Consider the following 60,948-nt stretch of genomic DNA (forward strand, 5'->3'; position numbering starts at 1 on the left):
TTTTACCAAAGAAAACACATAAACATCCTGAATGCCTGACTTTAGCTACATATTTTTTTTAAATTGCATGTTTCCTCAATCAAGTTACATGGGATACAGTATTTTAAAGTATTTAATCTAGAGAGTTGTGACAGCATTTTAATAAATTATATGTATTTTCTTACATCCTTCCTGACTTACATTAGTCATCATGTTACCAATTTTGTTTGGAGAGTCAAAAAATTCTTCTTCAAGGATTTAAAAAATAATTTATATATTATTTGAACTTTTAAAATAAATAAGTGTTTCTAATCATCAGCTTATTATCATTTTTCCTAACTCTGAATAAATCTGCATTTACCTTCTTGGGTTGATGGGTTAGACATCTGTGAAAAGAAAAGTCTTTGAAAGAAAATGGGTGAATCTGGGTTACATTTGAGTTGCTGATAAACTGAAAACTGCCAAAAGAGGAAAATTGGATAGTGCCCTACTTACATAACTGTTAAATAGACTCTGATTCTCACATACGTATTTTTATTCCTGATGAGTATTTGTTACATCTTATGGAAAAATAATGTAAATGTATCTTTTGGGGAGCCTGTGGTTGACTGTACTAGCTGTGCTTTGAGCATTCGCTGTGGTTGGCTATGTCCTGTATTATATTCTCTTCAAATGTTCCTGGTTTAACGTGTATGTAAAATACTCTATGCCCAAGGACCACGTAGTGAAAATTTCCCCCACTCAACACCTTAAAAATAAAAACATGGGCCTAGGATTAAGTTGGCACAGGAACTAGTTTTTCCCATTACCTGTCTAAGTGATACTTTTATTTCAATGGTATGAAAAATGCTGACAATATTGTCAGTATTATTAGTTATTTAAACATGCTGTAGATAATGCACTAAAATGCAGAGCAAATAAAATTTTATGGTGAGAAAAAAGAGAGAGGAAAATTGGCATTCATTAGATGTCTATTAGGTGTTACACAAGAGGGCTATCTGATTCACATTTGTTTTCCCATGTAATGCCACCATCAGCTTATAAGATATCATTACTTCATTTGAAAAATTCAGCAATGTGCCCATGGCCTTACGGTTCTGAAACATCTGTGACTTCAGGTATATGTTCATGCATAATCATCTACCGTGCCATGCTAACCTGGGTTCTACTTCTGTAAAGATCAGGTGAAAAATTACATAAGCTTTGTGATCTGTCAAAGTGGTTGGGGCAAATAATCTCTAAGTTTCACTGGACTGCCAAACACTTATGACTCAAATATAAATAAATGTTGTTTTTGCTATATTCACCATGTTTCTCAGTATGCTGAAATACTAAACGAGACTTCCAGCCTGGGAAAAATAATTTGTCTAAATCACCCAGATGACAAAGATGTCTAGATTAATGAACAATAAAATAACGTATTACTTAAACCACATTTATTTTCTTTAACTCCTACTGAGCTATTATTTCAATATCATTTACAAAAGAAGAGACATCTCTCTGGATAGTCAATTAAACATGGTGGTCTGTATTATATACAGAGGAATTAGAAAAGTGGGACTACTTAAATGAGTATAATGGAATATTCCATATAAATATTCATATATGTAATGTATAATGTTAAAACACACTTTCTGTGTATATATCTGAGCCATTCAAATACATTTTAAAAGATCTATTTGGTCTGAGTTTCATCTAAAGTTAATTTGGTATTTTATTATTTTTACTTATTTATTTGCCTTCACTCTACATTATTTTGTAAATGATAAAAAGATACATTGAATAAATGAGAACACTCTTGCTATTTTTTTTTCATTTGGTTCACATTTAGTTAAAGAAGGTAAAAACATTTCTCTGTTGAATAGAATCAGCACCACTTCATCAATTAGGTCAGGGCTTCCTGCCATTTAAAATTGACAAGAAAAGCAAAATGTGCCAGACTGCAGCACTGGAGATAGAGTTATTAGGAATCCCTAGCATCCCTGGTTCTAGATTTGACCTCAAATTCTTTCTGCCAAGATTTTGTAACTATTAGGAGGGTCTTGGCCACTGGCCTCATGAGACAAAAGAAAAGTAGTTTAAATCTCTGAAATACTAAAGTAAGCCTGATTCTATGTTCTGGTAGGATGTATTGGATCATTGAAATAAAACTCTTGCCATGAATAAATAATAATAAATATTCAGAGATGATTTTCATGTGACTGATATAAAGATGGTCAAGCATGGATATAAAATGAATGAAAAAGATTTTACTATGAGCTCAGTCTCACAGTAAGGAAACAGAGTAATGTAGAAGTGTGGTTAAGAGAATGGGCTTTGAAGTCAGAGCATTTGGTTTTGCATTTTAGTGTGGATACTCACTAGCTGTGTGACCTTAGCTAAGTCTTTTGATCTCTCTAGTCTACAATTTACCTAATGATTTGTGTAACAGAAATATTAAGACCATCTCTCATAGAGACTCATTTTGAGAATCAAACTGAATTATTATGAAAATTACTTTGCACATTACTTGGCACCAAACAAACACTCTAAGAATATTAAGCACCATGGTTATTATCATTTTAAAAAACTGACATCATTATATGCACACATAGTTTGAAGTGGTTCATTCTGGCTAAAACAAAACACAAGAATATCAAAAATTATATAAAATATTTAATATAAAAACACAATATAAAGTAAGTATTTTCTTGTCATTAATTTATCATATTTTATGGTAGTATGTGCGTATATTAAAGACATCTCAGATGGAACACAATAAACACATCCATAATTAGAGTATCAATTGATGTTTTGGAGTACTAAAATATCAATATTTTTAGACACAATTTACGAAAAATATAGATGTCTCAAAGCAAATTACATGTATGTGTATGTATACATATGTGCATATATATATTATAAGCTGATATTCATAGAGAATCATCCAGTAAAATCTATCTTGTGAGTATTGTATTTTAAAGAGAGAGTCATAGTATAGGTATTTCCATTTCCATATACACACTATAGCCCCCAAATTATTTAATATTTATTTCTTTAAATGTATGAAAATGCTGTGCAATTGTATCCTGTTTCATAATCACATAAAAATTTTTAATCTGAAGCAGAATGTAATTGGCATTGCTCTGAGACTATTGTTCACATGATGAAGCTTGAGTGACTTTGTTTGCAAAACCAAAATCAGCAGAGTGATTTGGTTGTATTCCATTAGATAAACGATACAAAGTTATTTTCGATTGGTAGAAGATCGCTAAAGGACCTGCAACAGTTTAGCCAGGAGAACACTGAAAACTCAGATTTTTATAACTGTTTATTTTCATTAAAACAAGACAAAACTGTGAAATTGCATTGTAGATGATGTAAAAGAATCATGTTTTCTAATTGTTAACTTAGGATTTCATTATTAATCATAAATCTCATTAAATTCAGTTTTATTCTCAAAACTACTCAATAAATTAATTAATCAATGGATAAGTAAATAAAAATTGGTTAATGACACATAGGGAAGCCATGATGTTTCTTCAGTGAATATCTTTAAGCATACATCAGCATTTATTATATCTGAACATAGCAGGCAATTAACTACTGCCCAGAAACAGGGGTATCTTAACACAATCTTCAAATCTCTCTTCCAAAATTTACCTCTAAAATCATTTCCCAGTTGACACTTGACCACAAAACTCAGAAGGTAACCAAGCCCAACCCCTAATGTGGTCTTCAATTTTATATTCCTTATTATTGCAAACACCTTGTTTAAGTTTTAATCATTAAGCTGATTGTATTGCTGCACAAGGTCAAGAAGCACTTGTAGAGTCATAAACCCCAAAGTGGTTATGGACTGGCTACTCAGGTTTTTTTCTTCACTTGCTCAGGCTCCACCCCATCTGAAACGTCTTCTCTGCTAGGAGCTCACTAGGAGAAAATGACCAGTGAGCTTACCAAAGCTCAGACCTTATTCACCTGGAACATTGCGTGGGGCACGTCACCTTTTCAGCACCTCCTGCCATAACTGGACGCAAGTGCTGAAGGGACAGCTCCCAGTGATATAGGTTTTACTAAGCGCTCCCAGGAAGGCAGCACTCATCCCCTCTCTGCTACAAACAGCCATTCACAAAATCTGAGGAGGAAAACACAGTCATCCCTGATTCCTTGGAAATTTAGTTAGACTGATGTTGAAACACACCCCCCTTTCCTAGTGTATAATTATTTGTGGGTGGAGAGCTACCAGGGAGGGTAATAGAAGAGGCCGGAGACGGGGGAAAAAAGTAGACGAGGATTTCGTCCTGACTTCTAAAAATTCCCCCTCTCCCTCTCCCATTTTCCTAATCCGAGGATGATGGAGCTCGAGGCAAAGGAATGATTCCGGAAATGGAGATATGACTCTCAAGCCTACAAATGATCAGGATGATTTATTAGTTAAATATTCTTCGTCCAGGAACCCAGCACAATTCGGAGGTAACAGCGCCTGCGTTTTCTCCATGATAACACAGACAAACAGTTGCTTAAAAAGGTAAAAACCCGGTTGCGGAGGGTGTTCTTGCTGTCCTCTAAGCTACAGAAGAACGTGGGGTGGAAAGCGCTCCCAACCCGAGAAAGTGCGAAAGACTCTCTAAACCCAGTAGCCAATTTCCTACCTGCCAGAGCTCTTTCCTACCAACCGTCACCATTCGTGACTCTGCAAGACACGGGGACTTAGACATATGTGTGGGAGTGTGTGTGTGTGAGAGAGAGAGGCGAGACGAGTGCTCTCTCCACACGTGTAACCCTGCATCTCCCTGTTTCAGAGCTTGCGTTCATTCATATGCAGGCAGTGGTTTAATATTTGATCAAAGGTAGAATAGTTTCACTGAAGAGTTGTATTTTTAATGGGCTCACCTTAAAATCGGGTGTTCATAAATTGCAAGTGTGGAAAGACTCTAAGTGCAGTCCGTATGTCTCTCACCCTTTCTACCCTTCCCTCCCCCATTGCCGCTCCCCCCAAAAAAGAGAAGCTTGCAGCAGACTGTAGAAGGATTTGAGCCTGCAGCTAGAGAGAAGGGGATTAGGGCCAGAGTGGTGCAAGTTAAATTGTGCTGCATATAAAAAATGGGCGGATTGGTCTCCAGATCCAGAGGCTGGTACCACCTTCCTTTCTAAAATAAAATCTCTCTGGCATGAAGTCACCGCCTATTTCACATCCGGTTTGCCCTGGGACGTATTACTACTGTCTTGGTAAAGAGAAATCTTTTGTTGTATAGCTGCAGATTGGATATTGGGAAGCAAATTTGGGTGTGAAATCTACAGCAAAGGAGCACGCAGAGTCCATGATGGCTCAGACCAAGTGAGTGAGAGGCAGAGCGAGGACGCCCCTCTGCTCCGGCGCGCCCGGACTCGGACTCGCAGACTCGCGCTGGTTCCAGTCTCTCCACGATTCTCTCTCCCAGACTTTTTTCCCCGGTCTTAAGAGATCCTGTGTCCAGAAGGGGCCCTAGGTAAGTGCGACTTTGGACCACGATACACAGACAGAGCTTTGAACGTGGCTTTTCCTAGCTGGAGAGACAGGAATATTATAGTCGGGGGGGGGGGGGGGGGGGAACGGGGGGGAGATGGGAGAGAGAGGGAGAGAGAGAGAAGAGGGAGAGCGAGCGAGCGAGCAAGGGAGCGAGCAGGACAGGAGCCTGATCCCACAGCAGGTAGAAACAACGAAATGTTTTTCTTTCAGGGTGAAACCGCAGCAATATAAGAGCATTATTTTTCCGCTGTCTTTCTTCTTTTCTTCTCCTCTTTCTTAAGCATATTTGAATGTATTCCGCAGGGTGGGTGGCGGCATGTTGTTTGGGGCTTTTATTATTTATTTATTTATGTATGTATTTATTTATTTTTGCAAGGGGGAGCTGGGATGAGTTGGGGAGGGGCGTTGGGGGCCATCATCTAAAGTTAAGACGCTGGGACAGAAAACCTGTCTCACTGTTCCGTCATCCTAGGGAAGGCACTCTCTTGTCCTGGCTGCAAAATCGCCTGTTTCCCCCTTTCCAGTGGACGCTGGTGAAATGTCCTCTGATGTAGGGGTCTCTCCCATTCTGAGCACGAAAACTCAACTTAGTCTTTGATATGGGTGGCATGGGATGGTAACGTTTGGAGTGTGTGTCTGGGGGAGGGGGAGGATGAAGGTAGAAAGTGGTAAGACTGCAGCTTAGCCTTTCTTTTAAACTATTATGTTTGTATTTGCAAGAAACTTTCTTAACAACTGAAGTACCATGATAGATTTGTTTTTCTCTTTTAAAAATGTCAGAAGAGGGCAAAAAGCGACGGTGCCTTGTCAAAGGATTTTGCTGTGGTTTGTTTACCCATTCAGATATTCAATCTTTTTTATAAAGATCAACAAAAATTAATAGGGCTAAGAGAAGTTGTTTTTCCCTCTTAACAAATGATAAATATTAGTAAAAGGGTAAATTAAAATTTTGCAATTTAGATGTAGTATTTGAACATAATATTTATCCAAGATTTCTTGTCATAGTCAACTAATCTGTTTCAAAACCAGTCACTAAATTACTAAATTAAGTAAAAGCTATGATGAGGCTCAGAGTTCTTATCTCTAGACCATTTCGCTCTAAACATATTATGTTTCATTGCTTACATGCCTGTTTGTAATGGTTTTTTAGTGATTTAAACGATTTCCGAGAGTGCAGAAAGCATTTTGTAGATGTATTTAAAAGCATATCACATTAAGCTATAGAAGGTTTAGTGAAAAAGAGGCTGTAAAAGATTGCAATCTATTAATCACTTACCCTACAAAGATGTATAGATTAAATACTTTTAACGTTCCTTATATTATGACTGGAATTAACTACAGCACATTAAAATGTTACCATAGCTGCTCCTTATTCAGGTAGTGCATTGAATTTCAAAAACTGATTCCACACATAGACTATATACATTTTTAATTCTGTAAGCTTTCTGTAGTCCTCCAGTTCTCCAACATTCCACTACCAAGTCTGAATTCAACAATCAGATGGTGATTGATTGCACTTTACCTAAGAGGTAAAAAAGATCCCTTTATTCATGCAGAGCAAAGCACTCCAGCTTCCATCTGTTTGAGATGAAACATTTTCTAGCAGCAACCTGGCAGAATTTGAGAGGGCTTGAAAGATATGTGTGGGCATGTTTGTGTGCATTTGTGTGTGTGGTTTGTATGTGAGAGAGATCAGCACATGGCTTGACTATAAAGTGTGTCCTTTAGCTTCACAGAAACATTAGGAAGCGTATTTAATAAAGCAGTCACAGGCACAGAATAAAAGCACGACTCCGGCATTCAACAGTGTGTTTCCTATGTTTTTAAATAGAAAGAAATACAGTTGCTTCTGAAATCAAGGTACCTGCAGAATTCAAAGAGGAATTCAGCCATCACAACATGTTAACCTATCCCATCCAATCCCTAAATATGTTCTTTCTCTTAGAGACACCAGCTTAACAATTTTAATGCACAGTTCACTGTGGAAACTCAAATCATAAAGGTCCAAATTTTCAGACGATAAACAACAAGAAGAGAACAAACCAAACTATATTATAAATATAAAATCCAGAGATAAACAACTCACAGTTTTTATGTTGAGCAATACTGTCACCTGAAAGCGTTTCAACTTGTATTCTTTTACAGGAGAATAAGGACACTGATATGTTTCTGAATGGAGAAATGGAAGGGAAAGTGGAGAATGGATGGTCCAGGTTTCCATTGCTTCCAATGAGGTGTCATATCCCAGTGAGGTCATTTCCTGACTTCAAAGCATTCATCTGAACTGCCTCAGTCAGCCCTGGTGGTTATAACCTGATGTTTCTTCCTACAGACATTGATATCTACTTATTCTACTTTTCAGCTGCTCCAGCCCGCGATGAGGAAAAGTCCAGGTCTGTCTGACTATCTTTGGGCCTGGATCCTCCTTCTCAGCACGTTGACTGGAAGAAGGTGGGGACACTTTTTTAAAAATCTGCATGAAAATTTCTGTAACTTTTCATTTATTTTATCGGGGGAAGAAAATTGTCCTCAAATGAATTTATGACTAAGGGAATTCAGAAAACTTAACTGCAATAATTTCTAGCTAAGAATAAAGAGGAGCAGTATGAAAAAAAAATCAGTATATTGGCATGTTAGTTAGAATACACTTAGCAAGTCATTGTTAAGACATACATTAATTCAACATTTAAGTCTTACGTTGAACTTTTCACTGCTCAGCTGGAACTGAACAAAACATGCGGTTTCCTAATTCTTAGAAAAAGTTACCCCAATTAGTTGTTGTATACTATGTAAGCTGATTTTTTAACAAGAAAATTTCTAGCCTATTGTAAAGACCATACAATAACTTTTGTATTTATAGAAATGGAAAGTTTTAAATAATATCTTTAATTTGAAAATCGTGTCTCTATAAAAGCATGTGCATATCATATTTTGAAATCATTGTCTACATAACAAATAAAGGTGGACTATACGAGACAAATATTTAAGAACTTTGGTAAAATCAAATTTCTCTATTTAAAAAAACAATTACTAATTGTTTATAAAGCTTAACCATAGTCAAAATATGTTCTAAAGATCCAGTCAAGCATGTTAAATTAATATAGTAGAAACTATTTACATGACTAAGTATTACAGATTTTTCTTTATCTGCTTTTGTATTTCTTGTGCAGCCTATTTCTGTGGTCCCTAAGAAAGTCAGACATATCATAAAAACATGAGTTTATTCAAAATGTAATGGCAAGTAAACTCTTAAGAGTTAAGATAGGGAGATGGAATAGTCTGGAAAGACATATGAATTTAGGAAGGTTTATTTTAATTCAGAAGTTGTCTGTTGTTGTTTTTTGCTATTGTGTAAGGTAAACACTGACAGACAGGCATTATTATCAGATATCCTTACTGTGAGAAGTTAAATGTCTTTACTGCTTTTGAAAAATTATATGAAGTGTTACTATTGCAATGACCTGTAGATGGAGTTAGTGCACAGTGTTTTATTATATAGTGGTTCATATAGAATCAAAATCAGGTACTGTAACTGGCATTTCTCTTCAAAATATCTATTCAGTTCAGGAAACACTACATTGGCATGGGTGTTTAATAACAAATGAATAAGCATCTTATTCGTAGGGTTTTTCTCTGGCAATTACAACTTGACATAGCAAGTTAGAAGTAAAGATGAAGTGTCATTAAAAAATCACGTAAAAGAAAGATTTCTAGTCCTGTTGGGAAAGCAGAACTGGTGTTGGGGAAAAGGCAGTGGTCTCTTTGGGCATCTGTATTCCAATGCAAACAATTGGTGAAAATGTTTGTAAGATAAAATCAGGAAGAAAAGCATTTTCTGAGTTTTATATAAGCTGTAAAATCTTAGAGGGTGTAGATAAAGGCAATAAGCACTCTATATTGTAAGAATTGTTTTAATAATCTAAGTTTATTTCATCATGCTACCCCATTTCATCTTTTCTTTCTTCTTATTGTATTGCTTTCTTTCTCAGAGTTCCCGATCAGGGCCTCCTCACAACTTAGGGTGTTCTAGCATTTCTTTTCCATTTTTATCAAGATGACCTTCCAGTATCCTTGAAAGATGCAGGCATGGCAGTTGATTTTGTGACAATAAGTTTTTATAAATAATTGCATTCATAAAACTATTTTTGCCTTACTGCTGTCATCTGCCAGTGAGACCTACTGGAAGACACTTAGCTTGTTGAAAATTTGGTTTAAAAGGCAGCAAGAGGTTTAATTTTGCCATAAGAGAGTAAGCCCTCAATCTGCATGGCATCAGTGTTGAAATTAGGAGAATGAAAAATTGTTTCAAAGAGGCACATTACATATATCCAATATTATGGATAGCCTTTAGTTTTAGTAACTTTACCAAATTAAAAGTTTATCAGAATAATGGCCATTGCATTTTGCCGATACAAAATTAATTACCTGCAAAACAGTGTTTGGTTTTGAAATGATATTTTGATCGTATATCTTGCTGCTGTCAAATAAGTGAATTCTGGTTTCAAATGTTACTATTTTTCTTATATTTATCAGTAATATCAACACATAGGAGTGAAGCACAAGGCATATTAAGTAGAAAATACAAAAGTGATCATTTGTGGCAGTTTCTTAATTTACACCCTGTATTCATTTTGCTTTTGTACTCAAGGTCAGAACTATGATTGAAATATATCAGTAAACGTGATCCATCCTAAGATAGAAAACACTTCTCTCAAAGGATTTTGGAGTTGTCATGCTAATCATCACATAAAAGATGATTCAAGGAGCATAGATAGCAATGTGATTGATGTAGGAAATACACAATTTTTGAACTGAGGTCACTATGTGGTTGAAACACAAAGACTAATAATGGTAAGGGATACAAGCTGCATCTTCAACTAGTAACGTTTAAATATAAGTAATTATCCCAATAGAGAAGCAGGAAAATAAAGTTTCAGACCAGATTTTGAAGAAAGTTAGGTAATAGGTCAAGTTTTGCTCACAAATAGGTGTGCCTTCTTAAAACACTAAAACTGTACTACAGCTTAGTCAACTGTAAATTAAGATTATTGAACTTGATCTTTCTAAAGGTTCTGTTTACATCTAAGACTAGAAATAATGAAAATTAATTAGCTGTGTGAACAGACAAATTTTAATCATTGGGTTATGAATCTTAAGAGGAATGGAAATTTGCACACTGATGTAAAATATAATTATCCTAAGAAATACATTTTATCTAAATCTCTTAAAAGAACATCAAGAAAACCCCGCCAAAACACAAACCTATATGAAGTAAATGAAGGAAGGGATGTTGGTAGGTTAAAACTTAGGCTTTTGCTACATGTTCAATTAAAAAAAAATTAGTTATTTTGGTAACTCTTTTTAATTTGTAAAGAAGTTTCCTATTTTTTTTTTCACGTGCATTAGCATTCTTGCTTGCTCAGAGAAGACATGCATTGTAACGTAATATACATGATAATTCAAAAAGTAAACAGACAGAAGTCATTTCTCATAATTTTCCTTTCACATTTAAAAAATGAAAATTAAAAATATAATTAAATGCCCAGAGTTTAAAAATAACAATCTTTTTCACCTTGTGAAAAAATAATTTTCAAGTTAAGATTCAGTTGAAAGCAAGGTAGAAAAACTGAGAAAGGATTTATTTGGAAAGAGGTTTTAGTAGAAATGTATACTTTAGCTATTGCTTCTCTTTATGTTTTTTTCAGCTATGGACAGCCATCATTACAAGATGAACTTAAAGACAATACCACTGTCTTCACCAGGATTTTGGACAGACTCCTAGACGGTTATGACAATCGCCTGAGACCAGGATTGGGAGGTAGGTTGCATTATTGTATTTTTGTTTTAGAGAATAATATGAAATCTCTACTATTACAGCCTTACTTTACCTCTAAATGGTCAAATAATAAAAATGGTAACATGTAATTTAATGATGAATCTATTTTTAATAGATCACTCTATGTTAATTCAAGTTACTATGTAGTTTCCTATCCATATGTAGTAAAAAGCAGACACAGACTTCTAATAATGACACGAAGGAGATGCTACATTTATGTGATAAGCACAGTACTTTCCATGAACGATTTTGTCATATAGGTAAACACTGGGATAATATTCTATCTTCCAGCACAAAGACTGTAGCTACCTCACCTGGTACTACTATGTCTGCATTTAATTCCAGCAGGGTATCTTTGATTCTGTTGGTTCAAACATTTATTTTGGAATATTACATATTGATCCACTATTATGTGTTAAATTGCCACCACCTCTAGGCTAATAAGGGAATGAGATAGATGGTAGCGTTGTAGTTTAACTGTGCATTTGAACTTATACCCTAATTTTCTTAATACAATTTTATTTTTCCTGGTATATCAATTACTCAGTTATATTGATATATTTCTGCTTAGGAAGAAGACAGCACTTACTAACACAATATGTGTAACAATAAGAGTAAATAGTTCTAGGAATTGCACACATTTGAATAACACTTGAATAAGATAATTAAACTACCATATTTGGTTAAACAAAGACTAATGAAGCCAAATCAAGATATTGATCTCAGAGCAAAGCAAGTGAACCAAAGAAATAAATTATCATTCAAAGTCACACAGTAAACCAAGGTTAGAATCCATGATTCCCAACTATAGTTGATACTGAACCTTTCCTAAAGCATTTGTAGTAACTATTTAATAGCAATATTTAAATAGTGATTAAATGGCAGTATTAAGAAAGCCACCTCTTCTTCATTTAGATAGCACAGATAAGCAAAGAATAAAAAGCTTACAAATTCAAACAATGATTTTTCAACTAAATGGTTGCATGGATTTACAGTTACTTTTAAAAAAATATTTTGCATAGTGTAATGACATGGATATGCATTATGGGTCTATTTTGAAGCTGCCAAATGTCATTAGTGTCTCAGAGGTTTAAGGGAAACTGCCTTGTCAAAGACACAACCCAAATATATGTCAAAGGTCTTACCAGGTGTCCTTTTTAATCAATTTCAAACACTCATTTTAGGACATACTATACAAATTTCCTCAGGTTTAGACTTCACCAAGTTTATATTCAGGTTTTAGAAAAAATTCTTTAAGTCAAAATAGAGTGATCACAAAATGGGGAGCCTAATTGTGTATATGGTATGTTAAAATACTGCTTGTGTACATTTAAACATCTCAATTGTCTTCAAAAGTTTTTTTATTCATAAAATTTGCAATCAATTACAAAACTAGCTAGATGAGGAATGTATGTAAAGAAGAAATAGCCAGGCTAGTGATATAAATTTTACATAGCAAGACTTTTGAAAATACTGGTTGGAGGCCGGGCGCGGTGGCTCAAGCCTGTAATCCCAGCACTTTGGGAGGCCGAGACGGGCGGATCACAAGTTCAGGAGGTCGAGACCATCCTGGCTAACACAGTGAAACCCCATCTCTGCTAAAAAAAAAAAAAAAAAAAAAAAAAAAAAAAGGAAATACTGGTTGGAATGTATCTGATGACTTTACCTCATCTCCTTCCTGCCCTGTGCTATCATTCCCTAAAAAATCAGCAGAATTTCACAACATATTTAAAACATTTCTCTTCATCCTGGTTTAAAAAATTCTATTTAATATTTTGACACGTAAATATGAGTATTATCTGACAGATTTGTGCATCATCTTCAATTTATTAAACAATTTTACACACAAACTGTTAAAATATTAGCCATGTGGTTATGTTATTGTTCAGAGTACACGTAGCAAGCTGTGACTGTTCATTTCCTTTTAATTGTATGTAATAACTCTTTAATAAATGTATACATTAAACCATTCATCAAATAAATTTTAGGAGAAATTATTTTAACTAATCCTCATATGCATTCCTAGACCCCGGAGAGCCTTAGACCTTGAAGATATAAAGATTAGACTGAGAGTACATTGAAAAGCTAATTTTCAATACTGGTGATACTGGCAGATTTGCTTACAGGAATAACTACATTAATTCCTATTGTCAATTGCTATTTTTGTAGAATCTACTTTTATCATCTAGTTAATCCCAGAAAATAACAAAAATAGATATGTATTTAAAGAACAAAATAGTAGTTGTCCAAGTATAGACAAGCTGTCTTCCTTAGAGTGAAATGAGCCTAATTGCTATAATAATTCCAGGACTTGAGGAAATTAACAGTGGATGTGCTTTAATCTTTACTAAAGATGATTTTTCTGATATTTCTGATTCCTGGTAACAGTGACTTCTGAGAGTATGACAGAAATTAAAACAAAAAAGTAGTTCAAATATTTTCTCTATTTTTATTCTAAACATCCTATTGGAATTTAGTACACTTAAATGTGATGGATTTGAGATTTATGAAAAAACTTTGATACTGACTAAACTTTTTTTTATATTTTTTTGGGGAGACTTTTTTAATCCTGAAGGAATAAAATAGCACATGTTTATTACTTATATCTACAGAGTCATGAACATTTTAAAGTAGATTTTGAGAAGGTATCTGTCATTAGAGAACTATAGTTTAAAATACTAAGTATAGTTTTAGGACATTTTGAAAAACATAACCAGCTATAGACTTAGAGAAACGTGATAACACCATGATTGCTGGCTGCTATTAAGTCGACATTATCGTGGCTTTCTTTTTAAATTTTTACAAATTTGAAGTACTTAATTTTATTTATTTACCATAAATTTTTGGTACTTTAAGTATGACATGCATCCCAGTAGATCCCAATTGCAAAACAGACCCTCTCTTTTTATTTTTTATTTTTTTTCAGGAGCCATTTGCCTCCAGATGAAAAGACTATATAAAGGAAATACGTGAGATTATCATTTGCTCATAAGGGAGTAAAAGTTTTCTTTTAGTAATTTTATGATCACAGCTAGGATGATTTCCTCTTGCAAGATAAAGGTGCCCACTATCTTCTTTATTATGACAAAAGTCTTTTTATAAAAGTAACAACATTATGCAAAAAGCAGGGATTTTTGCTTCTGAATGTCCCCAGGAAATAGAAAAATGTGATAAGCTGAGACTTGAGACTAGTACAAGAAACTCCTGTATTTGCAAATTCATCATGACCTGTTTTTTAGAAATACACACTGCATCAGAAGGTATAGCACTGTTCTTAGTAGACAGAAACCTTGGGTTCAGTAACTAGAAAACAAAATATATAACTTGGTTAGTCTAGATGATAGGAATCAGTTTGCAAATATTATAAAACTATTTTAAAAGGCTGCCTTTTCAGAGATAAGAGCAATCATGAGGAACTGCAAATAAAAGGACGACTAATAAAGAGAGATCTCTAGGAAGGGATTTTTGAAGGTAGGAGAGATACAGAAGATTAGAATACGTGGAATTCTAAAAATTTAATATGGTCTATTTGGGATTGTAAAGAGAAAAATAAGTCAGCTATGTTCGTAATTTAAGTACGATGTCAACAAAGAAACTTTTAAATAGACTTGAGTTAAAATAATCAGTATCCAGAGAAAACAAATAAAAATTATCAGTAATTGCTGAATGCATTCTTGTCTATAATCTCTTTCTTTGTTGGCAAGGTGTAGGGGGCTGCTACATTCTTGCAATGAGAAGCTGAGCAATGTTTTTGAAAGAACTCTTACCTAAAGCATGGTCAGTGTAGAAGAATAAAATAAGGAAAAAAGGATAAAAGTCAGAAAAAATGGGAAGATAAGAAAGAAAAAGGTTTAAAAAAATGAAAGCAAAAGAGGATAGAAAATAGAGAACAGAAGGGAGTGAGAGGAATCGAGGAAGTGAAGGAGAGCAACACAGAGGAAATTAAAAAGGAGAGGAATTAATCTCATGAGCCTGGGGAGACTCAAGTGTCCCTTGATCAGTTTATATGGCTCTTTTAGTTTTAAATCAGGATGAAACCAAAATTTTCCTAGGAAATTCATTTTCCCAAGTGTTCTCCTCTTTGCCTATATTGTAATATATGAAGGAAGCCTGAATGTTCTCCAACTTCCTAAAAAATTAAATAATGCTCCTGCTGAACTGCACCCATCTGTGTGAAATTTCAGTCACTTTCATACTGGCTTCCCCTGCACTTTGGGCGTGGGACAAAAATAATCCATAAACAGAGATACGAAGCTGAATTTTGAAGGAAGATAATCAGGCTTTTATGGGTACTTAATACTCCTCCAGTGATATGTTTCTCCTCCCTTTTACTCCACCATATAGACAGGCTACACTTTATTTATGACAAGCCAAAATCCCAGGTGAGCCACACTGATACACAGTTTATCACCGAGAGGCCATGCCACCAAGCTAAAGGTTTTTTCTTCTGTACGCATGCTCATTTTCACACATCTAACTTACAGAAAACATATTATTCTATAAACACATTCATTTCACTTCTTGGAAAACAAATTAGGGCAGATACTTCTTTAACTAGAACACAAACATGATATAGCTGAAGGAATGAGGTCTTAAGTGAGTCACATTTTGAAAGAATTTCAGAAGAAAGAACTTTTCATCCTCCCTCTCCCTGTTAATAGTAGTTCCTGGAAATATTATTATACTATCTGAATCAGTCTTCAACTTAATATCAGTGTATAATATCTTGGATAATAAATGCCTCTCAAAAGTTTTGTCCTCAAACCACGTGAAGAGAGCAAAGGAAACAGAGATGGTTGTGTATTCCTAAAACAACAAACCCTGAGAGAAGAGTGGAGAGGCAGATGGTAGAGAAGTAAGGTTGTAGATAGAGAATGGACTACCTTTATCCCTGCTACACATTTAACAGATATTTAGTTAACATTTTCTTTTTTCTGTAAATGCTGTAGATTTGGATTTTTTGGTTTGGGGGGTTTTGTTTTGTTTTCATTTATAGACTTTTTTTTGACAGCATCAATTAGAAGAGCGTTAGTAACTGGAGCTGTCTCTGAATGTATTTTAACAGTAACATATTATTTTACAAATCATTTATGTCTCAAAGCAGACTTTTTCCTTACCATCATATTTTTTCCTAATCTTGAATTATTTATGTCAATATAAATCCTTTAAGACTAACCTTTAGCCTAATTGTTGCAAGAGATCTCAGCTTTAAGATGTAAGAATTCCCAACTCCCTAATGCAAGGCAGCTGGGTTGGAAATTCCCTACAGTTGGCAAAATGTTGTTGGCTTCTTAGGGAATTGGCTTGGGTCTTGGGTTCCATTTCCTTATGTAAAAATAAGAAAAAATGGAAAACTAAGAGTGCTCTAAAAAGAACAATTTATTTTTTTGTGCAACTTTTTAAAGTTTAGGTGACTCGAGGATAGGGAAAGCAGCACAGTTTAATTCTTTTAAAATTCAACTTTGACCTCTCTCGGGATGATAAGATGTCTGATATTCATGTGATTTTTTATATATATATATATCCCTTGTAACATTGAGATCAGAGAGAAACATTTTGTTCATGTTCAACTAATGTTAAAATACCTGGTTTGTATTTATATTAAAAAAACAAAATTTCAAAAAATAGGACAAAATGATTTCTGTCACAATGTGATAGCATTAGATAAAATAGTCTAAATTACTGACAATTTCCAAATAAAATTAAAAGATGGTTAGGTTTATCCAATCTCCTGTTGTTGTTTTTGTTGTGTTTACTATACCAGAGAATAGCCTTTAGTATTATGTTTTGAAATTCTACTCTGGAATCCTTCCTTTTGAATTTGCTGTCGTTTTCTCTGTTGCTTTTAATGCAAGGTGTGGAGCAGATGTTCAGACTTGGGCAAAATGCAATACATTTCCACAGAAATACTGTATCTAGACATTTCATAATTCAGCTAAATTATAGAGAAAAGGTAGTTACCAAAACCCCAAGAGGAACTGTTAAAATGAACAGAGAATACCTTTTAACATTTACTGACAGAGGTCTACCGTCAGCTCATGAAGCCAGCTTGTCTAATGAATTTAACCTAGATATCCAAAGGAATGTTCTAGCGTGTTTAGAAAACTTGCTACTTTCATCTTTTCTGTGGTATATAAACCATGTACCTGATCAGTGCCAATATTCTCCTGAGATAAAATGAAACTACTGTGATGTTTTTCTTTCTGTGCCTGCCTTATTTCACTTAGCATAATCACCTCCAGTTGCATCCATGTCGCATGTTCTCACTTATTTGTGGAAATTAAAAATCAAAGCAATTAAACACATGGACATAGAGAGTAGAAGGACAGTTATCAGGCACGGTAGGATAATAGGGGGAGGGCGATGGGGATGGTTAACGGGTACAAAAGGAAATACAAAAACATAGGAAGAATGGCTAAGACCTGGTATTTAATAGCACAACAGGGTGACTATAGTCAATAACAATGTAACTGGACATTTAAAAATAACTAAAAGAGTATAATTGTATTGTTTTTAACATGAAGAATAAATGCTTGAGGGGATGGTTACCCTGTTTTCTATAATGTGATTATGATGCATTGCATGCTTGTATCAAAACATCTCATGTACCACATACATATATACACCTATTAGGTATCCACAAAAGTTAAAAATGAAAACATTTACAAAAAAGTAACCACTGCAACAATGTCCAAGTTATAATATGTACAGTATTAGTAACCAGCTATGGTTTATTTTTTGTGCAACTACTCTTGACCTTTTTATACAGCTTCCATTTCCCATGTTGATTCCAGAACCAATGTGGGATTTTAAAAAAATGTTGTCTATAGATCATTGCTTTTTTTTTTTTTTTTTTTTTCTGGCAGAATCAGATTTCTATACTTGAAAAATAGTGTAGTGTTCCTGAGATGAGAATCTCATTTGCTATATATCACAGACTGCCATTTTTGGAAAACTTAAGAGAAAGCAAGGCCCTAAGTATTTGCATATTTCTGTAAGATTGTTAATAGTATTATTCTCGTATAACTGAAATGCTACCCTGTGAATGTGAAATAGGATGCCTGCGAGTTATCACAGTTTGCACAATTTTGATCAAGACTTATACTCATTACACATTGCATGCTTGTATCCAAACATCTCAGGTACCCTGTGAATGCATACACCTACTATGTTCTCACAACAATTAAAAATTATAAAAATTAAAAAAGGACTTCTACTGATCAGAAGAAACCCATTTCTCCAACAGCTCAATCTTCTCTGAAGGTTAGCCCTCTCTCGATAGAAACTGCTCAAATTACAGCATATGGAGAGAATTTATCAGTGGAAATAAGATAAATAGCTCCTGCAATAATATTGACCTTTCTTCCTAGGACAGGCTTGCATCATCTGAGTTCTTAGAATCCCAGAACACCAAAGAATCAGGGATTGGTCAAACACCTTGAAACTTGGGCGTCTACCCCCATATCCAGACTTAGTAGCTGAATACAGTCAAAATTAAGTAACTCTACATATCATCTAAGGGATAGTTTCCAGTTTTTCTAAGGCATTAATTGAATAGAGAAGAAGGACAGGGGACAAAAATGTTGCTCCAATCAAGCAGGTCACCAGGGAGGTGGAACATTGCCTTATCCAGGAATATACATTGATGTTTATGTAGGAGCTGAGGATATTTTCAATTTCCAAACAGGACCATTTTAAAGTAGGGTTTTGAGATACATTTTATTATAACGACTAATGTTAGTCCGTTTAGTCTCCATGTAGTGCCTACCTCTGTGAATCAACAGACACAAAGCAGCTTAAATATGGCAATAGACCTCCTTCATCAGTTATGAACCCACAGAACTGGGTCTAGTTGAATATTACTCTGAGTTCCTCAGCAGACAGCATTTCCAGGGAAAATATGGCCAATACCATATTAAATAAATGGTTATGATAGCATTACTAACAAAATACCACCTACAATTCTTTCTTATTCATTCCGTCCTCCAGTTTTTATTACAGTCACTCTTGCAATTCACTATTCACACAGCATCAACTATCTTCTTAGACTGTAAGTAACATCATTTCATTTCATTTCATTACCCAAAGGCTTCCTACTGCATCAAAATAAAGGTCAACTGCTAGCTGAAATGCTCAGGGATCTTCAGATATGGTCCCACTTACCTCTAGATTGTCATCTTGTACCATGATCATCAGCATCACCAGGATCCAGATATACTGCACTTTCTGTTTCTTAAACATAACACATTTAGCACATTTATTTTCACCTCAGATCCTTTGCCTCCTTTTTAAAATTTTTTTTCCTCTCCCTGGATCTTACTAAATTTTTCCAATCTTTAAAGTCTCATTTCAAGTTTTATCTCTTCAAATGACATTTTTTTCAGAACATTTATAATCTGAATTTAATTAGCAGAATGTGTGCATATGTGTTTTTGCATAATTCTGTAGGTACTTACATCTCTATATATCCCCTAATCGACCTAAAATATGTTTTTCCTAAAATAAGTATGTGGTTTGCTACAGAGGAACAGAAACCTTTACAGTTTTACTCATCATTGTATTACTGTTACCTAGAAGAGTGCCTAAGTGGCACATAGAAAATGTTTAATAAACATTTATTGACTAAATTAATGTACCCAACAGATGCCTCTCAAAGTGTTGTGGCACCACAATGTTATTTGAACATCACTCCAATGCTGTGTAGTCATTTGAGCACGTATTATTTATTCATTCAAAATGTAAGAATAGAGACTCAGAGAGATTAAAGGCTTGTACCTAAAATCATGCAGTTTGTTCTCGAGAAAAATCAGAGTTTAAATCTGAGTATTTAGATGCTTAATCTATTGTGCTTACTACTTATTTTACTACTCCGATTTTCTCATTGCTGCTTCGAGTACTAATCTCATCTTTTTGAATTATCGCTTTAAAACATATGTTATTTCAAATCTTATCAGCAAGATACCAACATTGTAGAAAATTCCCAGGAAAAACAGATTAACTGTTGTCTGGGAGTTAGGAATTGTAGTATAGTATTTGTATATATGTTTATACATATACAGTTTGTATATTTGTGAGGATGTGGTTTGAGGAAAATCATTACGTTTATATTTGAATAGAAAGTGGATGTGTTAGACCATTCTTGAATTGCTATAGAGAAATAACTGAGACTGGAGTAATTTATAAAGAAAACAGTTTTTATTGGCTCACTATTCTGCAGGCTGTACAAGCATGACACTGGCATCCGGTTAGCTTTTGATGAGGGCCGCAGGAAGTTCCAATCATGGCAGAAGGGGAAAGGGGAGCAAATGTATCACGCGGCAAAAGCAGAAGTGAGAGAGAGAGAGAGAGAGAGAGAGAGAGAGAAAGAGAGAGAGGGAGAGGGAGAGGGAAAGAGGGAGAGAGAGAGAGAAAGAGGGAGAGAGAGAGAGACTTTTAAATGACCAGATCTCATGTGAACTCAGAGAGAGACAGAGCTCACTTATCACCAAGGAGATGGCCCAAGCCATTCATAGGGATCCACCCCCAAAATCCAAACACCTCCCACCAGGCCCCAGCTCCAAAATTGGGGATTACAGGTCAGCATGAGATGTGAGCGGGAACAAATATCCAAACCGTGTCAGTGGACTTATGTGGATGGTGGCATTCCAGGGAATTTTACTTGTTTTCACATCTTTCTGAGTTTTTTAAACTTATATTTTGAAGTTACTTTTTTTTAACAACACAAAGTATTATATCGTTATATATGCCTCAAGCTTCTGAAATATCTTAGAGTAGCAGTGCCAAATAATTTGGGGAAACATGGGTAAACAAGATTGACCATATTTATTTAAGACATGATTCCTCAGAGAGATTAGGATGTTAATGTTTGCAACAGTGTTAATTAGCAGAGTTTTCCAGCCACATAAGCTTCCCCCCACCGCCCCCCTGTCTCCACTGGACACTTGCTAAGAGCTGATGACAAATCAAATGAAAGAGAATTTCTTGGGTATGTGGCAAAGGAGATATACTAGAGGGGAACATATGAAGAGTGGTTGTTCCCCTTTTAAAATTATTCTAATGCCCCAAGTTCCAAGTAATATGCAGAATACAGTACTCTCTGCTTCTTCCTCTTCTTATGCCTTCACTCCTCCTTCCATTTAGCAGTTGGTCGCTGCAATCTCCCACAGGCATCTTTCAGTTTTGAGACTTACAAACTTTGCAACCTAAAGCCTAGGGATTGAGAGTATGGTTGGAAGAGAAAAATAATAATTAGAGAGTAAGAAATCAGGAACTCTTTAAGGATACATGTATGGTTAGAGTTCATGGTGAGTAGCGTCTTTCAAGAGACGCATGTGGGGACTCCCAGTCAGGGAACTTGTCTTGTAATATTGGAATGGTAAGTATTGGGAAATCTCAGAGCCAAGTGTCTAGCAGAAAACAAGATAAAAGTACCTGAAGATGATGAACTGGTATGGTAAATAAGTTTAGGAGAAAGGCTAAACAAAATATTAAAGAAACAGACTCTCAAAATGTGGTTTTAATCATGTATGTGAATTTATTTCTATTTTTGCCATATCTTTAAATGGCACACTAACAATTATGCATGGCAACATGGATGTAAACTTAACTATATTTTGTGCTGTATTTTATTGGTATAATAATCCTTATAAACATGCTTTTGAGCCTTAACTAGTTTATTTCAGTATGGTTACCTACTAACAATCTTAAAATAACAGAGAGAAATGGCCCATATATTTGCCAAGTGGTCACCTTACCCCTTCAGGGCTTTTTATCATGCTAAATAATGCAGATTGGTGGCTCCTAGGCTCCTAACACCTTTGGTAAGTCAATTTTGTAAAGCTAGGGACTTCATGGAATTACCTTAAAGTGTAGAAATTATGCTTCTCCCACACTCAAGAATTACATAATAGTGATAAAGGACTCCAGGAGAGCTGACCTTGGCTACAGAGTACGTGCAAGTATGCAGACCAGGATTGGCAGGTATTCCCTAAATGAACATGCATCTCAAAAATAAAAATATTTAAAACATTTTTGACTCCATATATGTTACTAAGTTTCATAAAATATGCATGGTAGATCTTACACTTTGTTATATGAAGAGAACCAAAGTTGAACCTTGGAAACAAAGAGAAGTTGAGTCAGCAAATCAGGAAAAAAAAAAATGTGTAATGGGAATATCTGACCATACCAAGATTTATGTATAAAGATAATTTAGATTTTAATTCTCCTTGGTCACCCAGTCTGGAAACACCTAATTGCAAGAAGTTTATCTATAAATAATAAGAAATAAAATTATTTACAATTAGGTGCATAAAGAATTTAGGGTGAAAATATGACTGAGGGTCTGTCATCTTTTTTTTTGTACTTTCTTCTTGATAATAAAGGTATATTTTATTATATCACAGAAAATCCAACTGACGGTGCCTTTATTTGATCCAGAAAGGAAAATATTGGAAAAAATAGCAGAGAAAAGAATGAGCTATTTACTATGATAAATACAAGCTTTTGTGAACAGATAGCATAGATTTTGTTTATTACTATTTTTCATTGAAAAGCAGTCCTGACTTCTAATACAGTACAGCTCTTGATGAAGTCTTAAGAAATAACAGATGTTTTAACTAAGAAAAAGAAATAATCTAGTAAAAAGTATATATGTAAAGAATGTGTGTAATAGAGAGAACATATAGTGGAAAAATGGTGCTAGAACGAATGAGAATAGGGACATCAGAAGAGAAGTATGGTTAAGGCAGCTGAAACAGTGCTGACAACCGTACATCTCACACTACCCCAAGTTGATGCAGCGTGTTAAAGCTACGGTTGGAAGTGAGTTCTAAAACCACTACTCTTTATTTTCATTGTCATAAGCTATGTTCTCATTTTGAACTTTTAAAAGGGGAAACTGCAGATAATTCCTACATCAAGGGACTCATTTAAGCAGTTTAAAGTCAATTAATTTTTTGTGCAAAAAATATTGTATTGGTTATTGAAGGGAACATCTCTGATTCAAAAATTTTTTTTAGCTGACTTATACATTATGTATAGTGTATAATATGATCTTGTTGGGATAAATTTATACTGACAGTCTTAACTCTTCACAAGTAAATTGCTAAGGGAAAAAAGCCAGCTCTTGATTTCTAAAGGAAATCATCATTTTATAAATTCAAATGAACTTACAAAAGGTGAATCACCTTTTTTATGTTACATGACAGAGATACAAATACCCTGGCGTATAAATATTTGTACATGGCTAGAAATATCCGCCAGGTGTTTGTGCTACTTTTGGAAAATATATAGTGTACTTTAGCAAGCCTTATTAACTCTTCAAGGACTCAAGAGTATGTTTTGTAAGTGTTTGCTTTCTGGGACTAAATCATAACTGAGTTATCCAAGTTATTCCCTGGGAAAAATATAAATTAAAAATAATTTAAAAAGTAAATAAAATAAAATAAAAATAAATTTAAAAAATAAAAAAATAAATGAACTGTTAAAGATACTTGACTGCATTTTGCAGAGCTAAAGATGAAAATTATAAAGTCATATTTTTTGTTTTCACCCCTCAACAAATTGTTTCTTTTCTGAAAGCATTGTTTTTCTATTTCTTGGAGAATGGCAGTATTTCTCTGGAAATATCTGTGTTGAGTTGTCATAGTACTATAGTTAATATGCTTTATTGGTTGATATATGTGCCATCAGAGGACAATAGAATAAAACCACATGGAATGTGAAACAGAATATATTAAGTGAACTTTGTCTGTGCCATAATATGTTCTTCTCATCCTGAAAATTGAAGAGACTTACACAGGATGTCATGTTTTCCCCAAGAAAAATATAGATACCTCAGTTATGATTTAGTGCAAGAAAGCAAGCATTTATATAACATACTCTTGAGTCCTTAAAGAGTTAATAAGGCTTGCTAAAGTACACTATATATTTCCCAAGAGTAGCCTAAATACCTGGAGGATCTGTCTAGCCATGTGAAAATACTTAAGCTTAAGCTATACCAACATGCTAATGTATTTTCATTATAATGTGAAGCAGTTTAGTATCATTTAGTCAAGTATGTCCACTCTTGAAGAATTCATTAGGCAGCAGCTGAGTTTTCCATAAAGTCTGCCTCCCAAAGTGGCATATTTAGGCTTCATTCTCCATAGAAAATATTAACTGTGAAATTTTATGTGTAAGCAGTAAATTATCAGGACTACACAGTGGACCAATTTTAGAAACAGCTAATCAAAGCCAATAAATTTCCCATTTGGGTGTGAGTATGTGGTGGTGAGATCTAATAAGGACTGTTGATAGACACTCACTCTCCCAATTTCCTGCTTCACCAGAGCGTGTAACGGAAGTGAAGACTGATATCTTCGTCACCAGTTTTGGACCCGTTTCAGACCATGATATGGTAAGTGGACGCTGTCTCTTTGGTTTTCTTGGAGAATTTTTAAAATTTAATTTTTCAAATAAAAATATAAACTAAGTTTTTAGGGAGCAACCTGAAAAGTCTTGGCTATACCTTTGTGTCTTTCTCTGTGTAATATGTAATATGTAATAAAATATTAATACAATAGAAAAATACTCATTTGCTTCCCAGATCAGACCTATTTCCATGATTTTCAACCACTGCAGTCATCTTTTAAAAAAAATATCTAACATGATTTCTTTGCCTTGGTTAATACCCTGCAAGCCATGCAGTATGAGTTACGTTTCATTTTAGTCAGTAGGCCATGTTGATTCAAGGATGCTGTTTTCAGGTAACCAGAACTGTTATAGAATGGCCGTGAACATTATGATTTCTAAATTATTTTTGGCTACTAAAAACCAAAAGGAAACCAGTGTAAAAGTTGACCAGAATTAGACAAAAATATTTAAAACACACCACTAGGAAACATTCTGCTTCACTGCAAAAAGCATTCGTTAAATTAGTGTCCAGAGTGGAAATATAATGAATCTATACTTGCTCTTTTTTTCCAGTCCAAAGAAATTAACGTGAATTTCTCTTCTGTCTGATGGGAGTTATAGAGCTGTACAGAAATTGTATAATATTACTGAACTAATAACAGCCAAGGTTCTATATAAGCAAAACATCATAAAGTGGTCATGGAGACATACCATTATGAATATTTCCAAGATATATTAAGTGAATACTATTTTTTAAATGCCTCATGTTAGTACCAGTTTACTGAAAAAGTATTTTGATTTCAACATAGCTCACAGTGGGTCAAAATAAAACTTACAGAAAATACGAATGGCAGAGTAAAAGCCCTGACAAGTTCTGAGGTAAACAAACAAACAAACAAACAAACAAACAAAAACTATATTTAATCTGGTGTTTTTGCAATTGTATTTACCCAAAGCCTTTTTTGTCATTTGACCCCTGTTTATGTTCTGTAGAACTAATATTCTGTGAAGTGAACTTTGGGAAATTCTGGCCCAGAGGATAATTAGATATTTTAGATTTTAAGACAAGCTTTGAAATATGCCAACTGGACAAAGAAAAACAGGTGGAGTATATAAGCAGCAACACAGTGGTAACTAAGAATGCAGGTTTCTGAACCAGATTGCCTGCGTTTATGATACCAGCTACTTCACACAGAAGGCTATATCCTTAGGGAAATTACTTAATATCTCTCTGGATCAGTTTCTTCATGTATAAGGTGAGATTAATAACACCACCTAACAAATTTTAGCCATTACTAATATGCAAGAAATATAATATGAAAGTCAATCATACTTGTGAATTTATGCATCTTACAATTCATTTGGAATTATGATCAGTCTGTAGACCACTTTAGTGAAATAACCTGTGATACAATGTATTTTACTAAATTGACAACTTTCTGAAGACCCATTGTATTTCTCTCATGTTGCAACTCAGTCTTCCCACACTATTCTCTCATGATACTCTTATGATTAAAAATATTTGTTAGGTACCAGTCATGTTTAAAGTCAAATACAAACTGTTTTGCCTGTATTCCATAGAATCCATAAATGATTTTGCCACTCTCTGTCACTTGTTCCCAATATTAACTATTTGTTTTAGTCCTGCTTTCTGCTAGGCAGTATAGTGTCGGCGCTGGCAGGGCTGGCTCTGGGACTCAAGCTGGTTGAATTCAAATCCACCATCAGCAGCAGCATGACACTGAACAAATTGCTTAAGCTTCTAAGGCTCAAAGTCTTTCAAATGTGTATATTATTATAGTTGTCCATTCCTGCAACATTTTTATAAGTTTTAAATGAAATGTGCAAATAAAGTGTCTACAATAGTGATCAATAAATCAGAGCTATTATATTATTTTTACCTCTAAGCTCCTTATCATGCCATGTAGAACTCATGGAAAATTCTTCTTCTCTCTACCCATCTAAATCCTATACTTCCACCCAAATCAAGACCTGAATACTTGATGAAATCATTTTCATTAGTCCAATAACAAATTGACTTTCCATTTTTGTATTCTAATCACATGTATTGACTATAAAATACCTTTTAGCTTTCGGCCACATGTATAGCACTACTTTGTAAACTTATTTCTCTCTTTTTTAAAATAAATATCTTATTTTCTTAAATTGTTGCCTAGAATGTAAAGACACATGTGTTTCACATCTTTCACAGTATTAGTTCATTGTTATTTTAAAGTAAATGTTAAATTACTATTTTTTTGGTGATAGGTTTAGGAGCCTATAATATTGAAAAAAATTGAGGTCTTGTGGCACCTAATAAATTATACCCTGTTTCCTCTCTGAGTTCTGAAAATAGAGATATAAGACAATAGAGTAGGAGGCATGGGGAATGAAAATATCATATATATATTACTAATAATGATGATATTACATAATGTGACTTATATCTGTAGACAAGTGGGTTTGCAGAGAGTAGGCACCAGAATCAACCAGATTAACCCACCCAGTCAAGGCAGTGTTAACTTTCTTTTACTGGGGTGTGGATTATACATGTAAAACTTCCAGCATGGGAGAGCACAGCAGAATTTTTCACTCTTATAGGCAGCCAGCAGCCACATGGAAAAGACAAGAGAAAAGGACTGAAATGGGTAAAATTGATGTATTTTTCCAAATTAACCTATCAGATTAAATTCCCTTTCTTCCTTCTTTTCCCCAGTGGAAGAGTGTGAGGGAATTGGGAGCATGCAGAAGTTTCTTTTTTCTCATTGATGAAAACATCAAGAGAGGGCATGGAACATTCAAAACATTACACACTGATGGCAATCCTCACCTTACTACTTATAATAATGTATATTTTGCTCAATGGCCATTCTATCTCAGTCTCTGGCACCTGGCGTGGTGCGTCACAGAGTCAATGTCCAGTAGGAGTTGTTGTAGGACAATGCCCAAATGAAGCCACAGGTGATCAAAAGCTTTTCTCTTTTCTTTAAAAAAATAGGTGGCATGCCTTTGAGTTATTGCTTCAGATTAATTGTGATTTAATAAACCAATGCTGGAATTTTTGAATCTTAGAATAGGCTTTTTGATACACCCTCAAACTTGTGATTATAATCTACATTTTATATAGCACATTTGGTCAAACGTCAGATAGGAATAAGGAACAGAGTGTCCAACCAACAATATTCTCTATTGCCTTAAACCTCTGAACAAGACCATGTTTCAATTGCTCTGTTAAAAATCAAATTAGCCATAGGTCTGCCACTGGTTTGCTAGTAGCTGGTAGAAATTGTACCTGACCACCTTGCTTTACAAGATTAATCATTTAAATTATATTATGGGAGAATTGTGTACAAGAAGCAGCAGCATGTCTTAGAAGAAATCAAAATCAGAAGGCAGAAAGACAAAGCTGTTTTTCAAAATGGGAAAAGTTGTATAGTTTTTAAAGTGAGTACTAATAAATTAATCTATATTAATAACATAGCAAGATTTAATGCTATTGAATGCTTACAATACATTAGGCACCACGCTAAATGCTTTCTAGATAATATTTCATCTAATCCTCATGCAAACCTTTTAGCTGAGTATTATTCTTATCTACATTTCCCAGAGAAGGAAAGTGACCTGCTAGCTAAGTGTAGCAACTTGAACCCAGGCTATTTAGCCCCAGAGACTCCATAGCTCCCAAGGCATCTGACTTCATCTAGAATAGAAAACAAAATTAGGACAACTCTCTAACTTTATTTTAAAAACCATTAATTGGCAATCAAACAGAACATTCCCAGGGCACTAGGTTCTGACAGAAATATCGAGGCAGTACAATCACAGAGCCTTGTTTTCCATAGTGCTTAAAACGTATTAAGTCAAAGTACACACAGATGGTAATAAATGGCACAGGCAGGAACACTTCAATACAATATTTATTTAGGGACATAGCGGATGTTTTGTCCCGGATCTTCAGACTAAGACTCACATTCTCCAGGGACCTACTCTATTGAACAGAGCAACTCAGACTCTTCACTTGAGTGGTGGGGACTAGAGCCTGGAAACTTGAGCAAATTATTTAAGAGAGCTTCTCCTTTGTCCAGCCTCTCTTCCACGGAGTCCCCTCTTTTGCAATTTTTTTTACTTAACTTGGTTTCGACCACCTTCTTACTTTCCTTAGATTTCCTTCCCTACAATTCTTCTAAAGAAATAGCACACTTTCATGACCAGCTACATAAAAACCTAATATAAATTTGTGTTGATAAAATAATAAAATGGGAGACAGATAATAATTTCTAACTTTTACTAAGAGCTTCCTATGTTCTAGGCACTGTTAAAAGATGTTCTCACAAGTATCAACTCACTTCTCACAATCGCAGAGTGAATTGTCCCACTTTATAGGTTAAGAAACTGGGGCCTTAGCGAGAGTAAAATAATTACCTAAGGCCACTCAGTGGGTAGGTTCAGAACTTACATCCATAGTCATTATGCTATAGTTCTGCTGCTCTCCTCCCTGTTTTTCCCAACTTCCTTAAGAAGGGGCTTTGGCCAGGTGCAGTGACTCACGCCTATAATCCCAGGACTTTGGGAGGCTGAGGTGGGAGGATCACCTGAGGTCAGGAGTTCAAGACCAGCCTGACCAACACTGCGAAACCCCATTTCTACTAAAAATACAAAATTAACTGATCCTGGTGGCTCATGCCTGTAAATCCCAGCTACTCGGGAGGCTGAGGCAGGAGAATAGCTTGAAGTCAGGAGGCGGATGTAGAAGTGAGCTATGATCACATCATTGCAGTCCAGCCTGGGCAACGAAGAGTGAAACTCCTTTGGGGGAGAGAGAGAGAGAGAGAGAGAGAGAGAGAGAGAGAGAGAAAAGAAGGAAGAAAAGAAGGAAGGAAGGAAGGAAGGAAGGAAGGAAGGAAGGAAGGAAGGAAGGGAGGGAGGGAGGGAGGGAGGGAGGGAGGAAGGAAGGAAGGAAGGAAAGAAGGAAGGAAGGAAGAAAGGAAAGGAGGAAGGGAGGAAGGAAGGGGAAGGAAGGGAGGAAGGAAGGAAGGGAGGAAGGAAGGGGAAGGAAGGAAGGAAGGAAGGAAAGAAAAGAAAAAAAAAGAAAAAAGAAAAAGAGAGGGGCTTTGGCCAATCTTCATCCAGATACCCACTCTTGGTCTAATGAACCATGCCCCAGGGGGCAAGGTCATCTTATAGAGCTAGCTTCTGGGAACTACCTGCTGCTACCACGACAATCACACAGGGAGAGTTCTCAGAAATGGGAGACCAAATATTTACACTCTTGGTTAGGCAGAAACAAATTTTCATCAACTGCTTTTATTTCACTTTGTATTTCAACTTCTAACACTGCAGAAAATGGAAATGAAGATTACCCAGTGAGTGTTGCTCGTGTGTGTGTGTGTGTGTGTGTGTGTGTGTGTGTGTGAATGGTACAGTATTAGAAGGAAGAATGTTCTAAACGAATTTGGGGATTCCATTGTCTGTCATTAGCACAGATAAATAAAGCTGCTGGTAAACATAATAAACATGCGAACATCAGGATTTTGGCAGATTTTGACATAATTTTTTGAAACTATTGCCTTTGGGATACATCTTGTCAAAGATTTGGTAGTACATCTAATTTAAGTTTAGTTTATATTTAACATGTATTTTATTTTCAAAAACTCTCTTTGGGGCAAGCAAATAAATAAACCAAAGGTTAGATTCATGGGAATGTGGTCACCTTAGGCATCCTTGGAACTTTGATTTGCAAGTGGCCATTCATTCCTTCTACTGTTCACCAACCTAAAGTCATTCAGTTGGATAGAAACTAGAGCTTATACTGCTAAGTCCTGAGTAACAGAACATTTCATCATATATTATATCCCCACCTCACAAGTTTGTCTGTCATCTAGAGAGGAAAAGCTGCACACCCTGAGGTAGATCCATCCACCCAGTTTTCCTGACAGGCATTGGCACGTTGTATCATTTGCTGATATCATCCACAGTCTCCCCTCCCATGGCAAATACCATTCTATGCCTGTCGTACACCATCGTGAGTTTTTCTTACAGTGCCCAAGCCTAAACAGTCTCTCCTTTGTTGAATTTACCAGGTGCTTAAGAAATGTTTGTTGGTGAGTAAATTCCCTTCATGTATTTATCACAGTGCCTTTCATCTGACACTTTCAAACACAAAATCCTAACCAACAAACAAGGTAACTTGTCTTGTCTACAAAGAAAGTCTGGCACCATATTACACTTCCTTGTTTCTGTCTCAGGAAGCAATTAGTACTATATCTGGTGCATTATAATACATTTAATAATAATTGTTAATTACTTGATCAGTAAGGACTCAGTAATGCCAAACAAGTGCCAGAGAACGCACCTTCATTCAACGTTCACCCAGCATTGCTTAAGCCCTTGGAAGGAGACATGTATTTAAGTTCATACACAAAACTCCCAAACACAAACATTGTTTTTTTTTGTAGGTCCTAATGACGATATGTATAAGATTTTTAAAAAACTGCTTTGTGATGTAACAGGGCTTAGAGGATTAGGAAAATGTAGCTTGATGTTTTCAAGTTAGTTCACTTTCTGGTTTGGAGTATACTAAGATTAATGGAGAATGTGGCAATCTCTACTTCAAACCATTGAGCTCCAAATTTAGTGCCAGGGTGGCAAGTACTGCAAGAAAAATGGCTATTACCCTTTTCAATTTTAGGAGCTGGTAAGTCACATTGCTTGTTTTCAGATTAGCAGATGTTTGTCTCTGGGTATTGCCATAAGGAATGCTGTGTTTATTCAAATAAATAGATTCCCTGGCTATGAATGATGATGAGCTTCAAACATTTTTCATATGGCTTATACACATGTACAATCACAAACACACACTCTCACACACTGACACACTCTGCATTCTTATTTTTTGTTCTTTCTCTTTTTGAAAAGGATCCAAGTTACCAATAGAAGCAGTTTCTTTGTTTTCATAATCTTCTTTAATGTGTAGGATAATTGAAAGTCTATGTACATTATCTGTGAAAAAAAAGTTTATTTAGCAAAAAATATAAATAAATAAAGATGGAATTTTTACACCCGTATTGGAATCACAGTTTACTTGGGTGTGGGCATGAGGTTTTCAGAGACAATGAGAGGGCCCCCAAAACACTAAGCTTTACCTTTGTGGCTGAAATTGTCTAACTTAAACATTTTTTTCTATGCATAATACCCTCTAACATGAGTTTGTTTTAAAATTGTGATATATTCTATTTCTTCTAGTGCTGCTGTGATAGGGTGGAGGTGGGGTGTTACTTTCCTTTTACATATCTGAGCCAATAATTGGAAAAATTTTTCTGACCAAAAAATATGTCAGGCATTTTAGATTTTTTTTTTTAAATCATTACACCAACCAGTGATTCTCCTGACATCAACATGTACATGCTATCACACGTTTACTTCTAAAAACATCACCTAGCTAACATTTTACTTCCAAAGTTGCAAAAATTATGCACTGTCTGTGTGAGATATTTGCATTGCAAAATACAGCACAGTGAACTCTTCGTCATTTTCCAAAATTACCTAGGAATATACAATAGATGTATTTTTCCGTCAAAGCTGGAAGGATGAAAGGTTAAAATTTAAAGGGCCCATGACAGTCCTCCGGTTAAATAACTTAATGGCAAGTAAAATCTGGACTCCGGACACGTTTTTTCACAATGGAAAGAAGTCAGTGGCCCACAACATGACCATGCCCAACAAACTCCTGCGGATCACAGAGGATGGCACCTTGCTGTACACCATGAGGTAAGGATGACTGCACTGTCATTCATGAATGTTTCTGTACTTCATTCCCTTCCACCTGTAAGCAATCATCAGGCTGATGAGCCATGGTGGAATATTTGCTTCCTTGTTTTTCAGCCTTAACAATGTTAAAAATCTCTCCAACCTGCTCTAATTCCCTCAATAGAGGATGAAGTATTACTTATGCAAATGTTTATTTGCTTACATCTAGTTTTATTATTTAATAACTTTCTGTAACTAGGTGGATTCAATATAAGGAACTTCCTCTCTCTATTATAAAACTCATATATTCCTGCATTCCAGGAAGATCTAGATTACATTTCTAGAAGTTGTCTAATGATTTACATCTGAAAACATTCCTACTAAAAATGAAGTAATAAAAAACAGAAAACATGGAAAGTTACAAAATTCGTAAAACACAGATTCATGTAGATATAGGTATTTGAAAAAGTATTTGAATTCACAGTGGCTTTGATAGCTAGATGAGAATATAGATACTATTAATTTTGCTCAAACTAAAGACTACACATACATTTCTGTTTTATGAACATTTCCCCCTCTTTAAGATTGCTGTAAAGCCCAGCATCTATTAAGTGTTCAATAGCTTATGATTGAATGAAGGAAACATGAATCAAATAAAGTTTTGAATATTATATAGAAAAAAAGAGATGTTTAAAAGTATTCCTCATTTATGAAAAATTAAGAATTATCTGGAACTCATTCTTGAGAGCAGCAGTAGTTTATTCCCAGATGACTTGTTATATACGAGTTTTTTACATTTGGTCAACACTTAGTAATTCAGATTTTTCAATTATTTCTTTGGTACAAAAAGATAATAAAGGCAAAATGCTCAATTTAGTGGATTGTATGAAAGTACAGTAATATTTTATCTTTGGAGAAAGTTGCCAGAATGCCTAGCTTTTCAAACACAAACATCCAAAAGAAAAGAAAAGAAAAGAAAAGAAAAAATGCTTCAAGAGACACTTTAGGTATTGAGCCAATGAATGGAAATGTAATAGGACTTAAAAAAAATCTAAAAGATAGAAATAGAGGACCAATGAGCACATGTGTTGAGAACTTTCTAGATTATCTAAGCAGGACCTACTGGTATTTGAAATTTGAAATATTCTCCCCTGATGAAACACCCTACACTTGGCTTTGAGCCTAAATCCAGTATTCATTCTTCTTCGATGGCAATTTTCTGAGGAGAGACTTGCATATCCCAAGTAGTTTATTGATTAATGGTTTCAGATGTATGCAATGTTCTTCATCTGTATCTTTCATCACCTAAAATTTTCCTTTACTAATGTGTTTTTACTTTCTTTAATAATTTAAGAATGCAATTTAATCATTAATTTAATTTAATCATTAATCATTAATTACACTTTGTATATTTGGCTATAAATCTATCTTATTACATTTCTTGAGCTACTTAATATAGGTAAATCTACTTGCTAAAAATCATATGGAGGGCATGAATATACATTTCCTTACAATTCTACAAACTGAAAGCAAATATATTTCAGTGAACTTCTTTCTTAGAAATCAACAAAACAAAACAAAACAAGAATAGATTTCACATCCACAGAACATCCCAGAGACTAGAGAGAAGCACAACAGAGTCCTAGCTTCAATTAGATGGTGGGTTTATAAATAAAACCAAATGGTTTGCAAGTAGTGAGATCATATATGGAGACGTTGTATTAATCTTAATCTCACAAAGCCTGAGGACACATCCCCCTTCAGCTTTTCTTTCCTTCTTTTATGCATTTGGTGCTATTTTAGGGAAAGAAACAGAGAGAGATGCACTTAGGAGAAATTCTCTTTTCTTCTGTGCTATCCATGTCTTCCTCTCAACCAAAGATAAATTAGTATTTACGCAAGTGTTTATTTGCTTACTTATAGTGTTATTCTCAATTTGCTGTAGTTGAGTGGATTAGTTAATGGTTGTTTTGGAAAATATTAACAAGGCTTGCCCATTGTACAGTATCAGGAGTTGCCTTTTTTCTTAAAGCAAACAAACAAAAGGATAGAATCCACTCATTATTGTAAATATGTATTTTTAGATCATTTGATTATTAACAGCTCAGCGTAACCCTACAATTTATGCCTGCTTTGTTAATATATTTGCTACAGTTAATAGCATTCCACTTGTACTTATCAAGATGTATCTAATCTATATGGCTCTTATTTGTATTCTATGTTTCCCTTAAGGCTGACAGTGAGAGCTGAATGTCCAATGCATTTGGAGGACTTCCCTATGGATGCCCATGCTTGCCCACTAAAATTTGGAAGCTGTGAGTAAATTTATATGGATTTTTCTTGATTGTGAATCATTAAGCACGAGAGATCTCTAGCTATATCTGTGAGAAAAGCACATAGATAAGAGAATCAAGAAAATTTAAACAGCAATATACTGCATGGGCTTTCCATAAGTAGCGCTCTGTGACTTCACTTTTTAATGTTGCTTCAAGAGACAGGTTATTCTTTATCTACTGAACTAGAAAACATGGATTAAACTAGTTATTGAAATAATTCTATTTATGCTGAAGTTGTATTTATAGAAAAAGAAGTGAAGTATGGATGCTTTTACCTCATGGATAGTATTTTACTCTCTATTAATGGAGATCATTGTGTCTATTTTATATCTTTACTGACACTTGTTTGATCTTAAAAATAATTAAATTTGTTTACCAGATTAAACTGTTGGTAGATGGCAAAGGACAGTAAGTGTTTCTTAATAAGAAAGCCTGCGCTAAACTGATGTTGCAAAAAACACAAATACCCTAATCATAGTCTTAGAAAATTAGCTGATATGTCTGTGTATCTCGTGGCATTAATGTATGTATATATATATTAGTGCTCTTGAAAGTATCCTGGATAAATGCCCTTCATAATAACTTCCTGGGTTTCAGCTGTTTGAAAATATTCAGAAACACCTTGCCGGAGCCAAGAGAAAAATGACTGTGAGAGTCAGGTTCCCCGGTCTTTTCTTTACCCCTCTGCTTTCGACTGGTTTACATGCATGGAATGAGTGGGAATAATGTATTCTTGGTTTCCTGCAGGGGAGTTATGTACAAGGACTGAGTCAACTCCTGGACTACCTAACCGATTTTCTGTTCTCACTAGACAGGCAGTCTAAATGACTATTTTGGTGAAGATATGATTCATAGAAGAATAACAGTGGTAGTGTAGGAAGACAGAAAGTAAAGAAAATAGCAAAAGGCCTTCGGGTTCCTAGCAGCATCAGTCCTGGAGAGAGAATTTTATTTATAAATTCCATTTTGTACTGAAACTCAAAGATAAACTACTTCAAAAAGTCTAGCTCAAACAGAGTTTAACTCCCTTAAACTCTGTTTAAGGGTAACTCCCTTCTCCCTGCTCTTTTTTTCCCCAATTTAACATACATTATTTAATATGAACTATTATGTTTTCTCCTGAATAACAGACCCATTTGTAATAAAGATAATATGTACTATATGTTACTTACATGTCATAAAGTATATTAAATATTTGCACATTTACAAGTTCATCTAAATCACAACATAACCTTACAGTTAGGAAGATCATATGCCATAGTTTGCCTGGGACAGTACTGGTTTAAGCCTAATATACTGGCATAATTTTTTTAAGAGGCAAGGTCTTGCTCTGTTGCCATGGCTGGAGTGCGGTGGCACATCATGACTCACTGCAGGCTTGACCTCCTGGGCTCAGGCAATCCTTCTGCTTTAGGCTCCTGAATACCTAGGATACAGACATGTGCCACCATGCCTGGCTGGTTTGTAACCTTTTTGTATGGTTGTGGTATAGACAGGGTCTAGCTATGTTGCCCCATCTGTCTCATACTCCTGGTCTCAAATAAACCTTCCACCGTGGCCTCCCTAATTTCTGGGATTACAGGCATAGCCACAGTGTCCAGCCTGGTATAAATACTCATAATTCCCCCTTTTATCTTAAAAAAGTCCTAATTTGGAAAGTGAACTGCATATTTTTAATGTTCATTCAGGAATGTTTTCAGTAGTGAGAATAGCTGAAAAAAGGAGAGTTTATCATTTTATATAAGATATGTGAAAGTGAGTGTTGATAGATTTCTGATTGGTTCAGCATCCTAACAAGGCCACTGTCTTCAGATGTCTTTAGATTTTCCTTCTCATCACAAGGTGACTGCTGTAACTCCAGCCATTGCAACTCTGTTCATGATAGAAGGTAATAGTTGGTAAAAATGAAAGGAGTAGTGCCTATGTAAGAAAAGATAGAAACTTTCCCTAAAAATCCTAATAGAAATCTACTTACATCTCATTAATCAAATGTCTCACATTGCCACTGACATTTGCAAAGAAGACTGGAAGTAAATATTTTTAATTGGACACATTGTCAACCTGAAGAATATTGGAGGTATTTTAAGAAGAGGTAAATGTATAGTGAGTAGAAAACAGTGTGTCATATAAGAATATTGAAGCTAAACAAAATAAGTAAGCTGTTTTCCACCTCAGAGCCATATGCTCTTTTCTTTGCCTGGATTACTCTTCCCTTGGTTCTTAGTATGGCTGACTTCTCTCTCTCCACACGTCGGCATAAATGTCATCTCCCTGATGACCTTATCGAAATTTGCTTACAGTCTCACCAGTCTTGTTGATCGCAATGCACATTTATTTTATACCATTTATCACAGCAATAATGATTCCTTTTATTTATTGTTTAACTTTTTATTGTCTGGAGACTATAACGTCATGAGAGAAGGACATATTTTGTTCAGCTTTTCCTAGCAGAAAGGCAAATACACTGTAGGTTCTCAGTAAATATTTATTGAATGGATAAAGGTTACAAGACTCAGGCTTTAAATGCCCTTTCACTAGTTTTTTTTTTTTTTTTGAGACGGAGTCTCGCTCTGTCGCCCAGGTTGGAGTGCAGTGGCCGGATCTCAGCTCACTGCAAGCTCCGCCTCCCGGGTTCACACCATTCTCCTGCCTCAGCCTCCCGAGTAGCTGAGACTACAGGCGCCCGCCACCACGCCTGGCTAATTTTTTGTATTTTTTAGTAGAGACGGGGTTTCACCGTGTTAGCCAGGATGGTCTCCATCTCCTGACCTCGTGATCTGCCCATCTCAGCCTCCCAAAGTGCTGGGATTACAGGCTTGAACCACCGCACCCGGCCTGCCCCTTCACTGTTTAAGCTTCAGAAAAGAGAGATGAAGACCTGTGGAGAATGAAACAGAGCAGACTAGACATTGAAGTGCAGGCTTTGATGGTCATGCTTAGTGGAAGGGAACACCATGGCTAGTCACCACTGCCTGGCATTGGCATGAGAAGAGGCAGGGGCAGTCCATTTGTTGTCCAGTCATTTCTCTGACCTGGCCTAATTAGCATATTTCAAAGGTGAAGAAACTGAGGCATGAGTGGGCTAAAAATATTTTGACTCATTTTTTTGAAGTAAACGTCTTGCCGAAATATCAGAGACAATAATAGGCAAGAGGAGTTTTCAATAATTTAGTGGAACAGTCTGTAATAAATGTTTCTGAGTATTCTGAAGCAACCTCATCCATATAGTAATAAAATCTAAAGCTGAGAAGCAGTTTTTCTTACCATTCTCTATTAGATTCTGATTGTTAAGGCTAACTTAAACTTTCTACCGGTTATAGATAAAGCTCTCTTTATAAAGCCAGCTAACCCGAGGACAATGCGTGTGATACAACTGTGATCGTTTCACTGCTTTTGAGAAATATACCAAATAAGGCTTTGTTTCCAAAAGAAGAGATTTGGGTTACAGATTCTGACATAAAGACCTAGGCAAAAGCTGAATCTAGTAAGGCCTTAATATATGATTGTTTTTTTGATCAGTTATCTAAAACAGTGCATTGTAAACACAGAGAGGGGAATGGGTCAAAATTTGAATGAATTCTGAACAATTTACAACTTTAGAAATCATTTTGTTCATGTGGTTCATACAAATGGAAACACAGAGACTCATAAAAGCAAAATGATAGTGTCAATTAGCAGCTCTCCTGATACTCAGTAATATGCGTTCCCAGTGTTTTACCACCACAGAGTTCTTTCATAACACCAATCAAAACCTTGTTGTCTTTTTCATTTTATTAATTAATGTTTTTGAGATAGGGTCTCTCTCTGTTGCCCAGGCTGGAGTGCAGTGGCACAATCATGGCTCACTGCTGGCTCAACCTCTTGGGCTCAAGTGATCCTCGTACCTCAGCCTCCTGAATAGCTGGGACTACAGGCACATGCCACCACACCTGGTTAATTTTTAAATAAATTTTTGTAGAGACAGAATTTTGCCATTTTGCCCACACTGGTCTCGAACCCCTGGGCTCTATAGATCTGCCCATGTGAGCCTTAAAAAATGCTGTCACTGCAGAAATAAGCCACCATGCCCGGCCACCTTGTGGTCTTATTTTTAAAACTGTTTTGGGGGCAATATAATTTATTTGAAATTGTAACTTAAAATTTTTGGCTAAGTAACTGAAGACTCTTTTTAACCTCACTTTTCTTATGCTGATGTCTCCAGTTGAGTACATTTTCATAGGAACTACTTTCTGGTTACTAAAATTTAAGGAAACAATAGGATGTATCATCTTTGCTAAGGCCTTAAGTATATCTGTATTATCCATCTTAAAATACCAACTTGCATCATGTGAATCTACCCTTCATTTTGGAAGATTCTCATGGAGAGACATAGATAATGAGTCATCTGCACCTTCACAATGATGTCATGCTTGTATTAGATGGCCTACACATTTTCATATGCAATGGTGCTTCTATGAAATTGCAAGAAATGAGACACCAAAATTATATAAAATGAAAGGCAATGGTAACACATTTTTCCCCCTCTACAACTGTATTAGCAGCTCAGTAACAACACATGACAGAGGATAGAAAGATAGGGTGCAGACATTGTTGCTAATGGCAGGGCAATATAAAAGCAAGAGTTTTAGTTTGCTGTGAAATGACACAAATCTAGAATTGGTTTAATCAATAATTGCATGACCACCAAGTATCTTGCTTGGCTTATGAGAATATATCTAATATACAGTTTTGCCTAGAAAAATACTTACAAAACACAATAAAGTCAAATGAATGATATCCTAAGTCTTTATCTTGGTTTTCCCAGTTATTAGTAATGTTGCCTTAAACAAGTCATTTTATTTTTTGCCTCAGTTTACCATCTGTAAAATGCAATTAAACTCTATGACTTTTGAGGCATTTGCAAATTGAACATTCAATCATTCCATATTACCATAAACTCATTATGTCTTCTTAGGTAAGACACTTCCATTAAAAAACAATTATTTATCATATTAAAAAATTACTGAATGTGGTTATCTACAAACTGTAAGCAATACAGTCCTTCTCAAACTACTGTGCTCTCCCTGCTTCTAAGAGATTTGTAAATCACATTTTACAGCCCTCCTAATAGACGCAGTACTCCTACTATACACAATGCTGAAATGCTTTCATTTTTAAGACTATGAGGATAACCACAATTAAAAAGGAAAAGCAAAGATAAATTCAAATTATTCATGTCATACTTTTACATGTCCCATGAACCACTAAATTAAGTTTTAGTTCATTCTCTTAAACTTATGGAAAATTTTGTTTTTAAAAACCATCTGATTATAAATTGATGCAGAAATGATGTTGGAACTGGCAGATTACCCTTGTAAAATCGGGGAACACTGGCTACATTTTTCTGCATCACTCACCTCTGCGAAAAGTAATCATGTAAGAAGCTTTGTTTTTGGGACTGAGAGGCATGGCTCACATCTTTTTTCAGGAAGCTTTATTTTCATGTAAAAAAGCAACCACAGTTTTACACCCCATAATATTTTATCTGGGGAAAAAGTGTATTGGACAGAACACAAAAGCCTGGTTATTTAAGTGGGGATTGAGTCAAACAGAGGTGCATTATGACTTTTATGAGCCATAGGCACTTGTGCCTTTGGAGGCCATTCCTCCAGGAAGAAAATTAAAATTATTTCACGACTGAGTTACTACAAAAATGAATATAATCCAGATTATATTATATTCACTTTATCTTTGGATTTCAAAATAAATTAAAATATTTTTGTGGCCTCCTAAAAGTATTGAGGGCCTTGGGCCCTGTGCCTAATGGAGAAGTTGGCTGTTGGCCAACGAGTCAAGCTCTTATCATAGGCCAACATTTACTATGATGCCTCCTCCTCAAAAACACTAGAAACAGCTTGCTTTTTCTAATGTGATATTTTCATAAGTTTTAAACCTCATTCTGTATCTAAATAGAAGAAAGTACGTACTATCATTCCAACGAAATGGGTGTTATAGGACTAGAAATCAGAGAAGGTATGGAATTCCTTCTTCTCTTTCTCTCTCACTCTATACAATCTCTCCCTCCAAACTGTGTAAATTATCTATCAGAATTATGACCTAACCTCTCATTAGGAGATGGCCAAGTTCAAAGTGACATGGCAAATAAAAATGATTGAGAAGAAGAGCTATAGAATGTAACTCACCATCATGGAAAATATCTATGAGAAGGATAATCAATAGAAAAGAGGAGAGTAAACTGAGACTTGCTAATGTACATGCAGCAAAATATCCAGTGATTTTTACATTTATCATGACCTTTGCATTTATCATGACCTTTTCCTGGCTTAACAATAATTTGGACCAAAGCTACTGCCTCTAACCTCATTTCATCTCTCATATGCTTCACTCTAGTCAAACTGGTCTTCCTCAAACTAGTCAAGCTTTTATCTGCAATAGAAGAAAACACTTGTGAGGCTGAGACAGGACGATTGCTTGAACCCGGGAGGTGGAAATTGCAGTGAGTCAAGATGATGCCACTGCACTCCAGCCTGGGTGACAAGAGTGAAACTCCATCAAAAAAAAACAAAAAAAGGAGAAGGAGAAGGAAGGGGAGTGAAAGGGGGAGAGGGAGTGGAAGGGGGAGTGGGAGTGGGAGGGGGAGAAGGAGGAGGAGAAGGAGAAGGAGAAGGAGAAGGAGAAGGAGAAGGAGAAGGAGAAGGAGAAGATTTTCACATGTATCTGCCCTATATTTGTATAAATGTCACCTCCTCTGAGACGACTCTTTCTGAGCCCCTTACCTTACTTAGGATAAGTCTCCATCCCTTCATTCTCTATCCTTTCACTTGGTTGTGTATGACTCTATCACACTTATCTCTACTTGAAATTGCATATGCTTATGTTTTTGTCCCCACTGCTACAAATGCATATTCCATAAGATAAAGAACTTTTGTTCTTATGTTCACTACTGTATCCCCAGCACAATATTTTGTCCTTTGCAGATCCTTATAAGCATTTGCTGGAAGAGTGAATAAATGACATAAAAAAAATCTGAAAATGTGTTTTAGTTTTCGTAAATTAAGAGATGTGAGCCCTTCTTTCCTAGCCTGCCCTCTGGAACTATGATATAGAAAATATGAAGCTGATAAAAGGTACTAACTAAATAAGAGAATTGAAGTGGTAAAATATACGGGTCATTTTCTACTGTTTCCTTTTAGATGCTTATACAAGAGCAGAAGTTGTTTATGAATGGACCAGAGAGCCAGCACGCTCAGTGGTTGTAGCAGAAGATGGATCACGTCTAAACCAGTATGATCTTCTTGGACAAACAGTAGACTCTGGAATTGTCCAGTCAAGTACAGGTAAGTATGATTTTGTTACTTCAGATATGCAGGAAGAAGCAGAAAAATATTTTGTGAGAACTCAATGAGTCATTCAGTAACACAAGTCTAGGAGAGAAAACATTTCACTAAATTGGGCATCCATTGAGCTGGGAACTAATGTAAACACGGTAAACCTGTGACCTTGGACATGTCATTTAATGCCTCTTGACCTCTGTTTCTGTTTGTTTGTTTGCAAATTGAGAAATTGGTTATATGTGATTACTGTAGCACAGCAGGTAGCTATGTGAACTCTTAGAGATGAACATCTGGGTTAAATCCTTACTCCTCGACCTTGTCAGTTGTTTGTAGCCCCCTTGCAGGGTGGTTGGAAGAAATACATTAAATTCATAGAGAGCACTTATCACAATTCCTGACACATAAACAGCTTTTCATAAATAACTATTTGTATAGTCTAGGCTCCACTTATTACCATTAGTTAATGAATTTTGCCAAATTTGTAGCGGTGATTATTACACGTAGGACATCAAAAAGCCAATCGTTCTACAATTTCATTTGTATCTCTAACCAAGCATCTTCCATAGCTAAAGCCAACAGAGTCATAACCACATTATTGATCACTCCATGTGGGAATTAAAAGTAGATGGCATGCCATCCTTTTTAGTGTAGTAACTGATTTACTAATTCTATACTCAAAACTAGACCAGACACTATGGAAAAGCTGGACTCACATCTTTCATGTTGTTTCAAACAATGAGATAAAAGTTTTGTTATTCAAGTATCCATTTTGTGCTATCTGAAATGTGATCATTAGACCAGATAATTGTAAATAAAAGCTGGACTCAAACAATTAGAAAAATATATGTCCCACAAAGCCTATTATTTACTGAAAACTTTAACAAGGGTCAACAGTTACTTTTTCAAAATTATGTCTTTCAAAATTTAAGTTGATTTTATTCACTGTTATTTGTGATTTCTAAGGAAACATGATGTAGTAATAACTAAGAGGAGTGGTGCTAAAAAACTTCTTCCTCTGATTTCAGGCTTTATATTTGGAGCCTCACAAGCATAACACATTCAAATAATAGGTCAACCTCTCTTACTGTGATTATTAGATAAGTTCAGGTTAACAGGATCTGTCTTTTGCTTGTTTTAAAGCCCCTGTTGCTAGCCTAGAAGCTTAAATGTTTATGTCTTTTATTTTTTAAAAAATGGAGACAGTTTTTCTTTTTTTCTTATTTCAAATCCAAGTGACATAGTGGAAAGGTCATAGGTTTTGTGGTGAGGAAGATGTGAACTCAAGTCCTGGTCCTGTCACTTAGAAACCTTGTGACTTTGGGCAAGTCATTTGTTCACTTGGAAACTCTAGTATTGCCTAACTAATGACAGTCCTGTATTTTGTATTAAAGGTGAAATAATATAAAATATTGCAGAGTGTTATATAGTAGGTACTCAAAATGGTAAGTAAGAGCTGTTGCTGTAGTCCTGAAATATCCCAAAACATGAAAAATGCTCAAGATTTTTCCTTCTTACAACATACTATGTTGGAAAAAATACGAAAATAAGCTGTGTTCTGTGTTTACTTTTTAAAACTTGAATGTCATTATAAGCTGGATATAATGGCAGTCACTACAGACTAAATGATAGATAAGCTCAGATCTTGCTGTCATGGAACTTGAGGTCTAAGGGAAATTGAACACATAAACTATAATTATCAAAATTGGTAGTTTAAGTGCTGTGATTAGCATGGTTTTTTTGTGTGTGTGATGGAAGAGACCATATCTGTCTTCTGTATCCCTATTATTTTCTGTAGTAGTTGAGACATAGGAGGCATTGAACAAATATTTTTAATTAATGAATAAAAAGTAAATCCAGCCTAAGATGATCTAGGAAGGATTGTTGCAGGGATTGACTTTTCATTTTGTTAGTTGGAATATATTGGGGGGTAAATAATCACTCTCTAGGATCCAGGCAGATCACACAATGCACACATAAATTTTCCTCAAGGAAATCTCCATCTATTTTTGTTAGAAAGGAAGTTGGAGAATGTTGGGAAACAATTCAAATGCAGTAGTATGCAAGCCATAGTGCAAATATGTATGAAGTCTCAAAGGTTGCTTAGGGGAGGAAATATTCCTACTCTAGTTTTAGCTTTAACAACCTTAGTCATGTTACGATAGCCCTCTTTATGCCTGAGATCCCATGTGTTCAAAATTAGAGGCTTAGTCAAAATAATGGAGGCCTTCCTCACCTTTGGCTTTCAAAGGATTCAACCTATCTACATTCTGGATACTCAGAAAAAAAATATGCAGTCATTCAATAGAATGAGAGACAGTGGCCCAACCCATTGCCACCTATGAGGGTAGACCTCTTGGTTGGGTCCATTAGAAGTAATCATTCTGTGCTAGAGCAGTAAGTTCACCTACATAAAATAAAAGCTTTTTCCTGTCACCACATAGTGAGTATTGGTGGGTAAGAAGAATAATGAGCAAATTCTCAAATGGAAGCTCAGTTTGATATATGTTTCAACTCCACAATAACACACTGTATTACACTTCCTCTGGGGCCGCGTTAGCTCACCAAGAATCCACCTTGATAGATTTCAGTAGAAAGAAACAGAGACCTTTGTGTAAGGTCTGCAGTGCTGTATTTTACATCTCTTTGTGGAGCCCTGAAAACATTAAAATAAATGACCTTGAGTACCATTACCTCCCTGTTTCTGCCAGAAGACTAAAGAATGATGGTGAGAGAGAACACACACATTGAGAATGACTAAATAAAAGGCATCTTCTTCTACTTTAAAATTATCCCTGGAGAGAGAATCATTCAATCCCCTTGGTAGTTTATAAAGTGCTGTCCTATTTGCCTGCCACCAACACATGTGAAAACAAACACACAATCCTACTGAGGTCAAAACACACAATCCTATTTTGAGGTCAAAATATTTTCTAAATCACTTCATTAACAAAAGAGGGAAAAAGATGGAAATCCTAGCACAATATTTGAATTTCTAGTTCAGTACAAATACATTAGAGGTACAATTTCTTCCTTGGATTCTGCCATTAAATTTAGGAAGAGAATATTTAGTTAGAGCCTCAGTTTTAAGTGCACTTACTCACCTGGCAGCAAAATACTATTTGACAGAGTATATGGCAGAGAAATAAGCAAATGGGAAAGATGATCCAGTTGGTTTTCAAATCCAATGTATCTTTATTATTCATTTGTTTGTCCATGTATTCCTTAAATTGCTTGTTCATTTACTGTGTCTGACACAGTGACTGGACTTGAAGAAGAGAGATGAAAGGCACAAATCCCCTGCCCTTCAGAAGCTCTTAGTTGAGTGAGATAAATAGCTAACATGCATTGGCATTGTTCTATTCTTCATATCCAATACTCACAAAAATCCTAGAATTTAGGTAGTATTATTATCCCCATTTTACAGATGGGATATATGGGGGCCCAGAGAAGTTTAAACATGATTCCAAGGTCACACAGCTGGGAAGTGGCAGAACTAGGATTTGAACCTGGGGTGTCGACCTCCAGGGTATGTACTCTCAACTATATGTCATACCAATAACAGGCATCAGAGACACATAAGATGTGGAAGCATATTTGTTAAGAGTATCAACCCTGAAGTTATACTACAAAGATTTCAATGCTGGTTTTGCAACTTCTTTGCTGTGTGACTTTTGACAAGTCTTTTAATTTTTCTGTTTTGTTTTTTTTTTGATATGTATCTTTTTCATGAGCTATTGTGAGATGGAAATAAGGAAATGTATGTAAACTGCCTAGAAGAGTATCTGGTTTGTAAAATGTATGCACTAAGTGTCCGATATTACTATTAATAATAAGAGTAGGTAACAAACCTGCACGTTACGCACATGTACCCTAGAACTTAAAGTATAATAATAATAATAAAAAAAAAAGAAAAAAAAATAATAATAGTCAGAGTAGGGTAGGGCTGGGTGCAGTAACTCATGCCTGTAATCTCAGCACTTTGGGAGGCTGAGACAGGCAGATCAGATCACTTGAGCCCAGGTGTTCCAAACCAGCCTGGGCAACATGGAGAAATCCCATCTCTACAAAAAATTAAAAAATTATCTGGCTATGGTGTTGCAAGTCTGTAGTCCCAGCCACTTGGGAAGCTAAGGTGTGAGGATCACAAGAACCCAGGGAGGTAGAAGCTGCACTGAGCCGAGATTGCACCACTGCACTTCAACGTGGGTGACAGAGTGAGACTCTGTCTCAAAATAGTAATAATAAAGCTAGTATAAGGGAACTACATGATGGCATAAAGGAAGAAGAGGTCATTTCTACTTGATATGTTGAGGGTGGCATAACCCCTTGCTTCTTTCCACCCTCACCACATTATCCTTTCTAAGTAATTTTTTAAGGAGAGCCCATGCAAAAATTACTAGTGACTTAAGGACATGAAATATAACTTATAAAGAAAAATAAAATAATTCAATTGGGCGTGAAGCATAATATCAGTGTCCAGAAAACAATAATAAGGTAATGCCATGCAATGTTTTAAAAACACACAATGATGACTGCAAGTTCTCCATATTTACCTAAATAAATTTGATTATAAGAAAATTTGGTAAGTTTGGTGAAAAAGAAAGTTTCTTCTGAATGACTATTGTTAATCCTTAAAAGAGATGACTAAGAAACGTTGTATGATTCTCTTTTTTGGACACAGAGTCTTCTCTGCATGAGTTGATGTGATGATGATCCTGAAGGATCAATATAATAAGAAAAACAACTGTCTTCTTTGACTAAGGAGTAACAATGGTGATCAGCATTCATCCAAAGAGCCAAGGGGCTTCCATTTATAAAGACTAGTACGTGGTCTCCAGAGAAATAATTTTAACTATAGAATGCAAGTTCTGGGGGCAGGGGGAAAGGACTTCTGTGGTCATTTGGTCAAATCATTTATATTTCAAATGAGGACATGGCCCCAGCAAGGCTAAATGATCTAGAGCTACGATCAGTGTCCCCTTATCTCTATTTAGAATCTCTGAAGCAATTAGAAAACATAACTACCACTTTTGCAATAATATTCTTGATAGAAAAATCATTTTGCAATATTAGTATCCATAGAAAACATCAAGTTTAGAATACTTGCAAGGAAAATGACAGCTTCACAAAGAATCAATGTTCAATACAATTTTGTTGAATGACCAAGTCAGTTGATTCTCTGAGCTACAGAGAGAATACATGTCTGTGTTTTTAATCTTCATGCTGTAAATCTCCATAGAAATTGAATTTTTAAAAAGTACTTTCACTCATATTATGTAATTTTATCCTCACATCATCCTAGGAGATAGTTAAGTTAAATACTATTAATTGGACAAATCAGGAAACTGAAGACAAATGAACCCACAGAAGGTATTTACCTTCAAGTAACTAATATATGAGAAAGCAAAGATTGAAATCCAGGTCTAAACAAACCTATAATGCTATTTTGGAAAATGATATTAGTTTCCTTTCTTCCACTCTCCTTAATTTTGTATTGCAATATATCAGAAATATTGTCACATCTAATTTAAAAGCTTCCTTCAGGGTTAAATAAACTGCAAGAATATTTGAATTACAATTCTCCTAGACTGTTGAATTAGAGGAAAATAATTTGACATGCTTTGTGCATAAGCACTTGATGTCTAGACATATTATTTCAATTCAATTTAGGTGACTGGGTTTTTTGTTTTTGTTGTGTTTTTCTTTCATTTTAAAGCTATTACAACATGATTCTGATATTGCTCCCCTTTTCTTCCTTATTTGAAAGTTTTGTGCCAACACTCTTAAAATTGTATTTAATTTAGGAAAAGGTTTCAAGACATTGGAATATCTTTTATTTCTCCTGTAATCTGTTAGGGAAAAAGTTGTTTATAAAACAAATATAATGTCAAGTAATAGCTCTTCAGAGCTCAAAAAATTATATTCTTTTCAGGATCTTTGCAAAAATGTCATGTTGAGAACAACAAAAGATAATGGAATGTATACACACACTCATTTTTCTGACATTATATAAAGATGAATTTTTTTTCTTTGAGCTGGTGACATTTTGCAGGCTGCAATGGAATGAATTGTTAGGAATAATAATGCACGCCTCTGAGATGGTGAAGTGTAGCATGGGTATGTCCACACAGGACTATATTTCAGTAGTGTTTTGGGAAAATTGTTTGTCTACATTTTTCTAAAATCTGGATCACTTCTTTCTTTTCAAATGACCTTATAGGTATCACTAGAGAACACACAGAAAATAATGAGAAATTAATATGGTAACATTCCATTTGTTCTTTAAAAGAAAGATGCTTGTGCATTTTGTTTTGATTGAGTGACTGTAAGCCTCAGTGGATCCATTTTCACTATAGGCAGGTATTAAATACCGAGGATATGGCCGGTCATGCTACATAACCAAATAACTATTATTCTCTTTAATTAGCTTTCAGTTTGGTGGGAGGGGTATATGTAGTTAAATAACTAAAATGCAAAGTATGAGATATTATAAATATAAACAAGAGTTGTAAAGTTGAACACAGTAAGTGTTCAGTAAAGGGCAGGTGCTATTATCAATAACAATTAATAATGAAATCAGGCATAAGTACATAGATAACTTACTGCTAGAGAAAGCAGGATGTGTTATTCTACCAACACTTTTATGAATTCTGATTGAGGAGAAATGTGAAGAAAATGGAGAAACAAACTAAAAAAATTTTTTTTAACATTTTAACATGGTTATATAGTATCATCTTAATTAGAGCCATTATTCTTTTTTATCCCAATATTGTGCTTCTGACTATTTTGTAAACAAGAAAACTAAGGATAAGAGAGTTTAAGTGAGTTACCAAAAGCTACACAGCAAGAAAATAGCAGATCTGGGTTTTGAAGTCAAATTCATTTGCTTCCAAAAACTAATACATTTTGTTCTATAGGACAATAATTTCTATTCCACTGAGGACCTGGTACTTGGGCTGGAACCAGCCTATAGACAAGCAAAATATTCAGCTGCAGAAGATAAGTAGAGTTTTGTAGGCCAATATATTGAGATGTTGAGGTGTTTGAAGAGACAAGGGAATTCAGTGCATATTAGAGCTATGCTATACATAGTCTTAAACACAGATTAGGAAGTTTGCTTATTGTTACTTTGTAGAACTGGAGTCAGTTTATACTGTCACACAAGAGAGGGGCAACTGTTTGCTACTGGCCTCTAGTGTATAGAATCCAGCAATGCTGCTAAACATTCTACAATGAATAGGACAGCCACCTTCAATAAATGATTTTCTATTCAAAATCGTCAATAGTGCTGAGGTTGAGAAAGCCTAATGTTGCTAGTTGGACTCCATTAAGATATTTTAAGTTAAAAAAAAGAGTGGCAGAATTGCACATGTGAAAGATCACTCTACATCAAAATTTAGGAAAAATTGGAGTTAGGATGTGACTAGAGCCAAACAAGAAACAAAGAAGGCACGAAGGACTGGAAGCAAACAAGACACAGTCTACAAGGGAAATAAGCACAGTGACCATGAGGTCAGAAGAGATAGAAGCAGTGATGATGCCCAGGTGAAACTGAAATTGTGATGATCAGCTGACTCCTTCCTCTCTCTTTCCATAGCACTATCTAACATCCAGTGATTAATTCCTGGTTTGTAGCTTGAGTGAACCGACCAATGATAGTGCCACTAGTTAAGAAAGGATCTCAGTGAAGAAGCAGCATTGCCGCATGCTGGTCATTCTTTTGCAGAAAAAGTTAGCTATGAGAGTTTTGGACAAACCTAATTGGTGGTGCTAATGAAAAACCAGCATCTGTGGGATGAGATATTATCTAGTCTAGTTTTGGGAATACAGATTAACTGTTAGTTATTTTGAAGATGTGGTCACTTACAGATGTAAATTTTGTAGCCATCTGCACGTCTAGACAAAGATGACACTAGAAGCAGGGGTGAGAGGAAGAACTCCTTGTTACAGACAAGAGAAAGTAAGGAAGAGAGTTGAGGGCAGATTTATACCTCATTTTCTTCAGGAATCCCTACTTTTACTTTGAAGAAAAATGAAAAGAGTGGCCCAACAGATATAAAGAATTTGATAAATAATTTTTATTGAAATAATCAATGAGTGAGCAAAATAGATTAAAAATGAGATATAAAATGAAAATAGAAGTCAAGAGTGTACTATCAATAAGGCCAGGACAGGCATTACTTAAAGCTGTGAAGAAGGTGTGTAGCCAGCTCCAGCTCCAAGACTGAGAAAAGAGCTTTAATTATAAAGATTAACAGGTTCTGAACCGTGGTAGTCACGTGATAGGGGCTGAGGTCAGAGGCACATAGACTGAGATAAAAATGTTAGGTCAAGTAGGGAGAAGTTTGGAGAAGAAAGGAAGGAGAAAGGTGAGTTCTAAAGAGAATGGTGCTTTCTTAGCCATAACACATCTGTTTCTCTCCTATCCATCCACAGATAATTAACCCTATATTCTGAGTGAATAAGGCTAAACAATTCTAAGATTTTTAACTGAGAAAGTGTAAAGCAAAAAGAGAAACAATAAGACCCTCCTGCAATTCAGGTTGTGTGGCTACTGCTTTATACCTCTAACTGAAGTCAGAATTTGGAGTATTTAAGGACCTTGGAGAGCGCCTAACTAGACCACTGTTTCCCACATCAGTCTAGGAACTGGGACAAACTCAAAAGCTGGTTATAAATATACAGATTTTCCTGGCCATTCAAAGAATGGTTTGTAAATCTAGTTGGGATTTGAAGAACTGCATTCTTCAAAAGTTTCCCAGGTGATCCTGGAAAATAAATTCTGAGAAACAAAAGGTTCTAGCCCACTGTCTTTATTTTGTAGATCAGACCATGCTAAATTACTCATCTGATGTCAAAGACATACTTAATGCAGTGCTGGAGCTAAAATTAAACTGTCCTGACATACACACAAAAGCTTCTTCAGTAGGTATTGTGGATCTGCTCTGTAACGGACACACTGGAGACCCATTGTCTGTTTCTGACCCATTGGTCTATGTCACAAGGTTTAGCATTTTGCCTTCTCCGTCAGTTTAAGGATTGGAAAGCCAGTCTTTAAATATAAACTCAAGTTTGTTCCTTCAATATGTGATGTATTTGCATTAAGAGGTAAGAATATCTTTAAAGACTCTGGCACCTCAGAGTCATTTTACTGTGTGTTAAGTATGTTTCTTTTATTTTCCGGATAAAAACTTTTTTCTCCAAGAACTGGATGTCACATGGAGAAAGATGTGTCTAACTCTCAGATGTTTGGTACTCATAGTAAATCTCAGAGATTACTTTTTTCCAAGGTCAAATTGCTCATCTTTCTTGTCTGTTTTACTTCTCAGGAGAATATGTTGTTATGACCACTCATTTCCACTTGAAGAGAAAGATTGGCTACTTTGTTATTCAAACATACCTGCCATGCATAATGACAGTGATTCTCTCACAAGTGTCCTTCTGGCTCAACAGAGAGTCTGTACCAGCAAGAACTGTCTTTGGTAAGTGCTGATCAAGATACATACCCAAGGAAAGGTATGGAGGACAAGTTATGTCATATCTGTGACGTTGCAAAGAGAAATTTAAAAAAAATTATACATTCAAATATGAAGTTCATACAATAGAAAGGTTCAAGAAATTGCCACTCTCATTATGGTATGTGTTTTTTTTAATAAAAAAAACTTAATTTAACTAGCATGCTGTTTTAGTATTTATGAATAGATGGTATTAATGAACATTTGATTTGATATTTTGAGATAAAAATGATGTGAATCAGGCACAAAATGCATAACATTAAAAATACATAAATAAAAACTTAATATTTAAATAATATATTTAGGATATATAACATGAGTCACTGAGTTATTCGAGAAGCTTAGAAAATATCAGCAGAACTACTTATTTACGTTAATAAAAAGCAGGGTTTCTTTAAGTAGGGAGAGCTAATTAATGACCATTGTATCAGTACGGGAATATGTCACTTTACCTGATGTGTGCGCTTCTGTAGAGTTACATGCATTCATTTTTTCTATTATGACATTTTTAATGACCTACATGCTTCAAGTTAAGAAATATAATTGAGTATTGTTTAAAGGGTAAACAACCTTTTACTAATATGAAAACTTATTTCCTTATGCATTATTTTAGAGTGTGCATTTGATATGAAAAGATATTTCCTGCCTATATCCCAGTATACTATCTCAACTGTATTTTACAGACTGATAAAAATGAAAGATTCCAATACAATATCTTCTAGACACAGAATGCAGTAGTGAACTGAACACAAACCACCACTCTCCTTACAAAAATTGCATTCTGAAGCTTAAAATTGAGTAATCACAAAATCAAATACTTTTATACTAGGCACTATTCTATACAATTAGCCTATATTACTTAACCATAAAACAAATTCTGTCTGCCATTATTCTTTCCGGTTTTAAAAGTGAAATCTAAGAAACAACAGGTTAAGTAATCTGCCCATAGTTAGGAGCTATTAGATGGAGCCAGAACTAAGACCCTAGCATTTAGCTCTGGAGTGTGTTTGCCTAATAACAATGCTGTATCATCACCTCTGAGCTATCCTGCTGCAATGAAAATAATTGAAATGGGAGTATTGTGGTTAACTTCATTTGGAAATCACAACTACATATTTATTGGTTAAAGGTGCAATTATCAAGGTTCACTCCACAAATATCAACTAGGCACCTGCTGTTTTTAAGAGCTGTGCTAAAGGATAAAAGCCTTAAGAAGCTTATAGTCTAAACTGAGGATTATTCACCTGAAGAAATGCCTATGATATCATCTTTCAATAATATGTAGTGTATGAAAAATCAGTTATCTCAGAAAAAAAAACCAGGACTCTGCTACAAGTAACAGAAACGTGTATTTTCTTCTGAACTTGGCAATATGCTTCTAGATTGGCAAACACCAAGTCATGCTCTGACAATAGCCTAAGCATATAGCTAAATTAATATTCAGAATAATTGCAGCTGCAGAACAAAAGAACAGTTCATTGCATACTCATTCTTTCCCATTACCACGTGTCAATATGAACTAGCAATGAAGTCGCTGAAGACTAAGTCTTGTTAAGATGCTTATATCTGTGTGAGTATGCCTTTTTCTCACCAGGAAATTAAAAAAAAAAACGCAGGACATATTTATGTTTTGTTTTATTTTAGTTTTGCAGTCTGAGTACAACACTATATTTAAAAAGGTTATTTTAAAAGGTGATATTCCCCTTCCCACACCAACAAATTCTACTCTTTTGATTTGAAAATTATTTACAGCATTTCAGATGGTGTAGGTCAGAAAATATTGCTATTAACTTTTTCAGCAATCTTATACCTCAACAGACTCATGGCCTTTGATGAACATAACTATATGTTTGTAAACTTAGTTGTGACAAGTATTTTTGTGTTTCAAGTTTTATGTTTCTAATATTTTAAGTTCACTAGAGTCACGAATACAATTTTCTAGACTTTTCACCTTTTAACATTTATTTTGTACACGTTTCTATGTTTTTTAGTTTGAACTCAGCACATTTTTTTTCCTGAGCTCTGTGAGATGCCTAGAAGGATCATGTGGATTTAAAAAGAATAAAAGAACCAACCAAACAAAAGTTGTACTTGTTAGTATAACCATTTATTAAAAGACATCCAGAATGAAACAAGGTTGCAGTCTATCTTACGCCTTAAAAGACCATATTCTTGGTTTTCCATGCTGTCTCTCATTTGGAGGCAATGTGGTCACTTAATTTTGCTGCCAAATACATCCAAGTTTGAGATTCAGTCTCACCACCTACCAGCTGTATGGCATTGGCAAATTTACTTCCTCTTATGGAGCTTCAGTTGTCTGTTAAATGAAAGTACAAGAAAAGGAAAGTAATGCTGTGTTTTTAAAAGTGAGACAAATAAAATAAAATATATACATTGTCAGGTTCGGTACTTGGAACTTAAAAGCTGTTCAACAAATCTATGTTCTTTCTCTTTTCCTATAACAGGAATTGTATTTTCCTATGGCACAAATTGTATCTTTATGTTAATCTTCTTAACTGCTCTTAATTTATGGACACATTTGGTTTAAAAATACCCATTCCCACATTACTTCTGACAGCTGACTACATAAACCAAATTTATTTTAAAGAATTGAATTTATTGTAGTAGAGATTTATCAAAAAAGTCTAAAGTTGTCAATTATAATAGTCATTAGTTTTGCCCTTATTATCAGGCTAAGTGCTAAACACTTCATTGCATTACCTTACTTAATATTCATAATAGCCCTCCGAGTTAAACTTATTAAATCAACTTACAAGAAAAAAATTTGATAAACCCCAGAAGCTCAGGATTTTAAGGCCATATTCTCAAGGTCATTCAGCAGTTATAGAACAGGGATTTGAAATTCGGTTGCCCTGAATTTTAATTACCCTAATATTTGCTAAAGTTAATATTGACACGTAAATTCAGGAGCTTGAATTTACATGTCATTGCATTTAATCCTCATGATAGTCTTTTGAGTGAGTGAGCAAAAATGTCCTTCTCCTAGAATTTCAGCAATGGTATAGACACTGGAGAGAATGAAAGACAAGTCATCCCTTTTATAGATATGGGGACAGAGATTCCTACAAGTTAAATCACTTAGCAGAGGTCATAGAGCTAAGTGGTAGGGCTGAGACTAGTCACTGGAAGAGGTTAGAATTATTTCTAAAATACGTGGCCTGATCCACCCTGAATGGGTAACTGTGAACTGTTTTTTAAACATTTTCAAATGGTTTAAAGGGAACCTGACAGCATTATACTTTTGTACTGAGTATAGTGCATTACATATAGCAGGTTGACAGTATTTGGTAAGTGAACATTAGAGGGTATCATCTTTCTCATACTAACTTATATAATTGTGTAAGTAAATCAAAATGGGCTAACTTGAAAACTTCTTTGAATAGAGGACATTTTAATCACTAGGGGTGGATTTGCAGAGTAGGAAAGATGAGGCAGCCTTATCAGAAAGAAAAAAAGATTGTAACATTTGAACAATTGTGTTCAAATGTTGGTACTGCTACTTCTTAGCTGTGTATTCTCTAGCAAGTTACATAAACTGTATTATTATATATATGTGAGTGTGTGTATATGTGTATGTATATGAGACACACATGTCTCTATCTATATATGTCAGATTTAGGAATTTCTTTAAAAGTGTAGCTATTTTTGAATCAGGAAAGATAGTGTAAAACCATGAGTCAATAATGTGGCAATTATCCTCAAATTGTTAAATTATCTAAAAATTATCAAAAAGTTATTGGCTTCCTGTTTTATATATTTGGGGCACATAGAATATTAAACAGAGCTGAGTATCCAGAAGTTGCTTGTGGATCACAGGCAGTGAAGATCTGTGATTTCTAGATCAAGAACTAGGTTCAGTGAGGAATATTATTTCTTGCCTTACCCAGGACACCCATGTTCAAAGTGCTAATTTAAAGGAACTTACTATTTTCTTAACAGCACCTCAATAGCAGACAATTTTATTCCTACAAGATATCTTCCTCAGTGCTGCCATTCCATGAATCGCAGACCACACCGGAGTTAAATTAAGACTTGTCAATTCCAAACCAAAATAAGATGATCTAGAAACCAAATTCTGTCATGATACTGTTGATTTCCTTTTGTTCAAGTAGGCTGTCCTATCATGGTGAAATTTCATAGTATGAACTGGCATCACGTATGGTTTGTTTTGTTTTTTGGTTTTTTTTTTCCCCTTACAGGAGTAACAACTGTGCTCACCATGACAACGCTAAGCATCAGTGCCAGAAACTCCCTCCCTAAGGTGGCTTATGCAACAGCTATGGATTGGTTTATTGCAGTGTGCTATGCCTTTGTGTTCTCAGCTCTGATTGAGTTTGCCACAGTAAACTATTTCACCAAGAGAGGTTATGCATGGGATGGCAAAAGTGTGGTTCCAGAAAAGGTAAATCCTTTAATAGTCACTGTAGTACATCACTATTATGTCTCTTTAAACCTATGAAATGGTATGTTTGGGTCTGTGGTCTTGGATGGAGTATGCAGAATAATAAGGATTCTTTTTTTCTTATGTCATAAACAATTAAGTGCCATGATAATTTCGTTATTGCTAAAGGGAGAGGTCATTCAGGTGAATAGATGTATAAAGTGGAGGAGATAAAGGAGGGATAGTTAGGCAAACATTTCTAGTCAAATATGCTTTCCTGTGGTTTCTCTTGATTTGAGAACAGTTTTGATAAACCTAATATTAGGAGCAAATAAACTTACTCAAATCCTTTATTTACCAAGTGCATTATAATTTTGTAACTTGAAAGTTATATTCTTTTGGTTATTTTCTGAGCCTAATCATTTGGTCATAAATGTATAACCATAATGACTCAATTAAATTAAGTTTGCCACATGAACCATCCCTAGTTCTCCGCAAAGTCAAGGGCAGGCACATTTTCTCTTTCCAAAATAGACATATGCTTTAGGGATCATAACACACAGAAAATGACCAAGAAATGCCTCATGGTAGAAAATGTTCAAGTTGAGAATACTGCTGCTTCCCTCAATTAGAACCTATTACACAGTATGGATTTTATGTCACAGCTTGGGAGGATAACTGTATTTGTGGGGTTTGAAGAACAAGCATGTCAAAATGCAAGTAAACTTTGGGATGCTATGACGAAGAGCAAAGACAGAGACAAAGAGATTTTAAGATGTTTAGAAATAATCTAGAAGGAGTCACTTGACAGCAGCTTTTCTGAAACTTGGTTCTACCGAATATTAGTTGCTTAAGATACTCCCTGAAAATTCAGTTCTATGTTGATGCCCTCTTGAATATTGCTACATACTGTATTTCCTGGTCACAGCATATTAAAGGGGCTTAGAAGTTCTATAGTAAATAAATTGTTTTAACTGTGTTCATCCCATAGTTACACAAATGCATTAGATAAGAAAATCTTCTATAGTGGTAACATTGACTATATTTGATAAAATCTAAGGTGCTGCACTTCTTGATGACAAAAGGCTATTAAATACTGTCTACATTTTTAATTTATTGTAATAAGACAGGCATACATTATGTTTTTAAATTCTTAAATAAGGCACAGATTTAGGTTGCAAAATTAGGGCCACCTTGCTCAGCAACTTATACTTTTGCTTCTCACTATTTACTAAACAAAATGCATTACTCTTTCTTTCTACAGCCAAAGAAAGTAAAGGATCCTCTTATTAAGAAAAACAACACTTATGCTCCAACAGCAACCAGCTACACCCCTAATTTGGCCAGGGGTGACCCAGGCTTAGCCACCATTGCTAAAAGTGCAACCATAGAACCCAAAGAGGTCAAGCCCGAAACAAAACCACCAGAACCCAAGAAAACCTTTAACAGTGTCAGCAAAATTGACCGACTGTCAAGAATAGCCTTCCCGCTGCTATTTGGAATCTTTAACTTAGTCTACTGGGCTACGTATTTAAACAGAGAGCCTCAGCTAAAAGCCCCCACACCACATCAATAGATCTTTTACTCACATTCTGTTGTTCAGTCCTCTGCACTGGGAATTTATTTATGTTCTCAACGCAGTAATTCCCATCTGCTTTATTGCCTCTGTCTTAAAGAATTTGAAAGTTTCCTTATTTTCATAATTCATTTAAGAACAAGAGACCCCTGTCTGGCAGTCTGGAGCAAAGCAGACTATGCAGCTTGGAGACAGGATTCTGACAGAGCAAGTGAAAGAGCAAAGTCATGTCAGAAGGAGACAGAATGAGAGAGAAAAGAGGGGCAAGACGGTTCCAAGATACAAGAAAAAGTAGAAAAAAAAAATAACACTTAACTATAACCCCTAGGTCATTTGTAGATATATATTTCCAAATATTCAGAAAAAAAAGATACTGTATATGTCAAAAATATTTTTATGTGAAGGTGTTTAAAAGGATAAATTATAAATGTTTCATGAAGAAAAATCTTAAAAAAATCTATGTCTTTATTACACTATGGTGTGCTTATGTTTTTGTTTTGCTTTTTAAACTGATGTATAGCTTTAACATTTTGTTTCCAAAGCTGAAGATCCCCATTATTTCTCTTTGGAAAAAAAAAAAAAAAAGCTTAACGCATTATTTTGTCATAAAACGCTATTTTAAAATTCATGGAACTTTCATAGGCAAAGGTGCGGTTGCTCATTGTAGAGCACATTTAGTCCAATGAAGATAAATGCTTTAAACAAGTTTCTTCACTTTCATCTGAGCTTTTACCGCTAGACTCAAGGAAGAATAATTTTAACAGACATGTATACTCAATAGAAACTAAAGTAAAATAATTTAAAAATATTCCCTTTTTCACCCTATTTTCAGATAGCACATGAGCCCAACACTCACTTAATTCTCGTTATGAAGATGTTTTTAGAGGGGCAAAAATATTTTGCAAGCTCTGGAATTGTTGAATGTATTCTTTTATATAACTACATTAAAAGCTTTAGATTGAAATTTATGACTAGCAAACAAAAAATAGAATATATAAAAGATATATGTAAATATACAGCATGAGATTGTACATTTTTTACTTTTTTAAAATTGTGTTCTTAAAATATTGTGTAAGAATCACTGCTCTTAGCTGTTAGAATGTTGTTAAATGCTATGGAAATACATTTAGAACCTGCATTTAAGAACAGAACAGCAAGTAGGAACCACATGGAACTTAAAACATATGGGTATGAAGTCCACTTACGTAGACAAAACTTATAATTTCCAAACTGTTGTCTAGTATACAGTGATCAGTTGCTATCTGTTCAAGTCATGCCATACATTTCCCTATTTTAGGCTATTGTAATATAGAAAGAAAATGGAAAGCATTAGTTGGAACTAGAAAATGATCTGTATATTATGCTATATTTGCTAACACCAACTATTTCAATAAGTGTTGTACCATATGTAGCATTAAATATAAAATACATAAAAGAATGTACAGAAAATAGCTTTTATTGAGTAATATTATTACATTTCATTTATACTGTAGCAATATATTTGTAGGTATACTATGTAAGGGCTTTAAATAAAAGAGGTCCATTAATACTTCCTTATAAAAATTCTAGTCTGTTTCATTACTGCCCAGATGTTTTAGAGATAAATATTTATGCAGAAGGTATTTTTGAAGTCTCCTTTTGTCTGATAGAGTTTAAAAGATATTTAAATTTAGTGTTCAGAATCCACAAGTCACGGTCTAAACACACTTAGAATACTACAGCATAAACCTGTTAGCATTATTGCCAAATAAGACAGTTGGGATCCAAACCCAAGTTTTGAGCAATGTTTTTCTCAAAAAGCTGCTATCCAATGATATAGGAAAATACACCGTGTTTTCCTAAACACACTTTTCTTTTTACATGTGCTTCATTGTTTGATTTGGTCCTGCCTAAATTTCACAAGCTAGGCCAATGAAGGCTGAATCAAAGACATTTCATCCACCAATATCATGTGTAGATATTGTGTATAGAAAATAAAATAAATTATGGCTCTAACTTCTGTGTTGCTGTTTATCTTGTTATTTTTCGGCGTTATCCTAATGTGTTTATTGAGAGCATTTTACCTTCCAGACTTCTCATGGCTAACTTTCGGTCTGTATTTTGCTCCTTAGATGTGAATATTTCTTATTAGTCTGCTTCCTGCTATGCAATGACTGCATTTCTATCACTTCTCAGTTTGTTAGTATATGTGGATAGTATTCTACTGTATAAATGATTGCAAAGTTTATCAAAAACAAATTATTCTATGTAGCTTTTCTACAGTGCTTTGCTAAACCATGTAGTACTAGTTAAGTCTTCCTTGAAAATAAAGATACACTCTTATAGGGGACAGTTCCTGTTTACTCCCAGGAAATTTTTTTAAAAGATGACACTGAATGTTTATTGCACTTTAGTGCAGTGAAGTGGCAATAAAACCTAACATGAATCAAAGGTCGTTTATGGCAGATGCATGTGTTGCTTTACGGAGTTTAGCAAAAGCTCTTAATTTTATGTCATACTGTATTCTACTACAATAATAAAGCTAACATTATTCAATAATAAAATGGAATACTTGACTTTCTTTTCATGTTTTGAAAGGACTTTTCATTGTTCTGTTTTAATGCATTTTTACATTAGAAGCACCTAAAAGTACCAACTGCTAGCAGGAATCTAGACCACTAGAAAGAGACTAAAAAATATTAATAGTATGATCCTAAACTATGATTTAGAAAAATTATTTATAATATAAAAATGAATTAAACACCAGGTTTCTGGTATTACTGGTAGCACTTTGAAATTTATGAAATATAAACATAAGAGAATGAAAATGCTGAAATGATCATGGAATTTGCTCATATGTATTGATAGCATAGGAAATTCATTTTCCATTCTATCCTGAGACACTGATTTAATTGTTTTGAGGTTGCATCTGATCATTGTCATTTTATAAGCTGTCCTGGTGACTCTCAGTATGTAGCCAAAGTTGTTACATCGTTAATACTTTTCATTTTAACTTAAATTCCTTAAGGTTTCCATAATCAGTCACATCAAGGTAAAAAAATACTTATAATCACACAAAAGACAATAGAAAAATCATTTCAATGATAGGCATAAAACCATAATTGGTTTCTACACAACAGACCACATGAGACAAAATTTCTGTTTTAGATGATGGTCTTGCCAGAACAACATAAATTGTATCTTAACAAATAAAACCTACATATTCCCTAGTAATGACTCACAACTTTATAAAAACTCACAATTAAAAATCCTCCAACAGAATGATTTATTCAAATAAAACTGTCAACATAAACTAACTGAACCATCACATTTGTTGATTTCTGGGTTCTCATAAAAAA

The 60,948-nt window shown here is 35.0% G+C and overlaps 1 protein-coding gene across 5 annotated transcripts; it reads left to right on the plus strand.

Annotated features, from left to right (window-relative positions):
• The first annotated feature begins 4,219 nt into the window (after nucleotides 1-4,219).
• GABRA1 (gamma-aminobutyric acid type A receptor alpha1 subunit) lies at nucleotides 4,220-60,153 on the plus strand. Of its 5 annotated transcripts, none has more exons than XM_003900472.4 (11): nucleotides 4,220-4,434; nucleotides 5,217-5,450; nucleotides 7,833-7,921; nucleotides 11,176-11,288; nucleotides 24,638-24,705; nucleotides 32,248-32,468; nucleotides 34,680-34,762; nucleotides 41,977-42,120; nucleotides 51,447-51,599; nucleotides 55,853-56,055; nucleotides 57,299-60,153. In XM_003900472.4, exons 3-11 carry the CDS (start codon nucleotides 7,848-7,850, stop codon nucleotides 57,608-57,610), a joined length of 1,371 nt encoding a protein of 456 aa, XP_003900521.2. In that variant the 5' UTR covers nucleotides 4,220-4,434; nucleotides 5,217-5,450; nucleotides 7,833-7,847; the 3' UTR covers nucleotides 57,611-60,153. The 5 variants fall into 5 exon arrangements, with proteins under 5 accessions (XP_003900521.2, XP_017815595.2, XP_009207790.2 ...); XM_017960106.3 differs by having other exon boundaries at nucleotides 4,385-4,489; XM_009209526.3 differs by lacking the exon at nucleotides 4,220-4,434 and adding an exon at nucleotides 4,711-4,811.
• The last annotated feature ends 795 nt before the right edge of the window (nucleotides 60,154-60,948 follow it).

This window comes from Papio anubis, chromosome 5 (genome assembly GCF_008728515.1).
Source record: "Papio anubis isolate 15944 chromosome 5, Panubis1.0, whole genome shotgun sequence".
NCBI lineage: Eukaryota > Metazoa > Chordata > Mammalia > Primates > Cercopithecidae > Papio > Papio anubis.

Bases quoted from the DNA above. Each gene is read 5' to 3' on its own strand.
- GABRA1 (XM_003900472.4), top strand. From the start codon at position 7,848: ATGAGGAAAAGTCCAGGTCTGTCTGACTATCTTTGGGCCTGGATCCTC. The intron at 7,922-11,175 runs GTGGGGACACTT...TGTTTTTTTCAG, and splicing joins AGCACGTTGACTGGAAGAAG to CTATGGACAGCCATCATTAC. The intron at 11,289-24,637 runs GTAGGTTGCATT...CTGCTTCACCAG, and splicing joins CCTGAGACCAGGATTGGGAG to AGCGTGTAACGGAAGTGAAG.